The sequence below is a fragment of the Bombina bombina genome, chromosome 2, assembly GCF_027579735.1.
Source record: "Bombina bombina isolate aBomBom1 chromosome 2, aBomBom1.pri, whole genome shotgun sequence".
Taxonomy (NCBI): Eukaryota; Metazoa; Chordata; class Amphibia; order Anura; family Bombinatoridae; genus Bombina; species Bombina bombina.
Genome location: NC_069500.1, coordinates 546,538,995 through 546,611,083, shown reverse-complemented (window position 1 = coordinate 546,611,083; position 72,089 = coordinate 546,538,995).

Sequence of the window (72,089 nt, the reverse complement as noted above, 5' to 3'; positions counted from 1 at the left end):
ATAAGAAACATAGGCTATCGAATGACAACAAGACAGAACAGGAGGTAAACACTGAAAATGACCTAGTTGTAAATATTTCTGATAAGAGCTTTGATGAATCAGTTTTAAACATTTTACAAAAAGGTCTATCCTTTGTTCCATCAATAGAACCAATTTTTGTTTAGTCCAAATGTGATTTACAAAGATTTTTTTCGACAACTAAGACTGAAGAGCTTCTTTGCTAATAATCCCTCTCAGAGGGATTTAACTGGTGATTAATATTCACAATTTCAACACCATGTGATAGAAATAAGACCAAAAAGCAAATTTAATCCTCCACCCACAAATCAAAGTGTGGAAGCATATATAACTTTGGTCAAAAAAGATTTGGAAAAATTTCGGAGAACATTTAAATATAGACATAAACAAAATCTTACAGCATCTAAGAAGGCTCTTATCAGAAATATTCAACAGGATAAAACCATTACATTGAAACCAACTATTATCAGATAAAGAGAACTCTAAATTTGTAGATTTTGATCCAACGAAGAGAATACAAAAAAATATATCTCAATGTGTAGAACAGGCTCTTGAAATGGATATGGTTAATGTACAACAGTCTAAATTTTTAATCAATATGCATTAAATTTTTCCTGTGATATACATTTTACCAAAAATTCACAAAAATCTGTTAGACCCCCCCGAGCCATCCAATCGTAGCAGGTACAGATTCAATATTCCAACCGGTAGCAGTATTTGTAGATAAATTAATAAATAAAATTTGTAGATTAATTAATAAATATAAAACAAGCTTTAATGACGCGTTTCTCAACCCAAAAAGGGTCGTTTCATCAGATACAAAGCTCAATGATCTGCTTTGTATCTGTTGAAACGACCCTTTGTGGGTTGAGAAACGCGTCATTAAAGCTTGTTTTATATTTACCTTTGGAAGTTGTTCACCCCATTTTTAATCCAGTACTGTTAAATTATACAAGCTAACAGACTTTCTTTTTACAAACCAAATACTACACGGCTACAGCTGAAGGTGCTTACAGAGCCATCCAGAAAAGAAAAAGGGAGATCCTGAGAAGGCTTACCATCATACAGTGTACTAGCTGCTGATTAAAGTGCTAGCAGGCAAGATTGTACTGGTCACAGTAAAGTGCAACTACTTTTGGTAAGCGCATTTCCTGTTAACACCTAACTACTTTGAAAAAAACGTTATTACGCTATGTGGCGCCCTCTTTCTATTTGTATTTTATAACAGTGATATCCCTGCTCTCTGGGACCAGGAGGAGCTGCCTTGTCAAGGACCACCGGCTGTGACTTCAATATATGGACACTAGCTGTTGCGACCACACTGTGAAAGTCGGATACTGTATTTGTTTTTGATACAAATACTAGTCATATATTGTTTCACACAAACCAATATATTTTTTTTGGGACAGCGCGCCTTTATATCCCCTTCTGGGATATTATAGATGTTTCAGGACACCTTCTATATCCAGACAAAAGGAACCGCCATGGGTTCGAATGTTGCACTGACGTATGCAAATTTATTTGTTGGTCAATTTGAAGAATAAAATACCTATGGTAGCGAACCCTTTAAGAACTATGTTTTATCTTGGTATCGCTACGTAGATGACATCTTCTTTGGACTGATGGTATGGAGAAACTCAATTTATTCATATCAGGACTAAATGAGATGTCTACTCATTTAAAATTGACCATGGAATGTAATAGAAACAGCATTAGTTTCTTAGACACATTAGTAACCATTAGAGATGATAAATTAATATGTGACATTTTTTCAAAGAAAACAGATCGTAACAATTTGCTTACATTTGATAGTTTTCATCCCCCTGCAATGATAAAAAATTTGCCTTTCGGGGGCGGAGCTAACTGCCGTGCAGAGCGGACGTCTCAGGCTAGAGCTCCTCTCAACTTATCAGTATAAAACTATTTTTAAAGCCTAGTTTTCCCTAAAAATATTAGTTATTTGCTTGCTCTAGGTGTCCTGTCCTATAATCTTGACAGGCACCCTGCTTTGGAACTTCCACGGAACTTGTTGCCCCATTGCGAAGTGACTGACGCTGAACCATCTACCAGCTCTTAGCACATTCACCCACCTGTGCTTGCCGACTGTGCCAGAGGGTCGGGGCTCCGCTCCGGTACAGGCGACACCTGGGACCTGTCGCATGTGATCAGTGTGGGCAGTGCAGTCAGAGGTGAGCTGGACGGAGCGCTGGGACTGGCGCGCTCTGGCGAAGAAACTGCTGGCCACGTCTGGCCTTACAAGAGGAACCCGATCCGGCTGGCTTGGCCGGGAAATCTGCTGCGGGTGTTTGGTGGTCGTCGCTGACGGGGCGCTGCCTTGGATTCCAGCTCTGCCAATCGGCCACACAGAGGAAGAAAGCGGCGGGAACAGCCGCCATCTTGCCGCTATCTTGCCGCCCCGGCCTTGCTCCCTAACACTACGCGGCAAGGTCGGATGAATAGAGGAGCCTGAGCAGGGCTGTTACCCAGACCGCCCCTTCTACCTTTTGGAGGAGACACAGGGGAAGACTTTGCCTACATAGTAGGCCCAACCGGAGCAGACATCAGTCGAAACCTCAGCAGGGACAGGGTGAGACACAGCTTTGCCACGCAATATTTATGCTGCACAGGGGATCATCTTATTAGCTATCTCACATTGCCTAAACGAGTGGGGACACTTAGTTCTGGAGCTAAAGGCAGCCTTTACTCTGTTACCCTAGCTGTCGTGGTGGCAATGTGGGGGCTGGGAGAGGTGTACCCTGAGGAGGCCTCCATTGTGCAGCGCTAGGCCCACTTGACCCACAATTTAATTTGGATCCGATTTGAGGTTCCCGTGGCCTTCTGGGAGACACTAACCTCAGAGAAGGCGCAGCACAACACCCCATAGATATTTAGAGCCAAGTGACCTGCAATCTGGTAGTGTTGGGCACGTGGCACGGGCTCAGCCCTATCCCCCCAGTGTCATTACAAGGAGCATACATCTTCTAACCTGTTTGGGGTCTGTGCTGTGACACGGTTCTTCAACCAACCTCTGGGGCTTATGCAGACCCCCCTACCCATAATCCACCTGTACACCTTACAGAACTGTTACTGTTTTTTGAGGTTGACTCATTTGATTTATCCTTCCATTTACGTGAACTGACACTCTCTTGGCATGTCCCTTTTACTGAATCATTAATGCCACAAGCTGAATACTAGGTCTATACTGCTGTATACCTAACCCCCCTGTAGAGAAGGGCCCCTGCCTAGAAGTGTGGACACCAATATATGGTTCTTTATTCAGGTGCAGCACTGGACTTCTGGATCCATCACTTGTAAGTCGCTGCCACTGATACCCCGTTGCCCTGTTTATGTGCCACGCTGAGTACCTGTGACTCTTGTAAATCACAGGTAACAACCCAAAATTGCTAACTCTTATTGGACTGCACAAATCTGTTACTTCAGCAAATAACAGTTTAAAGGCATAGAGATATCTACACCCATATGTTACAGGCACCTCAACTCCCTCTCAGGACATTCATAAGCTTCTTAAGAGGTTTACCTTCCACACGGCAGCCCAGGCTATTGATTGCTGCTGACTTTATTAATAGAGGGTGCTGATTTGGAAATGTGATTCTATGTGCTGCTGCGTCAGTTTATGTTTCTCTGTGGCCCTAGCACAGAGTGGAGTGTCTTATTTTACTTAAGTGTTTTGCTATAACATAACCTGTACGTCTTCTTTTCAGGATAAAGGGACCCACACTGCTTAGACCCTAGTCTCTCCTGCCTATCTGCTGCACATAAGTTGTTTGCGGGTCAAAAGAGAGGTCAAACTCAGCCCCTCGCCCTGTGAGTAGGTTGACAGGAGATACTGACTCTGGTAGTGTACGCTGGTAAACCCATTTGAGTGTTAAACACTTTTGCTTTCACTAAATCCTCCCCTTCGGACCCCTCCTTTCCGGCCTGCCCACGCAGGCTGGTCACTTCCACTTCCCTTTTTCCCTTCCAATAGGTCGTACCCCCCTTCTCTGGGTCCGAGGGGGAACATCTCTCCCAGGTTTATTTGAGGTGTCTCACCATAAACTAAAGGTGATCCGCAGTAGGCTCCACTGGGCCCCTGTCTCCACGTGGGTCGGCGTCTTAGTCTAATCATACAGAGTTGTAGGGCAGTGTTCTGCTCATAAAAGCCGTCATGGGGAGATAGAGGTCATAAGTGGACGTCCGGCCCCACTCAGCCATGTAATACTAATGTGCATGTATATTTTCCTTTTCCCAATTTGTCAACCTGCTGGGCTCATAAATCTCTTTAGCAATCTCTAATCCAGGTTCAACTGTTTAGTACAGGATATTCTTCTCTCATTTGAAAATGCCTCATAACACTAAGAGACATTTGAAAACACCAGGTCCAGTAAAGAAAACAGTTCAGGACCACTTCACGCAACCAACTAAAGACCGGAATGAAGATTTACTTGAGGATCAGAGCGACTCTGAATCCCTCGGGGATGGCTCCCAACCCGACCTTACGCCTCATGTCAGATCACAACACCTAATTACGGAGGAAACCCTTAAAAAAATGCTGGCAAACCAAACTATCTCCATTACCAAGGAAATTCAGCGCAATCATGCTGAACTCCGGAAGGACATCTCTGAGATTGGGGACAAGGTGGATTCCCTGGAAAGAAAACAGGATGACCTTACTACAGACCATTCCAACTTGCTGGCATACTCGGAATCTCTGGCAGACCAGATTAGCCAACTGGAATTTAAACTTGCCGATGTGGAGGATAGGGCTCGCAGAAACAATGTAAGATTTAGGGGAATCTCGAGGACATCCAACCTACAGAGATTCAAACCTTCCTGAAAGACCTCTTTAAAGACCTGCTGGGCTCAACAGAAGGACTTAATGATACCATGGAAAGAGCTCATAGAGCCTTACGACCGAGAACTGTCTCTCAAGAGAAACCGAGAGACGTCATAGTCTGTTTCCATAGCTTCCCATTCAAGGACAGGCTCATGCAGGCGGCTTTTCGGAAACCGCAGATATCAGAGAAGTTCAAGGACATACAGCTGCTGCCCGATCTATCCGCACACACTCTACAACACCGTAGATACTTCCAGCCGGTCACACAGATCCTCCATAGGGAAAACATTAAATACAGATGGGGTTACCCTACTAAACTAATAATCACAAAGGACAACAAACCATTCACGGTGACCTCTCTATCTCAGGGAACCGCTCTCCTGGGCCAGTGGGGCCTTATGGAAGTAGACCCCAGGGGACCCCCTGTGTCCCAATCTAAGCTGAGAGTCTCGGCCCCCGAGTGGTAGGTGAAAGAACAAAGACCGAAGAGACTGAAAACATTGCAGCCTCTGGAACCTACCCAATCGGAGTCTTTGTCCTCATGATAAACGACATTTGCTTTTGCCACATCCCAGGAACCTGACAATTCACAAAATGCCCACTTCTGCCCACCTACGGTGCTATGCAGTTGGGCAGAGGAACTGAGATGATATGGCCTGACATATGCCCCTCCATGGTCCCTTGGGCCATACCCTATGGTTTCATACAATTTAGGTTTATGTGTTTAGAAATTTAATTATGTATATTGTTCTTTTGTGTCAGACCTTAATGCCCATCATACTTTACAGGCCTTATAGGATTAAATGTGCTCACCTCTGCCTTTATTGCCCTCTGTTGCTATTTTCTGGGGCTATGGAGTGGGTTAGGTATTGTACTGTAAATTGTAACTAATAAGAGTGTGGGACCGCACTCCACCATCTCATGGTAGGCCTAGGTGCTTCTTATTTTCTCTACAGCTTGATGCTATATACCTGGCCTCCATATTCAATCTGTTTAGTGTTCCATGGACATGACATGGTGGATTGCTCTTATCCTTACTCCGCTTACCCTTTGTGGTTGCACCAATGTAATAATGAGTGGGGCCTGCATTGACTGAAATATGTACTTATATAATCATTTGCGACTCCATTCTAGTCTTTATATTATGTTCATGTGTTTTGACTCTATTGTATTTACTGTTCCTTGTCAGGTTTCTCTGTTCACCTGGATTATTCTGTTTAGGTTATGCCCCTATCGGGCTCACATGTTGATATTTACTCACTTGCACTTTGGTTTACCTTTTCATAGCTTATCTATCTAGTTTTCGGAGTGGGGCTGGACTTTCCAGCTCCCCTCTCCATACATTCGCTCTTAGCTCCCCCCCCCACTGGTTAACCCACGCCAGGGTTCCAGTCAGTTCCAGGTCAGTACATTTCCTTTATACGTGCTAATCATTTCCCTTACTTCCCAGCCCTCACACACCTTTTCACTAGGAAGTAGGTCTAGGTCTCCCAGATATTTCTCCCGCCCATATACTTTCTGGGATCGGAGGTAGAGAATGTCCCACTTACGAATATGCACACACAACTCCAGAGGCCTAAATTCTCCCTACAAGAGGAGCTTACTCTCTCATATGCTGCGTCATCATAATCCTGACGTAGTGTTTCTACAAGAAACACATTGGTTGTTAGCTTCCCCCAACAGATTCCACTCTCGATCATACACGACCATCGAGTGTTCTTCATTCATAAAGAAAGCTCGAGGGACTGCTGTCATGATTCACAGGAGGATAGCTTATGAGGAAATTCAGGTACTTAGGGACCCCCAGGCCAGATACACGATAGTAATCTGTAAGCTTGACCATGTCACACATACCCTTGTCTCAGTTTACCTACCCAACTCCCAACAGCCTGCTTGTCTCAGGAAAATCCTGAGGCTGATTGATCAGCATAAACAAGGCAGAGTCATAATAGCAGGGGACTTTAACATGATTTGGGATGCTGAACTTGACCGCAAGACGTTAAACCCAATTAGGTCCTCCTCCCAACTGACCCTTCTCTCCACACAATTCAAATCAATCATGTCTGAATTTGGATATTATGACATTTGGCGCTCTCTACACACCACAGATAGGGACTTCACCCATTTCTCCCAGGTACACAAAACCTACTCTAGGTTAGACCATATTTTTTGCTCTGCCGGGACTCTGGATTCAGTGCTCCAATCCAGCATTCCTCTATGTTCATGGTCTGACCATGATCCAGGACTTGCAGACTTACAAATCAGTGACCCTTGTCCCCATAAAAATAGATGGTCTCTTCCGCGCAATATTCTAGCAGAAATCCCCTTCAGGGAGGAGTTGCGGAGAGATCTTATAGATCTCATTCAACTCAATGACAATGGTCAGACTGCATATGACACACTCTGGGGAGCCATCAAGGCGGTAACCAGAGGCTATAGCATCAAGCAAGCAAGCCCGCCTTAGGAAATTAGCTGGACTCTCCCTAGCCCAAGCCCACTGCAGACTTAGACTACTTGAATCTGCTAACAGAACCAACGTCACGGAAGCATTGTCATCCCAGATCTTAGCAGTGCGCTCGCATATTAATTATCTAGAATTGCGGCATACCGAAGAGAACCTCACAAGACTTAAACAGTTATTTTACTATAAAGGCAACAGGGCAGATACATTGTTAGCGAATAAACTGCGCCAGCGGAACAGCACGTCTCGTATACACTAAATCTTTTATAACAACAAGATTCACAAACTCCCGTCGCAGATAGGGGACTGCTTCTCAGATTACTACTCCAAGCTCTACGATCTTGAGGGTACTGAGATCAAGGCCCTCGTCTCCACCCAACAGATCAGAGAATTTCTCGATTCTCTAAATCTACCCTCCCTATCGACGGAACAACAGGAGTCTTTGACTAATCCGTTCACTCAGTTGGAAGTGACTTAAATCTCTTAAGGCCCCGGGTCCTGATGGATTTCCCGCACAGTTCTACAAAACTTACAGCCAGGAACTTGTGCCGCTACTCCTTAGGTTTTTTAACACTGCCAGACAAGGAGGAAGTTTTAAAAGGGAATTTTTGGAGGCTGAGATCATTATGATCCCCAAACCAAACAAGGACCCATCTCATTGCCCCAACTATAGACCTATTTCGCTTATAAACGTGGACATAAAAATCTACTCCAAGCTTATCGCGAATCGAATATGCAAACTTCTTCCTACCCTGGTTAATCCAGACCAAGTAGGGTTTATATATAATCGTGAGGGCCCAGATAACACCAGGCGCCTCATTAACATAGTTTGCGAATCGACGAGAATGAACAAGCCTTTCTCGGTTATCTCTCTAGATGCCGAGAAGGCCTTTGATAGGGTCAGATGGAGCTACCTTTGGGAGACTCTAGATGTTCTTAAATTTCCCCCTGACATACGTCTTGCGATCCAAGCCCTATATTCCAACCCCACGGCAACGGTTAGGGGGATGGGGTTCCATTCAACTTCATTCCCCATCCGAAATGGCACGAGGCAGGGCTGCCCTCTTGCCCCACTTCTGTTCGCCCTGGCAATTGAGCCACTTGCAGAAACAATACGCACCAACAAAGATTTGCTGACGATGTGACAGTGTTCTCAGCTGACCCCCTTCGTACAATCCCTAAACTCCTGGATGTGCTCGAGTCCTTTGGCTCTCTTTCCTTTTACAAACTTAACGCCCCTAAAACAGAAATCTACTGGTGGGGTTTCTCCCAACACTACATCTTGGCCCTCCAGAGGCAATTCGATTTCAAATGGTCTAGTAAATGTATCACGCACCTTGGAGTTAAAGTATCTAACGACCTGAAGCAGATGGTCAAAGATAACTTTTTACCCATGCTGGCAGATCTGCGAGCGTTAAAAAATACTTGGGATCACAAGAGCATTTCTTGGATGGGCCGCATAGCCTCTCTCAAGATGTCGTTTCTTCCGCGGCTCACCTATCTGTTTAGGTGCCTACCAATTAGAGTACCCACCCACCTATTGCTGCAATTCCAAAGCGAGTGCACCAAATTCATCTGGCAGAATAGAACCCCTAGGATAGCCCATAAAATACTCCAGTTCCTGGTCCATTTGGGGGGACTGGCCTCCCCATCCATAGTGAAGTATTACGAGGGAGCCATGCTCACGTATATCTCTCAGTGGGGAGTACTTCATTCTCAAGACAGGTGGAGGGATATCGAACAAGCTTCACTGCCTTTTGATATCTATTTAAAGGATCTAATTTGGACCCCGGTCCATAGTCGTAGAACCTTGAACATCCACAATTATGTGGTCACGGAGTGCTTGGCGGTTTGGGATAAAATCCGGCACCGCAAGCTGATCGCGCCGCATCCCTCCCCGATTACATCTATTCCGGGCCTTTTTACAGGCCTTCCTGAGACACACCCCAACACATGGGCTAGAATGGGGGTGAAACAAGTTTCAGACCTTTGGTCCGCGACTAGTGGGGATGGCTATTTCATGTTATCTAGGGAACCTATGTTTCCGCACTCTATCTACTCTCAGGATACAATTGCCTAAAAGCCCTGCCACAGCACTTCTACACTTAAACTTACAAGCCCTTCCCAAACATCAACAGATCTTTTGTGTCTATCTCCTAACATCAGTCAAAACTTGTATAGCTAGATGCTGGAAGAAAGCTTCTCCCCCTTGCTGGTCCGATATCCTTAGGAATATGGCCTACCTACATGTTATGGAAAGGGACATTTTCTATAGTTTGGACAGAAGTGACTTGTTTGAGATGATCTGGGCTGACTGGACGGAAATGCATGACACCACATGGCTCCCCCAGGTTAGGGTATAGGAATACATGTATCTTCTGCCTCAGACAAACTCCGATAGGTGCCCCCCCTCCCCCCCTCTCCCTCCCCACTCATATTGATGAACCCCCCCTTTCCTTCCCCCCCCTCCCACTCTTTTTTGATAATCTCTCAGAAATGTACTGACTTCTATCTCTGATACTTCAATGATTCAGTTGTATCCTATATATTCATTTTTTTCTTTTTCATTTGTTTATGTTCTAATCTAGTACTTTATGTTATGGTATGTACTTGAATGTGCAGGGGACCTGCGAGTCCCCAGTCAGTGTTATACTAGTTAAAACAAATAAAAATCTTTGATTTAAAAAAAAAAAAAAAAAAATTGCCTTTCAGCTCCTTAGAGCTAAGAGAATAGTATCTGATCCTATGAAGATTCAATTAAGATTGGATGAAATGATCAATAAATTTAGGGCTAGAGGATACCCTGAGGATATCTCAAAAACAGACATGGATAAGGTAAAATCAATTGATAGATATACATTGTTATCGGAAAAAAAAGTAAGGATAAGAAATTTTCAGTTCCATTTATTACACATTATGGTCTTCATGGTCAGAAATTAAGGAAGATACTTTTTAAACATTGGCACTTACTTAAAGATGATCCACAATTATCTAAGAGTTTCAAAGACCCTCCTTTGCTTTCCTGCAAAAGGAATCAGAACCTTAGGGATGGATTAGTGAGGGCGGATGTTGGTTCTGCACATCCGTCAAACCCCCTACAGAAAAAATGTTATTTTTCATGTTACAATTGTGCCCAATGTAATTCCCTCATTCAAGGAGAATATGTTAACCATCCTCACACAGGACAGAAAATAAACATTAGGGACACATATACATGTAATTCTACATATGTCATATATGTGATCAAATGTCTATGTGGGTGGGCATATGTAGGTGAGACCACTGAGTCTGTGAGGGACAGAGTATGTCAACATAAATCAGCTATAGGTAAATTGTATGAAGATGCTCCTGTCTCACACCATTTCACCTTAGCATCACACAATAAAAGTCAATTAAGATTCCAAATTGTAGATGGGGTTCCTCCACTTAGACGGGGAGGAGATTGGCAAAAAATGTTATTTAAAAAGGAAGCACAGTGGATTAGGATGTTGGACACTATGTCACCTAGGGGTTTAAATCGGGATATTCCTTGGGGAGTCTTGATCCAATGTGTAGTATCTTATATTTATCCAATTTATATGTATACATTGAAAACAGTCAATATGAATATTGATAAATATAATCCTTATGATTGAGAACAGTTCATGTTATGTCATTAGTATGTTTATTGGCATCTGAATTATTCTGTGTCTCCCATAAGTTTCCTTTGTAAATTTTAGACTTGTGAGCGGCGGAAACATTTGTTTTGGTTCATTTCGTACCGATTCGGATGTTTTTCGAATTTTGTTTTCGGATCGATTTGAATTTGGAGACATTTGAATGCATTCGTTTTGGATTCATTCAGATTTATTCAGATTTGAATACATAGTTCAACCTATACAAATCTAAAATACTTACAAAAAGTTCCAGTTAAGCTTAAATAACTCCACTAAAAGGTTACCCATTTAATACTAGTAATCATATCCATGAATTTTGTTTGTATACAGAAATGTATCCAGACTATTTTTAAATGTATCTAGGGTATTGGCATTCACTACCTCTTTTGGTAATGAGTTCCACAATTTTATTGCTCTTACAGTGAAAAAACGTTTCCGTTGCAGGAGATTAAATCTCCTTTCCTCCAAATTCAAATTGTGACTTCTTGTCAGAAACAATTTTCTTTGAATAAACAGAGCTTCTGCCATCTCTGTATATGGGCCTTGAATATATTTATATAAAGTAATCATGTCACCTCTCAAGCGCCCTTTTTTCTAAAGAAAACAAATCCAGTTTGGCTAGCCTCTCCTCATAGCTTAAATTCTCCAATCCCCTTATTAGCTTTGTGGCCCTTCTCTGAACTTTCTCTAGTTCTGAAATATCCTTTTTTGCGATTGGTCCCCAGAACTGCACTCCATACTCAAGGTGAGATCTTACTAGGGCTTTATATAGTGACATAATTATGCTCTCCTCTATTAAATCAATGCCTCTTTTAATAAATGCTATTATCTTATTAGCCTTTGAAGCCGCTGCCCTTCATTGTGCATCCATCTTTTGCTTGTTATCTATTACTACTCCCAAATCCCTTTCCTCCTGTTTGGCTAAATCTTGCCCCATTTAAAAAATATGTTGCCTGCTTATTTTTACTTCCAAAATGTAGAACCTTGCATTTTCCCGTATTAAATCTCATTTTTCATTTACCTGCCCATACTTCTAATTTTTGCAGATTCCTTTGTAATGAAAGTTCATCCTGCTCTGACCTAATGACCTTACTTAACTTAGTATCATCTGCAAAAATAGAGATGTCGCTATTTAATCCTTGCTCCAAGCCATTTATAGAAATATTAAAAAGAAAAGGGCCCAGCACTGATCCCTTGGGGACTCCACTGATTACCTTTTTCCAATCTGAGTATGATCCATTTACTACTAATCGTTTCTCCCTATCTTTTATCCAGTTATTTATCCATGAGCTAACATTTTCAGCTATTCCCAGTCCCTTAATTTTGTGCATTAATCTCTCATTTGGCACTTCATCAAATGTCAATGCAAGATCTAAGTATATCACATCAACTGATTCCCCTTTATCTATATTTTTACTTACTTCCTTGTAGAATCTAATTAGATTAGTTTGACATGATCTATTTCTTTTAAAACCATGCTGATTAGAACTCATAATCTTGTTTACATGAATATGCTCATCAATAAATTCCCTTATAATCCCATCAAATATCTTCTCCACTATTGATGTCGGACTAACTGGTCAATAGCTTCCTGGATCATCCCCTGCTTCCCTTTTTTCGAAGAGTGGCACCACATCAACTTTACGCCAATCCTGGGGTACCATGCCTGAGGATAATGAGTCTTGAAAAATTAAGAGTAGAGGTTTGTCTATAACAATGCTAAATTCCCTTAACACCCTTGGGTGTATTCCATCTGGGCCTGGAGTTTCATTTGCCTTAATATTATCCAGTTTTTTTCCTGATATCCTCTAAACATAACCCAGTTAATGGTATGAACTGACATGTTCTATTTTGTTCCAAATTATCATCCAATGGTTCCTCTCTTGTGTATACTGAAGAAAAAAACTGGTTTAGTACCTCAGCCTTCGGATGTATTCTGATGTATTCTTTGGATTTTATTAGTAAATTCGGATGTTCGGTATGTGTTAGGTGGGATGTGCTGTGTATTAGACTAGTATTATGTACTGTAATGTTAGGTGTAACCCACAGTAGAGTGATATAACCTAATATCCTGTACAATACTAGTGTAATTGTTTTTTTGTTTGTTTGTTTTTTCAATTTATTTTCTATTGAGAATTCAGCAACATGAACAAAAATTAGAGTCAGTACAAATCGCATCAGCAAGTGAATTTTACAAATGATTAGTTTCACAGTATTGGATTCTTATCTTAACATTTTCATGTAGAAGCAAATACATTAACAAAAATAAACTCTGTATTTAGTTTAATGCTGTAGAGTTGAGTGGTATGCCATAGGTTCCTTAATATCCGATAAAGGTTATATGTCTCTCCTTCCTCTATAGTATTTCTAACACTAGAAGTTTGAGTTCCTGTACCTTTGTATATGTGAAATGAGTAAGTGTGATTTAAGAGGAGTTGCTAGTGGTTTTGAATAGGTTTTTCATATATTGTTCCCAAACTACTTGTGATTCAATGAACGGGTCTCTGTTTTCCATTTTGTAGGAGCTATACTCTTCAAGTTCAAGTAGATTAGTAACTTTTAGTCTCCACATGTTCAGGGAAGGGGTTTGCTTTGCTTTCCAGTTTTTCACTATGAGAACTTTCACACTATTAACCATCATTTTGAAGAGGGGTTTATATAGTTTTGAGGGAAGCTTTGTGGGCTTGTTTAACAGTCAAATCTGTGGGTCTAGACAGAGGGTAATTTGAAGAATCCCTTCTATTTCTATAATTATATCACTTCAGAAGTTGTTAATTTGAGAACACCACCACCACATGTGGCCCATTCCGCTACCTACGTGTCCGCATCTCCAGCAACAATTGCTAGCTTTAGGGAAAAGTCTGTGTAGTCGATTTGGGGTTACGTACCAGCAGTGTAATATTTTGTAGTTTATCTCCAATATAGACAAAGAAGTGGAAGATGTCCGAGTGTTATTAAAAATGTCAGTGGCTGCTTGGGGGATAATGACTTTGCCCAATTCTCTTTCCCATTTTTAAAGGTAATGCAGTATATAGCCAGGAGGGGGGGGGGGGGGTTGGGTGAAAAGCTGGTGTATATGAGATACGTTATGTTTAAGGGGAGAAGGGGATGTATATAGTTTTTCTAGGTTAGTTAAAGGATGGGTCATGTTGAGAGTTTGTTTATGAGTGGAAATGTAGTGATGAACTCTCCTATATGAAAACCAATTAAAAGCCCAAGGGATATTTAATTCCTTAAAGTGGTCTTGTGAGTAAATCTGTTTGTTGTTAATTATTTGGTTCATGTCTATGTTCGTTGGGAGGGAGAGGGGGTTGCATCTATATACTTCGGTAGGTCATTGGTTGAAAATTCGTTGTTGTGAGTTAGGGAGGTCAGAGGTCCAGGTCTCGATTCTCTGGAGAGAGATGGATTGATGGTAGGATTCGACATTTGGAACTCCCAGATCCCCTGCTTGGGTGGAAAGTGACATAAAGCGTTTATTAATTCTGGGGGGCTTTCTGTTCCATATAAAATAGCTGAATATATGTTCTATTTGGGGTAGAAATTTAGAGGGGATAGGTATGGGTAGGGTTTGTAGAATATATAGGAGCCTAGGAAACATGTTAATTTTTTATAGTGTTTATTCAGCCGAGCCACATTAGCTTTTTAGAGGTCCACGAGGAAAGATCTTGTGTTAGTGCTTTTTTTATCGAAATGTACTTTAGATTACATATCGCTTCTCGGTTGCCAGCCAAGAAGATACCTAGGTATTTTAATGAACCCTTACACCATTTGAAAGGGCAGGAGAATTTAATTCTACTCTTTATTTGCAGTGAAAGAGAGATTCCTAATATTTCCAATTTGTTTTGGTTCATTAAGAAGTTAGATAGGTTATGAAAAAGATGTAATTCTTGTAGTAAATGGGGGATCACTTTTTCTGGATCTGTGAGGGTAAAGAGGATATCGTCCGCAAACATGGACAGTTTATATTCTTCCCCTTTGAGTGTAATGCCCAGAATATCTGGGTTGTTCCTAATTTTTGAGGCAAAAGTTTTTATAAGGCATGTAAATAACAATGGGGATAGGGGCACCCCGGCCTGGTCCCGTTAGTAATTTGAAATGAGTTGGAGAGTATGCCAAGGCTATTAGGAGTTCTTCCAGAGTAAAAGAAGCTTCTAAGTTGTTTTGTTGTTCCATAGAGAGCTTAGGTAAGTCTAGCTGGGATAGATATGTCTGGATATAGGTGGGGTTGGATATGTGTGGGGTTTGGGTTAGGTTATATAATTTGCTATAGTAGGCCCTAAATTACTTTGCTATGTCTTTGGAGGAAAACCACTGCTTTCCTGTGTTGTCCGTTATGTTCATTATGTAACGCTGGTGGGTGCTCTTTTTTAGTTGCCTGGTCAGCATTCTCCACTGTTTATTAGCCCCTTCATAGTAGTTTTTTTGTAGAAATAAAACCCTGCGTTTTGCTTCCATGCCCAAGTAAATATTTAATTGCTGCCATTTGTGTTCTAGGCTATCTTGGAGAGAGCGATTTTATGGGAATTGTTAATGAATATCTTAAAGTTTATTAAGATCTTCAAGTTAAGAGGTCAGGTAGATTTGTTCTTGTTTGGACTTATCTGCTTTTAAGGCAATGAGTTCCCCCCTTATTACACACTTATGGGCATTCCAAACCGCTTGAGCGTCTACATCTGGGGTGTTGTTGAGTCTAAAATATTCCTCAAGGGAGTTTGTGATCTGTGTATAAAGTATGTGGTCCTTCAACAAGGTTTTGTCAAGCTTCAATGTGTAATGTATCTTTGATCAGTCATGTATTTGTTACCCTTTACATCATAATAGTACAGATTGTATCGTAAGTAAACATAGAGGACCTATTAGTGTAACAGACACTCCCACTTACAGCACCAACCACTTGGGTAGCGAGGGTGTGTACAGAAACAATATTCTGATTGGCTGATGTCTGATATTGCCCCTATTGGTTCTGATACTTTATCTGTATTAATGCCGTGGGGTTTAATTATATCTGTTATAACGAAGTCTTTCTATGCATTATTAGCGGTATACCGGAAAAGAAACTGAAGGGAGTTAGGTCAATTGTTACTCTGTCATACGATTCCTATTTAGTTTTTGGTGTGATACGCTCTGTCACATTCCAATTAGCAGCTTTTATACCACCATCTGAATGTATATACAGGAATACCATGGCACAAATGATACAGCATAACAATCCTGAATTTGGGTTATTCATTTCGAAAATACTTGTTAATATCATGTTTGGACCCATGTAATAGACGTGTGTCGTGAACTTAATATTTACACCTATTATTAGTTGTGGATTAACGCTTTATGTATACAGAGATCATGTTTAGTCCATTAAACCATTTGTCTTTGTTAGTGTGAAAACACATATTGGTATTTTTAGCATTTGGTAGAGACTGTATCAACAATATCATACTAAAAGGTTCAGTGTCATCAACGCGGTACCTTCTCCCACTTATGGTGGTCATGTCCGATTGCACAAACATACTGGTCAACTATTGGAGAGGAAATAAAACTAGTGACAGGAATTTCTCTCCCATTTACCCCATGGATCTATATCTTTAATTTTATCCCGCAGGTATCTTGCTCATTACGGCTTAAACTCCTCACTGTAATGATTAATACGGCCAAAAGATATATCCCGTATTGCTGGAAGCAATCTACCCTACCGAACATTAGATTTTGGCATGATAGAGTATCCACTGCCATAGACCTTGAACAATACCATTATACAAAATTACATAAAACAGAGGATTTCTTGTCCATCCGTTTACTCTGGGAGGAATATCTTTACTCCCTGAAACACACCAACGCTTTGGACACTTCCCATTAGGATCTAATGCACATACACTTACAACACTTTTGACCTTCTTATTGCTATTCATAGCCATAAAGAAATATTCTGAACTTGTTTTTGGTTTAAATTGTTGAAAGTTATATGAAGATACATCAAGTTACTTTTACAATACAGATTGACTCTTTAAATGGAAGAGTTATGCTAAGATTACTGATGAGCGCTTTCCACCAGCTCAGTAGCATAAGAAAACTTCTTATTTCTTGAAGCACTCTCTCCATAATTGAATCATTGCTTATTCCTATGTACACTAATCAAACTGTATGGATAATATGGAATGTCTGTTTCAATTTGATGTTGTGTAATGTATGCTTCAACTTGATTCAATAGAAAAATTTTGAAACTCAAAAAAAAAAAAAAGGTTCAGTGTCATACACTCTGTCAAATTCCTATTAGCAGCTTTTATACCACCGTCTGAATGTATATACAGGAATACCACGGCACAAATGATACAGCATAACAATCCTGAATTTGGGTTATTCACTTCAAAAATACTTGTTAATATCATGTTTGAACCCATGTAATAGACGTTTATCATGAACTTAATATTTACACCTATTATTAGTTGTAGATTAACGCTTTATGTATACAGAAATCGTGTTTAGTCCATTAAACCATTTGTCCAAATTATATACTTTCTTACGGCTAGATTTAGAGTTTTGTCGGTAACGACCAGCGTAGCTAACGTCGGCTTTTTTCTGGCCGCACCATAAAAATAACTCTGGTATTGAGAGTCCACATAAAGGCTGCGTTAGGCTCCAAAAAAGGAGCGTAGAGCATATTTAACATAGCTTCAACTCTCGATACCAGAGTTGCTTACGCAAGCGGCCAGCCTCAAAAACGTGCTCGTGCACGATTCCCCCATAGAAAACAATGGGGCTGTTTGAGCTGAAAAAAAACCTAACACCTGCAAAAAAGTCGCGTTCAGCTCCTAACGCAGCCCCATTGTTTGCTATGCGGAAACACTTCCTACGTCTGCACCTAACACTCTAACATGTACCCCGAGTCTAAACACCCCTAACCTTACACTTATTAACCCCTAATCTGCTGCCCCCCGCTATCGCTGACCCCTGCATATTATTATTAACCCCTAATCTGCCGCTCCGTAAACCGCCGCTACTTACATTATCCCTATGTACCCCTAATCTGCTGCCCTAACATCGCCGACCCCTATATTATATTTATTAACCCCTAATCTGCCCCCCACAACGTCGCCTCCACCTGCCTACACTTATTAACCCCTAATCTGCCGACTGGACCTGAGCGCTACTATAATAAAGTTATTAACCCCTAATCCGCCTCACTAACCCTATAATAAATAGTATTAACCCCTAATCTGCCCTCCCTAACATCGCCGACACCTAACTTCAAACATTAACCCCTAATCTGCCGACTGGAGCTCACCGCTATTCTAATAAATGTATTAACCCCTAAAGCTAAGTATAACCCTAACACTAACACCCCCCTAACTTAAATATAATTTAAATCTAATGAAATAAATTAACTCTTATTAAATAAATTATTCCTATTTAAAGCTAAATACTTACCTGTAAAATAAATCTTAATATAGCTACAATATAAATTATAATTATATTATAGCTATTTTAGGATTAATATTTATTTTACAGGTAACTTTGTATTTATTTTAACCAGGTACAATAGCTATTAAATAGTTAAGAACTATTTAATAGCTAAAATAGTTAAAATAATTACAAAATTACCTGTAAAATAAATACTAACCTAAGTTACAATTAAACCTAACACTACACGATCAATAAATTAATTGAATAAAATACCTACAATTACCTACAATTAACCTAACACTACACTATCAATAAATTAATTAAATACAATTCCTACAAATAAATACAATTAAATAAACTAGCTAAAGTACAAAAAATAAAAAAGAACTAAGTTACAAAAAATAAAAAAATATTTAAAAACATAAGAAAAATATTACAACAATTTTAAAATAATTACACCTACTCTAAGCCCCCTAATAAAATAACAAAGCCCCCCAAAATAAAAAAATGCCCTACCCTATTCTAAATTACTAAAGTTCAAAGCTCTTTTACCTTACCAGCCCTGAACAGGGCCCTTTGCGGGACATGCCCCAAGAAGTTCAGCTCTTTTGCCTGTAAAAAAAAAAACATACAATACCCAAGCCCCCCAACATTACAACCCACCACCCACATACCCCTAATCTAACCCAAACCCCCCTTAAATAAACCTAACACTAAGCCCCTGAAGATCTTCCTACCTTGTCTTCACCTCACCGGGTTCACCGATCTGTCCAGAAGAGCTCCTCCGATGTCCTGATCCAAGCCCAAGCGGGGGGCTGAAGAGGTCCATGATCCGACTGAAGTCTTCATCCAAGCGGGTCAAGAAGAGGTCTTCCATCCGATTGAAGTCTTCATCCAAGCGGCATCCATCCGGAGCGGAGCGGCAGCATCCTGAAGACCTCCGACGCAGAACATCCATCCTGGCCGACGACTGAACGACGAATGACGGTTCCTTTAAATGACGTCATCCAAGATGGCGTCCCTCGAATTCCGATTGGCTGATAGGATTCTATCAGCCAATCGGAATTAAGGTAGAAATATTCTGATTGGCTGATGGAATCAGCCAATCAGAATAAAGTTCAATCCGATTGGCTGATCAGATCAGCCAATCAGATTGAGCTTGCATCCTATTGGCTGATTGGAACAGCCAATAGAATGCGAGCTCAATCTGATTGGCTGATTGGATCAGCCAATCGGATTGAACTTGATTCTGATTGGCTAATTCCATCAGCCAATCAGAATATTCCTACCTTAATTCCGATTGGCTGATAGAATCCTATCAGCCAATCGGAATTTGAGGGACGCCATCTTGGATGACGTCATTTAAAGGAACCGTCATTCGTCGTTCAGTCGTCGGCCAGGATGGATGTTCCGCGTCGGAGGTCTTCAGGATGCTGCCGCTCTGCTCCGGATGGATGCCGCTTGGATGAAGACTTCAATCGCATGGAAGACCTCTTCTTGCCCCGCTTGGATGAAGACTTCAGCCGGATCATGGACCTCTTCAGCCCCCCACTTGGGCTTGGATCAGGACATCGGAGGAGCTCTTCTGGACAGATCGGTGATCCCGGTGAGGTGAAGACAAGGTAGGAAGATCTTCAGGGGCTTAGTGTTAGGTTTATTTAAGGGGGGTTTGGGTTAGATTAGGGGTATGTGGGTGGTGGGTTGTAATGTTGGGGGGCTTGGGTATTGTATGTTTTTTTTTACAGGCAAAAGAGCTGAACTTCTTGGGGCATGCCCCGCAAAGGGCCCTGTTCAGGGCTGGTAAGGTAAAAGAGCTTTGAACTTTAGTCATTTAGAATAGGGTAGGGCATTTTTTTATTTTGGGGGGCTTTGTTATTTTATTAGGGGGCTTAGAGTAGGTGTAATTAGTTTAAAATTGTTGTAATATTTTTCTTATGTTTTTAAATATTTTTTTATTTTTTGTAACTTGGTTCTTTTTTATTTTTTGTACTTTAGCTAGTTTATTTAATTGTATTTATTTGTAGGTATTGTATTTAATTAATTTATTGATAGTGTAGTGTTAGGTTAATTGTAGGTAATTGTAGGTAGTTTATTTAATTAATTTATTGATCGTGTAGTGTTAGGTTTAATTGTAACTTAGGTTAGGATTTATTTTACAGGTAATTTTGTAATTATTTTAACTATTTTAGCTATTAAATAGATCTTAACTATTTAATAGCTATTGTACCTGGTTAAAATAAATACAAAGTTACCTGTAAAATAAATATAAATCCTAAAATAGCTATAATATAATAATAATTTATATTGTAGCTATATTAGGGTTTATTTTACAGGTAAGTATTTAGCTTTAAATAGGAATAATTTATTTAATAAGAGTTAATTTATTTCGTTAGATTTAAATTATATTTAACTTAGGGGGGTGTTAGTGTTAGGGTTAGACTTAGCTTTAGGGGTTAATATATTTATTAGAATAGCGGTGAGCTCCAGTCGGCAGATTAGGGGTTAATGTTTGAAGTTAGGTGTCGGCGATGTTAGGGAGGGCAGATTAGGGGTTAATACTATTTATTATAGGGTCAGTGAGGCGGATTAGGGGTTAATAACTTTATAATAATAGCGGTGCGGTCCGCTCAGCAGATTAGGGGTTAATAAGTGTAGGCAGGTGGCGGCGATGTTGTGGGGGGCAGATTAGGGGTTAATAAATATAATATAGGGGTCGGCGGTGTTAGGGGCAGCAGATTAGGGGTACATAGCTATAATGTAGGTGGCGGCGCTTTGCGGTCGGCATATTAGGGGTTAATAGGTGTAGGTAGCTGGCGGCGACGTTGTGGGGGCAGGTTAGGGGTTAATAAATATAATACAGGGGTCGGCGGTGTTAGGGGCAGCAGATTAGGGGTACATAAGGATAACGTAGGTGGCGGTCGGCAGATTAGGGGTTAAAAAAATTTAATTGAGTGGCGGCGATGTGGGGGGGCCTCGGTTTAGGGGTACATAGGTAGTTTATGGGTGTTAGTGTACTTTAGAGTACAGTACTTAAGAGCTTTATAAACCGGCGTTAGCCCAGAAAGCTCTTAACTACTGACTTTTTTCCTGCGGCTGGAGTTTTGTCGTTAGATGTCTAGCGCTCACTTCAGACACGACTCTAAATACCGGAGTTAGAAAAATCCCATTGAAAAGATAGGATACGCAATTTACGTAAGGGGATCTGCGGTATGGAAAAGTCGCGGCTGAAAAGTGAGCGTTAGACCCTATTTTGAGTGACTCCAAATACCGGAGGTAGCCTAAAACCAGCGTTAGGAGCCTCTAACGCTGGTTTTCACGGCTAACGCCAAACTCTAAATCTAGGCCTTAGTGTGAAAACACATATCTGTATTTTTAGCATTTGGTAGAGACTGTATAAACGATATCATACTAAAAGGTTGTATGGCGTTAATATTTACTATGCTGGTGTATTAGTGTACAGATACACATTGCCAAGGGTTAAAGTGATCTTCAGTTTAACTTTAATAAGTCATAATATTAACATTCACACTAATATACAATGTTATAATGAAATATGGATATAGATATGGATGGTGCTATGGGCGGCACTAAAACACCCAAAAATTACATTCGTAGTTGAGGCTTTCCACATCCTATACCTACACAGAAATATTTTCAAAGACCCCAAATATTATATAAAGTATCCTATTACTTAAATTAGTTTGAGTTGATACTTCCAAATATTACTTGTCAGGGGGATAATAGTCAGATTAGGTTAGGTACAATGTTGGTAAGCATGAATGTATTTGTTTACATATTTTTATGGAAAAAATATAATAAAATAAAGAACTATTGTGTATATGTATACCATATACTTAGGTGTTAAAGATTCATATTTATCCACTTCTCAGAAAGTGAAACAAGGAACACTGATATTTTTAATTATCATTCTTAAATAGCCACAAGGGAAGTGATTTTTAAAGAAATACCCAAATGTTATTCGCCTCATTCATCCCGTTAGGTATAACAGTATTGAGTCTGAAAATCCAACCTGTTTCTTTCTGCAACAAGATTTTCTCACTGTTGCCTCCTCTAATCCCAGGTTTTATCTGTTCCAGACCCCAGCACTTAAAATAGGTAGTTTTGCCAGAATGGTATTGAAGAAAGTGTCTAGCTACACTTGTTAACTGTTTGCCCTCTTCTGTATCTCTACGTGCGTTGCGGATGTTACTTAGATGTTGACAGTGGTATAAAAGCTGTTAATTGGAATGTGACAGAGCGTATCACACTGAAAACCAAATAGAAATCGTATGACAGAGTAACAATTGACCTAACTCCCTTCAGTTTCTTTGCCGGTATACCGCTAATAATGCATAGATAGACTTCGTTATAACAGATATAATTAAACCCCACGGCATTAATACAGATAAAGTATCGGAACCAATGGGGGCAATATCAGACATCAGCCAATCAGAATATTGTTTCTGTACACACCCTCGCTACCCAAGTGGTTGGTGCTGTAAGTGGGAGTGTCTGTTACACTAATATGTTTACTTACGATACAATCTGTACTATTCTGATGTAAAGGGTAACAAATACATAACTGATCAAAGATACATTACACATACTATGAATAATTGAATGAAGACATACACTGCATAGCCATAGGAACCCACTAGTAATCAATCGGAATAGGAAATCGTAACAAACATGTTTATTCACATGAATGGGTTGCAATATACTAGCCAATAATAATGCGATAATGAAAGACAACGTCTCAATGCAAAGTGATTGGTTCTTAAGTGGGAGTTTTTCTTATGCAGCCTACGATTGGTCTATGGATCTCACAGAGTGCTATTTAAAGGGGTGGCACCCGGGCCTCGGTTTGTCTGCCACATTGAGAAAGGCTGATAGTACAGCCGAAACTAGTTTGCTCGTTTTTTGTGCACCTAGGTTAATTTTGTTGGTTTTAAACACTAGTAGTTCGTTGTCCCTGTCACCTGAAGCCGAGGGAGCTGTTATCGGCCAGGAAAGAGGGGGATGATGTGACTTAGTTTAATTTTAGGTACTGTTTGCTTTGGAGGCTTGTATTTTAATTATAATGAATAAAAATCTTTATTTTACTTACAACTAGGAATGAGTGCTTGTTAACCGCCCCTTTTGAGGTTATCTTACCTTTTTCTCTTATCTGTATTATTATTGGTGGGTTAGCACCGGAAATTGTTATTTCTATTAATTCCAGTTTACACGTAACTAGTGCCAGTGCTCTCATTCTTTCTAATTTATTGGATGATGTATTTGCCAGGGACTGTGTACAGCTAGGTTGGCTAAACTTGATTTAATTCATTTTTAGTATCTTATTAGGGACAGAAGATGGTCCTGTAGAGCAGTCTACCTAGGGATTCATTGCTATGTTAAAATCTCTGCCCAATACTAAACTTCCCTTTGTTAATTCTAAGAGGATATTACATATTTGTTTGAAAAATTGGGAGGGGTTACCATTGGGGGCGTATATGTTAGCTATTGTTACCGGTTTGTTAAATAAGATCCCTGTAATGACCAGGTATCTCCCCTCTTTGTCCTTTGTGACAGAAGTGGTTTTAAATTACAGAGATTTGTTAAGAAGAATATATTTACCATTACATTTAGCTGTATTTGAGGCGAAGTATGCTTGTCCATATTTCTTAAAGGACTGGAGAGTTTCCCAACCTTTATTAAAGTGGGTTTCTTGTAATAAGATTATGTCACCCTTAAGTCTAGTGTAGTCTCTAAGCACTATAGACCTCTTTTGATGGATATTCAGCCCTTTAACATTATGTGAGACAACGTTAACGCTTAATGAATCAGGAGGCATAGTGAGTTAAGTGGAAGAACTTACAAATATGCTTGAAGCAGGAGGGTAGGTGATTATGTGAGTAGGCATTGAGTAACATTGGAGAAGACACAGAGTAAAGCATCACAAATACAGAATAAACAGCATAACAATAACTAATTAGATAACATTTTAAAACATTACAAACAATATGTGTATTTTTTTCATTGTACACCATGGATGGAGAGTGGTTTTTCCAAGGTGATTTTTTTTGTGTGTCTACACTAATAAACAAGAAAATAAAGAACACTATGGAGCACTATCAATATTGTAAATTAAATTAGAGGGGTCATTATAAAACAGTGCATTGCAGTAGATTAAATGTCCCATAGGCACAGGGATATTCTTACATTTAGTATTAACTAATAAGTCTCTTTGAACAGATATAAAGCAAAAAAATAGCTGAAATAGACTGAAGAGTGGAACTAGCATAGCCTGCATTGGTATAGGTAACTGATTTCAGGATTCATAGTGTTACAGTAGCAATATAATACCAACTCCTAGTCCCCAAAGAGTCCTATGAATACAGGCCAATGTCCAAAACTGAATTACAATAAGACTTCTGACTTATGAATAGTGGGTGCCCCCAAAGTTTCCATTATAAGTCCAGTGGGGGATCTTGGGACGGTGAGTCCCGAGTTTTTCTCCATTTCGATAGAACTTTGCTCCATTGAGGGTGTTGCTCTTTAGGTCTGGCATGTCCTTCAGAAGGCTGTAGAGGAGGTAATGAGATTGCACTTTCCGGCGGTGAAGCCAGCAGTATATTTAGAAGTTTGGTTAGATTGTTCAAGTCGCTGAAATTTTTATTTATGAACTGGGATCTGTTGTGGTTAATTATTAGGCTGAAGGGGAATCTCCACCTATATCTGATATTTTTTTTAAATGAAAGGAAAGTAATGAATCGGACTTCCTTTCAAATCTGGATAGTTTGTGGGCTGAGGTCTTGGAAGATTTGGATGTCATGCCCCTGGAACGAGATGGATTGTCTGGTTCTGGCTGCTTGCCATATTTCTTCTTTGATGGTGAATTTTAGGAAACGTATGATAACGTCTCTAGGTGGGGCAGGCAGTTTTGGAGGCATCCTTAGCGCTCTATGAACCCTCTCAATGTCGCCCTTATTAACCCCTTAATGACCGAGGACGTGCAGGGTACGTCCTCAAAAAAAAGGCAGTTAACGCCTGAGAACGTACCCTGCACGTCCTCGGTGTGGAAAGCAGCTGGAAGCGATCCTGCTCGCTTCCAGCTGCTTTCCGGTTATTGCAGTGCTGCCTCAATATGGAGGCATCCTGCAATAACCTCACATGGCCATCCGATGCAGAGAGAGGCACTCTGTGGCCCTCTCTGCACCGGACATCGATGGCCGGTATCGTTGGTGGGTGGGAGCCGAATTGGGAGGCGGGTGGGCGGCCATCGGTGTGCCCAAGATGGCGTCCATTAAGTTAGAGTGGGAGGGGATAGAGCTGTTTGGGGGGAGATCAGTGAGGTTGGGGACTAAGGGGGGATCGTACACAGAAGCATATGTAAATATGCTTAAAAAATCATTAAAAAAAATACATATAGCTTTTATTTTAGTACTGGCAGACTTTCTGCCAGTACTTAAGATGGCGGGGACAATTGTGGGGTGGGGGAGGGAAGAGAGCTGTTTGGGAGGGATCAGGGGGTCTGATGTTTCAGGTTGGAGGCTGAGCTCTACACTAAATCTAATATTAACCCTGCAAGCTCCCTACAAGATCCCAAATTAACCCCTTCACTGCTAGACATAATACATGTGTGATGTCCAGCGGCATTTAGCGGCCTTCTAATTACCAAAAAGCATCGCCAAAGCCATATATGTCTGCTATTTCTGAACAAAGGGGATCCCAGAGAAGCATTCACAACCATTTGTGCCATAACTGCACAAGCTGTTTGTAAATGATTTCAGTGAGAAACCTAAAATTGTGAAAAATTTTACGTTTTTTTTTAATTTGATCGCATTTGGCGGTGAAATGGTGGCATGAAATATACCAAAATGGGCCTAGATCAATACTTGGGGTTGTCTACTACACTACACTAAAGCTAAAATTAACCCTACAAGCTCCCTACATGCTCCCTAATTAACCCCTTCACTGCTGGGCATAATACACGTGTGGTGCGCAGTGGCATTTAGTGGCATTCTAATTACCAAAAAGCAACACCAAAGCCATATAAGTCTGCTATTTCTGAACAAAGGGGATCCCAGAGAAGAATTTACAACCATTTGTGCCATAATTGCACAAACTGTTTGTAAATAATTTCAGTGAGAAACCTAAAGTTTGTGAAAAAATTTGTGAAAAAGTGAACGATTTTTTTTAATTGATCGCATTTGGCAGTGAAATGGTGGCATGAAATATACCAAAATGGGCCTAGATCAATACTTTGGGTTGTCTACTAAAAAAATATATATGCATGTCAATGAATATTCAGAGATTCCTAAAAGATATCAGTGTTCTAATGTAACGCTAATTTTGAAAAAAAAAATGGTTTGGAAATAGCAAAGTGCTACTTGTATTTATGGCCCTATAACTTACAAAAAAAGCAAAGAAGATGTAAACATTGGGTATTTCTAAACTCAGGACAAAATTTATAAACTATTTAGCATGGGTGTTTTTTGGTGGTTGTAGATGTGTAACAGATTTTGGGGGTCAAAGTTAGAAAAAGTGTTTTTTTTTTCAATTTTTCCTCATATTTTATAATTTTTTTATAGTAAATTAAAAGATATGATGAAAATAATGGTATCTTTAGAAAGTCCATTTAATGGCAAGAAAAACGGTATATAATATGTGTGGGTACAGTAAATGAGTAAGAAGAAAATTACAGCTAAACACAAACACCGCAAAAATGTAAAAATAGCCTTGGTCCCAAACGGACAGAAAATGGAAAAGTGCTGCGGTCATTAAGGGGTTAATGGGAGAGGTGCGAGGAGAGATATGTTGAAATAGATCTTTAAGCTGATCTTGTCTTGAATAGAAATCTGTTGCATATTTTAGCTCACAAGGTTGTTTAAATTATCCTGACCGTCTTCCAAGAAGTCTATTCTGGACCCCATTTTGTTCAAATTTTTCTTAAGATCTCTCAGTTCCTCCATAATAAAGGATTTTAAGGATTCCAGGTCTGATTTAGAAGGTAGACCTGCTAATTGGGATGTATGGTGCGCAGAGAGTCCCGGTGAGCATCAGATTCGCTATGTCATGAATCAACCTCTGCTACAGCTAGGGTTTGGTATGTGTCTGTAGAGGCGGTATCAGATGTTATAAAAAAGGTTGATACAGAGAGAACCATATTGTGTGATTTGTTCTGTTTGTCTAGCTTAGGACCCTTTCTTGTGGCCATTCTTGACTAGAGGTGGGACAAGGGTTTGACTGTTTTAAGCAGGTTTTGAGCAGGTTTTAATTTTCTGTTCTAATATGGTTTAGGCCCTTAGGGGTTAACGTAAAAGAGTATGAGCAATGGCAATAATACCAACGAAGTAGTTATACAGCAGAAAGGCCTCTTGTGTTTGTGAAGAGGAGTACTCTCCTTTTGTATAAGAGAAGAGTTGTTCTCAGAGCTATTGAGGTATGTGATAGCTTTTTAGTTTAGTGTGTTTAGAGGAGATGCTTGAAATAAAACCTCCCTTTTAACAAGGTTATAATACTATCTATGAAGCTTTATGGCAGCCCCTCTTGTATTCAAATGTTACCCTCCTTTGTGAAGTTTAATATAGCGCTGTTATAGCCTTTGGTATTACCGTGGTGTGAGTCCTGCAGTGACCAGTGTTCTAGGCACAACCGGCAGCTTACCAGATGTCAGCAGAGTCCCTGACAGGTTGGGCAGTGTCGCGGCACAATTGCTGCTTGTCACATGGAGGTAGGCCTTCTCGTCTCAGACCTGGAATGGCTGCGGCCTCAGTACGGTTGGCGGTGTGATGCCTGTAAGATCCTAATGACTCCTCTGGATTGGTCCTGGAAGCTGACTCAGTCTGCAGAGTGCCATGAGCAACTCCTCTCACTTCTAGCCCAGTGTAGATAGGATTTTTTTCCCGGCCATATCCGACTCAGGTAAAGATGGCAGCACTGTGCTTTTCTGGACTTGAGCTGTAGTGACAGGGTTCTATGTTGCTCCAGGATCTCTCACCACTGAGTCAAAGGGTGGAGGGTGTCATATGGGACAATAGTTTCTCCCCATATAGTGTCTCTTAGGGCTCCTAGTGGCTACTAATTGGGCTGAGAACCTTGGCAATATTGGAGCTGTGTTAGAGTGCTGCCATGATCCAGCACGGCGTGGCTCCGCTCCCAATACTAGTTTAATTGGGATTAGTCCATGGCCATTTGAATGTAACGAATAAATTTGAACTAATTCGGATTTATCCGTTAGTTTCATTGCTACGGTAATTCGGAAATTCAAATTGATCCAAAGCTCCAAATTTGACAAATTTGTCCGAATTTCGATTCAAAACAAAACGAAATTCACATGTATATTAAATATTAATTTATTTAGATATAAGTAGTAACATAGTTTCTATCAATATTCCGTTCTGCAGATTCATTGTGTGCATGGTGACAGATGTCTGATTGGCCCTTCTTTTTCACTACTTATAGAGGGCTATCTCTATACGTCTTTGTACTCCTTGACAAAGGGCGGAGTCCCGAAACGTGCATCGAAACAATGTCATTGATGCGTCAGGTAGTCACGTGGTCACGAGGTCCAGAAGTCACTGAGTTTAGTCATCGGACTGTTTGCTGCACGATACCATCACCATCCCCTATGGGGTCTGTATACGCTGAAAACCATACGGAAACTTGCCTGTGATACTGTTGGTCAAGGTACTTTGGGGAAAATGGTACCGAGGTGATCGTGAGTAACTCATTCATGTTGGTGGTTACAAAGTTTTGCTGCACCTGTTGAGTAACACATTCATGTTGGTGGTTACAAAGTCTCGCTGCACCTGTTGTTTATCGACCCTGTACATGGAGACATATACACAAGGCTATACATATCTACATGTGAGTCTAACAGTGTTGAAACACAACAACTTTTGTTAAACTGTATACAGATGAAAACACTATTAGCGATACGGATGAACGTATAAGGGTGATACAGACCATTTTTTATAGGGTGTATGGGTGATAAAGTATCATTTTACTAGACTGTGCAGAAAAATAATATATGACCAACTTTAACAAGGACCTCCTATACATCTATCTAGTTACCAGTTGTTGATTAAGGACATTACCTATATGGCATTTGAGTTTTACATTTACTTTTAAAGGGATATATATGTCAGTATATTTATGAAAATCTTAGTAGTGTTCTCCAAATAATATATCAGCTTATGGCAGGGTTATAACACAATACAAATAATAATTATCCTTAAAAATAGAAACCCTTAACCAACATGCATCTACTAGAAACCATACAATTAATATAAATATCTGAATTCTTTTATTTAGTTAATATCCATGAACATTTTTTAAATATATCTGCAATATCAGAATATGACACAATATTATATACGTTAAAACCAACTATTAAGATATGCTATCCTTCTTATAAAACCCAGAAAAATGTATCTTTAAAACCAACCTTTCATTCAGAGCTGCATTTAAAATATTTCAATAAGACTAAAATCTTTTGCTTTTCACATCCAAGCGATACGATTCTAAACAGTGCTTATAAACAATAGGATAATATATATTATGCTATTTAACTGCAATTTATCCTAATACAATATTGATTTAAAACACCAGAACTTTCATAGATAAATCACTTAGCCTACAAAAAACAAACTTAACACCATATAGGACTATGAGACATTAATTAAAATACAAACTGCTCTCTTAATCTATCAACTATAATTTAAACTGCAGTGACTTTAAAATATCATATGTAATTAGCAGCCCTTTTCTTATACTTTACCAAAATGATCGAAATCGATAATTCAGTTACCAGAAATTTCTTGTTTCATCTCAGAAGACAGATAAGTAACTTTTGCAATCAATGAGAAAGAGGTAGTCAGCTTGTTCAGAATGGTTTCAAAATGCCCAGCAGCAGATATCATCCAAAGTTAAACAGCTCCTTTTTTCTCTATCTCTCTCTTGCTTACTTATATATGTTTTCACTCATTTCTGAAATCATGTGGGTGGCACTACGGGAGCTGACCTTCCCATTGGTCACCTGGGAAGTCTAATCGGATTGGCTCTTGGAAATTTCATTTTTAACAGCCAAAAAGCCTTCTGGCTGTAGTTCTCGCAACATAATACTGGGGGCAGCGTGATGGACAGACACAGCAATACATACAGCATTTTTAGACAGTGAAATTATTATTTCTTTAAAATATGTAATAACTGCCATAATTTCTTGTATTAATCTCTCACAATATTCATTTTACATGGGGCAGGATCACGTCACCTCTCTGATCATTTTGCTATCAAACATCAATATGCCTTTAGCATATACTATATTAAGGCAATTTAATACTGTTAATTATTAGCTTAAAATGCATTACAATTTTATCAGTATCTTGGCATTTATATATAAATAACAGCCTATTTTGAATTCAGTATTGTTTTGTATTCCAACAAGAATATGCCATATTTCATGTTTCTAATGGATCTTGGAAGCATGAATCCTTTCTATGCAGATACATTTTCACTTCCATGCAGTATCTTGTATTTGTCATCATCTTAGTTGCATCTGGAAAATAGGAAAGCATGTTCTATATACATGTAATTCAAATATGGTATTATTAAAATTTTTATTTAATCTATAATAATTCTGAATTTATTTCCTACATAAATGTCCCATGCAGCAATTATCTATTAATACAATGTGTTTATATTTATTATCATATAAAAGACCATCACATATCCATTAAAAATATATATATTTTCTTATAATGCTGAAATGTATTTTGCTTGCCTATAACATAGTTGTTTTAAAATTTCATTGTGAGCCATTTGCTTTCTCTGTGTTATCCTAAGGTCTTCACTGCCCTTTCCTCTAACTCAGTTCCCAGACTCTTCGTCTCTTACTCACCACATGGGGTCCGTTTGTATATCTCAGTGTTAGCAGCCACACAGTATGAGCCATTCAACAAATGTGTGCTAATTATCAGCTCCTTTGTTGGCAGGAAGTCCATATATGAGTAGGTATCCTGATCTATGCTTCGAAATGCTGTCTTTGGTTCAGCCTGGAGATGTGTATTCAGAATTTTACTTGTGTTAATTTTCAGTTCCTTGTGGTTACACAATTGCATAATTTAGCATGTTGAGTGTGGGAGATCTCTTGGAAACAATCCTTGTTCTACAAACAATCCATTTGATAATATTATTTAATAATATTTCAAATACCTTGACATAAATCCCCCTTCCAATTTTAAATAGATGTAGGACACATGTATTTAAATTGGCTTAAAGTCAATGGTATTTGGTGAGGATGTTGACCGTACACACCATAGACAGTCTTCTATGTAGATAGTCTGTCAATTTTGAGCCTTCATGTTTATCAGCTAGGCATCTTTAAACTACAGTATGTCTTTAGTGCATTTGGGGATATGACACTTCATTCTCCCTCTATGACTTGTAGTTGGGACCTAGGATGACATGCCCGTAATTGATTGATATGGACCCATTTATCTATGAAACTTTTATTTTTGGGGATCCGTATTTTATAGGCCACTGGAGATATTTTGTCAGTAATGACAAAAGGACCTTTCCATGAGGGAAGAAATTTCTTCTCCCTAACCTGATCTCTTCCAAAGTTATAAAGATAAACTTTATCATTTATTTCATATTCCTTTTTGGACGTTTTGAGATCATAATAGGTTTTAGTGGCAGTTGCGGCTCTCTCTAAATTCCTTTGAGCAAATTCAAATGCATATTGCAGGTGCTTTCTTAGGTTCTCCACATATTGATGTGTATTGGCAGTGTTTATCAAGTTTTGGTCTGATGTACGGTACAGCAGATGCTGAGGTAGAACCATTCTTCTGCCAGTCATCAGTTCAAAAGGTGACATCTTGGTAGCACTACTTGGAGTTGCTCTTAATGCCATTAAGACTAGAGGTAGTTTTACATCCCAGTCTTTACCCGTTTCACTCACAAACTTTTTGAGGATTTTAACAATGGACTGGTTGTAACGCTCTACACCACCATTTGAGGCAGCTCTATAAGCAATATGGAGCTTTCTTTTAACCCCTAGTATTTTCCACATTTTGGTCATCACTTCGCTAGTGAAGTGGGTCCCCCGATCTGACTCGATTCTTTGGGGTAAACCAAATCTGGAAAATACGTGGTTGATGAGCAACGCTGCACATGTTTTAGCACTATTGTTAGGTGCACTAATGCACTCTACCCATTTAGTGAACAGGCATGTCACTGTTAACATGTACTTGTTATCTCTTGATGACCTTGTTACCGGACCAATAAAATCAATTTGTATATCTGACCATGGCTTTACCATTCCCCTTTTCTGTAATGGCGCTGGGTTGGAACGGTGGGCAGATTAAACACCCTTGACAGTAGGTTTGAACATCTTTCAACATGTGTGGCCAAAAAGCGTAATCACGTAATATTTCATACGTGAGTTTGGCACCACGATGACCAGATGTGGGAGCATCATGTGCATGTTGAAGCAATAGACCTCTGAACTTGCTGGATGCCAGTTTTGAAGGTTCTAATTAACAAACCATCCTGTAACTTGAATTGTGATCTAGATTTTATTAAGATTCTAAGATCTTCTTTGCCAATACAATCATCTTTTGAGATGGGGTTGCTTTCAGGATCTTCTATGTGTTTATAGAAGATGCCTACAATGGGGTCTTCTTTTTGACTAGTGATCAGGTCCTCACTAGGAGAATCCTGACTCCATTGTACCAGGTTGGGCTCACTCTGTTGTTTGGCCTGGTTTCTGGTAATGGCTTCTACCTGAATTGCACCCATTAAGTGGTCAATATTAAGGAGTTCTCCAGTTATGGCTCCTTATTTGGCTAATGAATCTGCAAGGTCATTGCCTTCCTTATCCGGACCTAGAACTCTGGACTGACCCTTGGTCTTTTTCCAGTGTATGGTTAAATCATTGGATACCACCAGATTATCAATCTCGCAGAACAACTTGCCATGCTTGACTGGTTTGTTATTGCTTTTCTGCATGCCATTTCTTTTCCAAGTTGGCAGGTATTCAATAAAACTGTCACGCACATAATTTGAGTCAGTTATGATCACAAATTCATGAATATCATGTACAATAGCCATTTCAATGGTTTTTAGAACAGCAGTTAGTTCTGAAACTTGACTGGATCTTGGTTCAATGTTGAAACCTATAGATATATTTGAGACTCCATTTGTCCAAGTTATACCAATGCCAGCGTCTAATCTGCGCTCATAATCAATAGTGGCATGGTAAGAACAACCATCAACATATACATAATGTTTGACAATGGTCCTCATTGTACATTTTATATAGGGAAAGCAATTGTTCCTCCAGAAAATCATCTTCTGATAATTCTTCCCCAAGATCTCTAGCAGTACAATCATGGAGCTCAGCAAGCCCCCGTGCAACTGGATTCTATTTATTCTGCTTGTAGCAAATTTCTAAGGGCCAGCCTTGTAAGGAAAGAGTCCACGCTGTTATGCGGCTATTTGACAAATTCCCATCTCTTATTCTCTCACGTTGCAAATATAGCAAAGGCTGGTGGGCTATTTCTACAATAATTTGCTTGCCCTGTATATAGCTGCGGAAATTTTGTAGAGCCCATACAGTAGATTAGAGGGCTTTTTCACAATCGTTAAACTTTATTTCTACTGGGGATAGATTTTTGCTCGCATAAGCAATGGATTTGTTCAAATTATCATGCTTTTGGTATAAAACAGCACTCATGCTTATATCTGTGTAACCTGTCTCTAAGAAGAAAGGTTTACCACCTTCAGGGTACGCTAAGCAAGGTGCTTGAGTGAGTTTTCTCTTTAGCTCTCTGATGGCTGTCTCTTGAGACTCACTCCAGTGCCATTTCACATCCTTCTTTAGAAGAAGTAGTAGTGGTTTAGCTAATTCCGCATAATTATCAATGAATTTGCAAGAATAATTTGTCATACCCAGGAATGATCTCAATTCCTTTAAGTTAGTTGGGTTTTTAGAATTCACTATAGCTTCCACCTTTTTCTTCTGGGAATTTAATCCTTCAGAGGTAACTTCATGTCCCAAGAAGTTTACACGAGTGCGGCACCATTGAGATTTTGGTAGGGATAATTTGACACCTGCCCTTTTAAGTTGGCTGAGGACATGTTTAAGCTCTGTGATGTGTTTTTCAAAGTCTGTGCTTTTGATTAAGATGTCATCAACATAAGATAAGGTCCCCCTTTCCAGTGCATCAGGCATAGCCTTATGCATGAATACAGCAAATTCATGTCCAGAATTTATGTATCCAAATGGAAGTCTCTGGAATGCATATTGGACCTTTTGGAAAGAGAATGCTAGCTTATATTGGTCCTCTTCATGTACCTTTATGGTCCAATATCCCTGTGCACAATCAATGGCAGTGAATATTTTGGATCCCTGCATTTGTGCAAGGCACTGGTCAATGTATGGTACAGGCCAGCCAGACATGTATACTCGTTTGTTTAGCTGTCTTAAGTCAGCACACAAACGCCATTGTCCATTGGGCTTAAGGACACCTAGAATAGGATTATTATAAGAGCTGTGCACCTGTCTGATAATACCTCTTTCTTCCAAATTCCTTATGATCTCTGCAAGAGAATCATATGAGGCTAAGGGAAGTCTGTATTGTTTGACAAATACAGGTGGGGCATCGGGATCTGTTTGTATCCTTGCAATGTGCAAGTCTGTAGTACCACAGTCATAAGAATCCTTAGCAAAAATATCCTTGTACTCCATCAGGAGTTCTTGCAGCTTTTGGCGTTCATCATCGCTGGAACAGCCATTAGCTAAGGATATTTGCTCTTCGACTATTTGCTGAAATCCTGGAAAGATTTCAGGCTGTCCTATTTCATAGGCTTTTTCCAACCTAGAGGTGAGATCCCCTTTGTTATAGTTTATATTGCTTCCATGACTCTGGGTATTGGGGTAATCTTGCTGTTTGATTGGCTGATCAAACACTAGAGAGGATTCTTCAATTTTACAGATGCCTTCCACTGAGCTGAAGGGATAAATAGACTGAACATTAAATAGACCCTCTGGCATAGATGCAAAGGATTGTTCTATTAATTGTTCTTCAGTTAGGTATCCTTCAGGTATTAGCCCAATTACATTATTCTGGAATCCAAAAGTGTAATAACTTGATTCCAGTGCATATTCTATGGTAGTTCCCTTGAATAAGGTTATATCCTGTGGGGTCATGTTATGCACAATAATATGTATTGGAACAGTTCCAATATTCACCATAGGAGTGTAGGTTACTGTGACACCCAGATTTTGTATTCTATGGGAGAGGCAAATCAGTGTTTCATAAGTTTTTAATTTCTGACCTCTCTTTACCTGTAAAGGTATAAGAAATTTATCAGCCCCAGCAGGAATTATAACATCGCTAGATACCTGCATATTCAGAGCATATGGCAATTGCTGGTTTGATTTCAGGGCTGCATTTTCATCCTGAAATACTTCAGGGTCCCCCTTTAACCTGCTCCAGAGGCAAGAGTTAATCAAATCTATTTGTATGGCATATCTATGTAAGATATCATTGCCAATGTATATTTGATTATGGGGAGTATTTACAACTAAAAACAGGTGCTTCACTGACTTATTACCAATAGAGATAGATAATAAGTACTTAGCTGTGATGTTATAGCTTTCAGACCTGTTATCCAGGTTGTGGACACAGTGGTCTTGGGGAGAAAGATATTTAATCACTTTAGGTTCAGCTATTTGCGCTAATAAACCTTCGCTTATGTAGCTAGCTTCCTGTTTTAAGTTTATTTTAGCATACTTGGTTTTACCAAGGTCATGCACTTGTATAGGGATAAATAGATCCTCTTTAACTCTCTCAATCCCTGTGAGGTATTGAGCGTGGCCTCCCCCCTTAGGGATTTTATGATCCCCCTTGTGGAGTTATATGGTTAATATCTCGCCATCTAGGGAAATATTCGCTATCTTTCCAGGTGATATTTTAAAAGTATTACCATCAGAGCCACTAACAGGAGGCTGATCATCTATTTGTAGAATAGTGATTTCAGGTACAGAGTTATTCCTGAAATGAATCTCCACAGCATCTGGTTTCTCTTCCACCATGTGACAGCTATGTCGGGTGTGAGATATACCAGATTTTTCATAATTGATAGGCCGTTTAACTTGTGACCAAATTACATTATTTATGCAATCAATTATGGTGCTTAATCGCTTCAGGAGATCACTACCAATAATTAAATGATCAGTTGGCAGATCCACCATAATGACAGGGTGTCTCATGACCCTGTTCCCCAATTTAAATTTTAACCAGGCAGTACCGTAAACTTTTAGGGAGTCACCCCCAACTTCTATTAGAGAACCGTCAAATTCTCTTATTTTAGGTTTGTTGGGTGTTAGCTCATTTAGCTGTGTGTAGTACCTGTGGGATAAGATAGTTGCCTGAGAGCCAGTGTCAATCCCATGATAGGGTTGGAGACTGAATCTTGCAGTTCAACTAATACATAATACCTTCCTGCATTTTCTACCATTTCACACATAAAGTTGGCATTATCATAAATCTGTGGGCTTCGCCACGTGTTACCTGAGTTCACCATGCTTTCTGATGCAGAAGAAGCTTCATACCTACCGGTCTCCTCTATGACAGGTTCGGCTGGATTCTTGTGTACTGCATCTGTGGAAATAAGGTTCAGAGAGTGCTGCAAAGGAAGGGATTTGTTAATTTTTCTCAGATGAGGTTGCTTGTCATCACGGCTAAATCGTCCGTTTTCGGTCTGTGGGGAGAGAACATGATTAGTATCATTGATATTTATTATTACATTTTGTATATCTCTCCCCTCCCCCTCAGGTGATGCTGCAGTATTTATGACTGTGCCTGTGGTCCACTGCTGACCACTGGCTGTACCCCTAAAAAAGTATTGTTCGGTTGCTGAGCAGTAGAAAGTTGACTCATATTAGCGAATTGTTCGCTCAACCGATTTAACTGGGTAAACAGCATATCTACCTGATTGTACAAGTTACCTCTACCCCTGGGCCAATCTCTTGGTGCCCCATAATAATGATTCCTGGACCATGGGGTTCCCTCAGAATCAGGGCTGCTATTTCTATTCTGGCATGGTTGCCCCTGGGGTTCAGCTTGTTCAGTATTAGTACTTTGGGGAGCATTATATACCTGGGGTGTCTGGTTACCCTGAGAATATCTTCGCCATCTATTGTATCTACCCTTGCGCGGATACCAATTATTTGGTGAGTATTCTCTTTGTGAGTAATTATTCACCTGATCATGTCCCCCACTTTGGTTATAGTCTCCCTGCGCCTCAACCTGTGTAGGGGAGGGGGCAGAGTTAAACCTCTGTGAAGATGGCCTGTTTTGACTGGCCACTTCCACGTAGGTTTTCTGTTTAGACTCCAAATTGAGGGGTTTAGGTGAAATCCTAGTTTCTGCCACAATTTTGGGTTTTGATTCCTTTTTAACCCCCTGCTCACTGGACTGCTGAATAGAGTATAATTTTGTACTCTCTTTGATCAGCCATTCCAATGAGCAGTCCTCATCAAAATCTCTAGCTAAGTTAATTTTGATGGGTGTAGGCAATGCTTCAAAAAATAAATTTACAAATTCTGAGCCATCAAATCTGGGATTATCTTCAGCCATACTGTATGCATTTTTCAATTCAGAAAGGAATTTGATTGGACTCTGATTCGCACAACACTTTAAACCATATACCGCTATTTTCGCGGCAGTTTTAGTGCGATATTGCCTGAATTTATTTCTGCATTGTTGTTTTATTCCACTCCAGGAATGAATATTCATATCCTTTAGTGAAGCAAAGAATTTGTGATGTTTACTATCAAATACCCAAGGCAGAAATTCAATTTTCAATTTCTCACTTGTAACATTCATTATAGCAAACACATTTTCAAAAGCCTCTAAATGATCAATTACAGATGTTGTTCCCTTATTGGAGAATATAGGTACTGCACGTCGTACGAAGGTGATTATTTTATGGGAATCATATACTTTATAAGACTTCCTTTGGGATTCTATGTTAGAGTTTCCCTCCCCCGCACCAGCTGCACTACAGCAGTCCTCTGGATTTATATCATGAGGTGATTGCCTATTTGGGAAATCTATTTCTGACCCATTAGGGGTCATTTGTCTATACTGTTCCATATATTTCTGTACCTCGTCCCTGACGCGTTCGCTAAAGGAGTTAGCATTATCTGCATCATTCTCACTGTTAATATAAGGGTTTTCATTATGGCGATATGACCTTTTTAAATCGCTTAATTCTCTCTGGCTTTGCGCAAGCTGTTTATTTAAATCTTGTATCTGTGTAAGTAAGTCTATGTTATGCTTATCTAAGGCGGTTAGGTTTTGGGCAAATTCATCCATTTTATTTTTAGCTATTTTTAAATCCTCTTCGCGTCTGCGTGAGGAATGAATACTATTTTCTAGCTCCTGTATTTGCAATCGTTTGTCTATGACACAAAACGACATTTCGTCAATAATGCATATTAAAAGGGGCCAAGATTTTAGTATTAGTTTGTCTCGCTTTTTGAGAGTCTTGCATTGATTAATCATTAATAATTCCTGGAAGAATTCATTCTCTTCATTCCACATATTATTATTAACGATAATATTTTTAGCTCTAGTTTCAAGCATATCCACAAAATCATTTAATTCACCCGCAATATTTAACTTCCCTTTAATGTAACTTAAGAGATCTTTCTTAAGGACCTGACCTTTAGTAATGGGTATTGTAATGGGACCATTTTCATTGCTACGTATAGAATTAAATGAGTCACTTCTGGCTACAGACATTATTATATTGGTTTAGTATTCAGTTAAATTAAAACGCTAATACAATTTTTGCCAATAAAAAGAGAGAAAAAAAAATTATATTTAAAAAAAAAATAGTATTAATTTTGAAATATGAAAAATTTATATTTCGAAATATGAAAAATTTATATTTTTGATTAACTTTGAAAATATGAAAAATTTATATTTTTGATTAATTTTGAATTATGAAAAATTTATATTTTTATTAATCTTTCAAAAATTAATCTTTAATAGTATTTCAAGATATTAATATCAATCTTGAAATATGAAAATCAATATTTCAACTTTTCAAAAATTATATCTTCAAAATATTAATATCGAAATATGATTTTTTTTTCTCTTTTATAATAATTTCTATTTACTACAAATATATTATATCAAATATGATGGGTTTTAATAAACCTCAAACAGTGCCTCCAATATATTATATCAGTATATTTATGAAAATCTTAGTAGTGCTCTCCAAATAATATATCAGCTTATGGCAGGGTGTGATGATCTGCTGTAGCAGATATTGTTGCAGTGAAAATATTAAGTTTGTATCTCTTTTCCTGAATATAGTCAGGCAATATGGTCTTGATAACCTGACTAGTCAGTAGTGAGAGTTACTGTTATAGATATAAGCACAAAGTCTTAATCTGAATTGTCTTTCCAGATTAGACAACAGAAGAACATCAGTATATAATATAATACGTCAAGTTATGATTAAGTACAGATCAGATGAGATATAAACACGCAGGTGGTTTAGGAAATAACTTCAGCCAAGAAAATAACTTCAGTTAAATATGTATCCTCTTCACGCACTCACACACACAACCATAAAATATATACAAGTCCATTCACATATCCATTCGTTAGGTAATTAGGCAAACGTAGAGATGTTGATTACTTTGATTCCTGAGGTTAGTAACATTAGAATCAGGATAAAGATATATGCAGCGTTTTGTAACAGAGAGAACTTGTACCTGTTGACCGGTCTGGTCGGAGTCTTCAGTGTGAGTGCGGCTTCCAGATTGCGGTAAGTAGTTCCGGCGGCTTTGTGATCCACAAAGAGCAAGTGAAGTCCGTAAGTACAGATAGGATAAGAAAGCTGTAAAGTTGGTTAGAACTAATGATATGAGATAACGAAATCCAGGGAGAAAGTAACAGTCCAATAATGAAATAATAAATCAAGAGTAAAGAGTCAAGTAGCAATATTAACTAGAGAAACAGAATCACTCTAGTAAAAGCAATTTCCAGACAAGGAATGCCTGACCCAAAGGTGCTATAAATAGGGAGTTACCTGTTAAAGGCGGGATATACCTTAAAGGTATATCACACAGGGTTATAACACAATACAAATAATAATTATCCTTAAAAATAGAAACCCTTAACCATCATGCATCTACTAGAAACAATACAATTAATATAAATATCTGAATTCTTTTATTTAGTTAATATCCATGAACATTTTTTAAATATATCTGCAATATCAAAATATGACACAATATTATATACATTAAAACCAACTATTAAGATATGCTATCCTTCTTATAAAACCCAGAAAAATGTATCTTTAAAACCAACCTTTTATTCAGAGCTGCATTTAAAATATTTAAATGAGACTAAAATCTTTCGCTTTTAACATCCAAGCGATACGATTCTAAACAGTGCTTATAAACAATAGGATAATATATATTATGCTATTTAACTGCAATTTATCCTAATACAATATTGATTTAAAACACCAGAACTTTCATAGATAAATCACTTAGCCTACAAAAACAAACTTAACACCATATAGGACTATGAGACATTAATTAAAATACAAACTGCTCTCTTAATCTATCAACTGTAATTTAAACTGCAGTGACTTTAAAATATCATATGTAATTAGCAGCCCTTTTCTTATACTTTACCAAAATGATCGAAATCGATAATTCAGTTACCAGAAATTTCTTGTTTCATCTCAGAAGACAGATAAGTAACTTTTGCAATCAATGAGAAAGAGGTAGTCAGCTTGTTCAGAATGGTTTCAAAATGCCCAGCAGCAGATATCATCCAAAGTTAAACTCTATCTCTCTCTTGCTTACTTATATATATTTTCACTCATTTATGAAATCATGTGGGTGGCACTACGGGAGCTGACCTTCCCATTGGTCACCTGGGAAGTCTAATCGGATTGGCTCTTGGAAATTTCTGGCTGTGGTTCTCGCAACATAACACCGGGGGCAGCGTGATGGACAGACACAGCAATACATACAGCATTTTTAGACAGTGAAATTATTATTTCTTTAAAATATGTATCAACCGCCATAATTTCTTGTATTAATCTCTCACAATATTCATTTTACATGGGGCAGGATCACGTCACCTCTCTGATCATTTTGATATCAAACATCAATATGCCTTTAGCATATACTATATTAAGGCAATTTAATACTGTTAATTATTAGCTTAAAATGCATTACAATTTTATCAGTATCTTGGCATTTATATATAAATAACAGCCTATTTTGAATTCAGTATTGTATTGTATTCCAACAAGAATATGCCATATTTCATGTTTCTAATGGATCTTGGAAGCATGAATCCTTTCTATGCAGATACATTTTCACTTCCATGCAGTATCTTGTATTTGTCATCATCTTAGTTCCATCTGGAAAATAGGAAAGCATGTTCTATATACATGTAATTCAAATATGGTATTATTAAAAATTTTATTTAATCTATAATAATTCTGAATTTATTTCCTATATAAATGTCCCATGCAGCAATTATCTATTAATACAATGTGTTTATATTTATTATCATATAAAAGACCATCACATATCCATTAAAAATATATATATTTTCTTATAATGCTGAAATGTATTTTACTTGCCTATAACATAGTTGTTTTAAAATTTCATTGTGAGCCATTTGCTTTCTCTGTGTTATCCTAAGGTCTTCACTGCCCTTTCCTCTAACTCAGTTCCCAGACTCTTCGTCTCTTACTCACCACATGGGGTCCGTTTGTATATCTCAGTGTTAGCAGCCACACAGTATGAGCCATTCAACAAATTTGTGCTAATTATCAGCTCCTTTGTTGGCTTGAAGTCCATATATGAGTAGGTATCCTGATCTATACATCAAAATGCTGTCTTTGGTTCAGCCTGGAGATGTGTATTCAGAATTTTACCTGTGTTAATTTTCAGTTCCTTGTGGTTACACAATTGCATAATTTAGCATATTGAGTGTGGGAGATCTCTTGGAAACAATCCTTGTTCTACAAACAATCCATTTGATAATATTATTTAATAATATTTCAAATACCTTGACATAAACATAAGGAGTGCGAATACCTAAATACATGGGACCAAGACATACTTAAATATATTCTTTCTTTTGGAACACTCCTGTGTTATCTTTATGGACACTATTTTGTTATCTATTTTTGTGGATTTTTTCATGACACTGACAGCATCAATTTTTTCCCTAGGGGCGCCTAGGGTTTTTTTCCTTTCCTTTTCTCTTTCTTTTATGGTGAGCATGGTCTGTGTGAATGGGGAGTATGTAGGGTCTATATCATCATTTTACTTTTGAATTATATGACAAATAAACACTAGTTTCTTCATTATATGAGTGCTGAGAAATTATTTTTTTATTAATTGTGGAAATTTGGCAATACCTCTTGTGCACCTGCAGTATAGATATTGAAACACAGAGAAAACCCTGCACTCACTAGCAAATTCACAGCTAAGATTTAAAAGCAAAATCAGAAAGGTTAGTTACCGCATCTGGCCAAATGGGACAAGCCCAGGTACCACATCAAGGTCCTTTCCAATACCTGGGACCCTAAAACAGCCACACAATGCAAGCTCTTAAAAAAAAAAAAACTGGGAACAAGGGATAGGGTGCACAGGCTTATGTAATCACCCCGGTCTAGGAGTGCAGTCCCCTTCAGTGATATATATATATATATATATATATATATATATATATATATATATATATATATATATATATATATATATATATATATATATATATATATATATATATATATATGTGTGTTTTTATACATTTTTACTTTTATTTGAAGACAAGTATTACTGGACAGATATTTATTTATTTTATTTTTCATTTTACTAGTGCCATCTGGTTATATTAATACATTTATGAGACCTATTACCTATTCTCTATTGAGCAGCGCTCTCCTTCTCTTGTTACATATACATATATATATATACGTATTTGTAGAGATTGGTGCACGCTCACAAACAGGTATACTAATGCCAGGGTGCTGAATGTAGGTTAGGATATAATAGATAGAAGACAGCACTCACTGGTCTTGAAAATAGCAACAACTGCTTTTATTTAAGTACTTAAATAAAAGCAGTTGTTGCTATTTTCAAGACCAGTGTATATATATATATATATACAAATAAATAGAACATATTTTTGTATGTGAAGAAAGAACATTGGAATGTGAAATATTCATATTTTCATGTCGGGTTAGAGCATATGATAATATGCAATCGAGTTTGCTCGAGAGTGGGTGTGGTGACATGCTCACAGATTGTATCCATGACATATTCACATAGCTGATATTAAAATCCATTCACCTCAGATACACCTTTCTCTGCCTGAGCTAGGTGTCTAATTAAAAACACTCCCATTAGCCCTAACTGGCATGTGATAGGCCAAACCCCTTTGAATTGTGAATAAAATTGGGATACACTTTCTTTCTCTATTGTTATCCTCTCTTGCTGAAGATGGCTAATAATGGACAGATTGGAGTATATGCCTTGGATAAAATGCTGTAATTATTTTAGCAGTGTTGCACAAATTGGGGTTGTGGTAGCTAGTTGCCCTGTAATAATGATTTGGACTGTTTTGCTGTAAAATATATTTTACCTAGATTTATATATTTAGTGGTTTAAATTTAAAAAATCTAGATATACATTTTTAATAACAACAGTTGGGTGTTAGTTTTTGGATTTTTTCACTTTTTTTCTCTATTGACTTGCAGTGAGGAAGACATGAACGTGCATGCAATATTCTAACTTTGGCTTTTTGCGCTCGTCGAGTTAGCGCCCGAACAAAACACTTTCCGTTCAATTTGTAATACGAGCTCAACCCGACAAGTGCAAAAAGCTTACTTCTAGCGAAATGAATGCTCAAACTGGAGTGTTAATTAGCTCTCCATTTGTAATCATAGTCTTGGATGAAGGCTTTCCCTTGAGTCCAATAAACAGAAGGTTATTGCACAGCAGACAACTGTTAGTAGACCAAGCATCATTATCAACTTCATATACGATGAGCTTTGAAGGGATTGATTGCAGAAAAGTTTTGGCTATAAAGCCTCAACTGCTACATTAGAAAACAATTGCAAATTTAATCTGGTAGAATGATAAAAAGTAAGTGCAGCAGACGACAGGATTAAATACATTTTTTGTTAGAATGCAAGTTCATTTAATTCACTATAAAATATTGTCAACTGCAAACTATTATATTTAAAGGAACATACAACTAAACCTTTTTCTTTCAATATTCAAATAGAGCATCTGATTTTAAAAAAACTTTCCCTTTTACTTCTATTATCTAAATTGCTTTCTTTCCTTAGTAGCCTTTGTTGAAGAGCATAAAAAAGGCACGTTCAGGAGCAGCAATGCACTACTGGGAGCTAGCTGTTTACAGGTGACTGCACATATGTGCCTCTTGTAATTGGCTCGCCCAATGTGCTCATCTAGCTCCCAGTAGTGCATTGTTGCTCCTTAAAAATGTATTTGTAGGATCTCTGATCCTCATTACAGTGTGATATTGTGAAATACAAAGATTCTAGTATATAGAAAGTATCCTTCCACCTGCCAAATCATGTGTTGATTTTCAGATTATATAGCACAGGATTTTCTCATGTTTGTGTATCCCAGGAGCACATATCCATACTAATAAGCCAGAAATAGACTGAATTGTTTCTAGGTTCAGTTTTGCAGATTCTCTATGTGTAATTATGTCAAAGTCATCCTGTTATTAGGAACTTTGTCTCCTTCTCATTCTTCTTCTCTCCCTTTTGTCTTTTAATCTCCTGCTTGGCTGTCAGATAAAAAATAATTTTTAGCAGGTACAGTTTTTCACATTCTCACATACACACACCCACAAACATTATATATAGAGTTCTATCTATCTATCTATCTATCTATCTATCTATCTATCTATCTATCTATCTATCTATCATCTATCTATCTATCTATCTATCTATCTATCTATCTATCTATCTATAATCATGACAAGATTCCTCTTGTATCTTATCTTGGGACATTAAACTGCCACACAGTCTTTTAGGAAATAGGGTTTCACAAACACAATAATGGAGTTCAAGTGGCAGTCTGCCTGTTTATTTTGTACATCATAGGCAATTCAAATCACAACAGCAGCAAAATATAAAACAAAATGCTGCCCATCTTTGCACTAGGGACAGCGAGATAGTCTGTAACTGAAAAAACTAACATGAAACAGAGTTAAAGGCAAAAGATTTTTACCTTCATGTATAGGGCCTTTAAATAGCAGACAGATTCTCCTCTTTCTTACAGTGAGGTAGTAAAGGCCTTGAACTAACTCAGACTTTAGGCTTTAATGCTGCATGATTACACACCTGTGTACAACTGCAGTGTCTGACAAATGGGATCAGTCACGTATCCCTCCCCCAGAGCTACAGGGCATAACATCTGTGGACATGATAGAGTACATTATAGACAACACATCAATTCTGCCATGGTTTAACCCAGCTCTGTGATCAACGGTAAAGATAAATGGTTTTAAATTCACGAACCCCCTAGTGACCCTTTAAATTTTATCTTTATTTTAACACATCTATTTTAAAGGAGTGTGATCAGTAGCCAGATGGAAGTTTCTGACATGCAAGCAGTATTGAAGAGCTTCTAAGGCCCACTTAATTGTAAGGCACTACTTTTCCACAATAGAATAAGTCTGCTCTCGTGGAAGATATTTTCCAATTGAGATGTATGACATTATTCTCTACCCCTTGATGTTCCTGGGAAAGGACTTCCCTTAAGCCTAAATCTGAAGAATCTGTCTTAACTATAAACTCTTTAGAGAAATCTGGTGCTACCAGAATAGGAGTCGAGCTAAGGGATTCTTTTGGCTTCTAGAAGGCTTGTTCAGCCTCTGTAGTCCACTTAACTTTAACTGGACTTCTTGCCTTAGTTAGTTCTGTTAGTGGGGTTGCTATTGAAAATCCAGGAACAGACATGTAATAACCTAAGAACCCCAAAAAGATTCTTACTCTTGATGGAATCTAGAACAGCTTTGACCTTTGGGAGATGGGACTCCCCAATCCTCACTATGGATAACCACATCATCTAAATAGGCGAATGCATTGTGAGTATGGGGTTTTAAGACTTTATCCATTAGTCTTTGAAATATAGCTGGGGCCCCATGCAATCCAAAAGACAATTTTTCAGTCCTCTCGTTTGCACATTCTGTGAGGGGTACCTGTCAATCAGCCCAAGCAAGCATCTTTTTCACCTCTGAGCTATTATATTCCTGATGAGCTTCAGGAATCCTTTAAGGCTTAAGATTCACAATATTCCCTGGTTCTGTAAATACATTCGGCTAGATTACTAGTTGTGCGTTAATGTTAAAAAGCAGCGTTGAAAGGTCCCAACGCTGCTTTTTAACGCCCGCTGGTATTACGAGTCTTGCAGGTACAGGTGTACCGCTCACTTTTTTGGCCAGACTCGGAAATACCGCAAATCCACTTACATCAATTGCGTATCATATATTTTCCATGGGACTTGCATAGCACCGGTATTACGAGTCTGCCAAAAAGTGAGCTGTAGACCCTCTCCTGTCAAGACTGGTACCGCATTTTAAAGTCAGTAGTTAAGAGTTTTACACTACAACGCCGTAGCATAAAACTCTTAACTAAAGTGCTAAAAAGTACACTAACACCCATAAACTACCTATTAACCCCTAAACCGAGGCCCCCATATCACAAACACTAAAATAAAAATTTTAACCCCCTAATCTGCCACTCCGGACATCGCCACCACTTTAAAAACATATTAACCCCTAAACCGCTGCACTCCCGCATCGCAAACACTATTTAAATATTATTAACCCCTAATCTGCCTGCCCTAATATCGCTGATACCTACCTACATTTATTAACCCCTAATCTGCCGCCCCAGCGTCACCACCACTATATTAAATGTATTAACCCCTAAATCTAAGTCTAAACCTAACCCCCCCTAACTTAAATATAATTACAATAAATCTAAATAAAATTACTACAATTCACTAAATTATTCCTATTTAAAACTAAATACTTACCTATAAAATAAACCCTAAGATAGCTACAATATAACTAATAGTTACATTGTAGCTAGCTTAGGGTTTATTTTTATTTTACAGGCAACTTTGTATTTATTTTAACTAGGTAGAATAGTTATTAAATAGTTAACTATTTAATAACTATCTAGCTAAAATAAATAAAAATATACCTGTAAAATAAAACCTAACCTAAGTTACAATTGCACCTAACACAACACTATAATTAAATTAATTACCTAAACTAAATACAATTAATTACAATTTAAAAAAATTATCTAAAGTACGAAAACAAACAAACACTAAATTACAGAAAATAATACAATAATTACAAGATTTTTAAACTAACTACACCTAATCTAATCCCCCTAACAAAATAAAAAAGCCCCCCAAAATAAAAAAGCCCTACCCTATACTAAATAACAAATAGCCCTTAAAAGGGCCTTTTGCGGGGCATTGCCCAAAGTAATCAGCTCTTTTACCTGTAAAAAAAAGTACAAATAACCCCCCCAACATTAAAACCTACCACCCACACAACCAACCCTACTCTAAAACCCACCCAATACCCCATTAAAAAAACCTAACACTAACCCCTTGAAGATCACCCTACCGTGAGACATCTTCACCCAACTGGGCAGAAGTGGTCCTCCAGATGGGCAGAAGTCTTCATTCAAGCTGGGCAGAAGAGGTCCTCCAGACGGGCAGAAGTCTTCATCCAGACGGCATCTTCTATCTTCATCCATCCGACGTGGAGCGGGTCTATCTTCAAGACATCCAACGTGGGGCATCCTCTTCATCCGACGGCCGACGACTGAATGAAGGTTCCTTTAAGTGACGTCATCCAAGATGGCGTCCCTTCAATTCCGATTGGCTGATAGAATTCCATCAGCCAATCGGAATTAAGGTAGAAAAAAATCCTATTGGCTGATGCAATCAGCCAATAGGATTGAGCATGCATTCTATTGACTGTTCCAATCAGCCAATAGAATGCGAGCTCAATCCTATTGGCTGATTGCATCAGCCAATAGGATGTTTTCTACCTTAATTCCGATTGCCATCTTGGAGGAAGTCACTTAAAGGAACCTTCATTCAGTCATCGGCCGTCAGATGAAGTGGTTGACTTCTGCCCATCTGGAGGACCTCTTCTGCCCGGCTTGGATGAAGAATTCTGCCCATCTGGAGGACCACTGTTGGGGGGGTATTTTTTACAGGTAAAAGAGCTGAGAACTTTGGGGCAATGCCCCACAAAAGGCCATTTTAAGGGCTATTTGTAAGTTAGTGTAGGGTAGGGTTTTTTTTTATTTTGGGGGGGGGCTTTTTTATTTTGATAGGCGGATTAGATTAGGTGTAACTATTTTATTTTTGTAAAATAAAAATAAACCCTAAGCTAGATACAATGTAACTATTAGATAGCTTAGGGTTTATTTTATAGGTAAGTATTTAGTTTTAAAAAGGAATTATTTAGGTAATTGTAGTAATTTTATTTAGATTTATTTAAATTATATTTAAGTTAGGGGGTGTAAGGGTTAGGGTTAGACTTAGGTTTAGGGGTTAATATGTTTATTATAGTGGCGGCGACATTGGGGGTGGCAGATTAGGGGTTAATAAAATAAAATGTAGGGTTCGACAATGTTGGGGGCATCAGATTAGGGGTTCATAAGTATATAGTAGGTGGTGGTGGTGTCCGGAGCGCCAGATTAGGGTTAATAATATAATATAGGTGTCGGCAATGTCGGGGGCGGCAGATTAGGGGTTAATAAGTATAAGATTAGGGGTGTTTAAACTCGGGTTTCATGTTAGGGTGTTAGGTGTAGACATAAAAAGTATTTCCCATAGGAATCAATGGGGCTGCGTTAGGAGCTTTACACTGCTTTTTTGCAGGTGTTAGGTTTTTTTTCAGCCGGCTCTCCCCCATTGATTCCTATGGGGAAAACGTGCACAAGCACGTTTAGCCAGCTCACCGCTAACGTAAGCAGTGCTGGTATTGAGGTGAGATGTGGAGCTAAATTTTGCTCTTCGCTCACTTTTTTGAGGTTAACGCCGGGTTTCTAAAAACCTGTAATACCAGCGTTGTCTGCAAGTGAGCGGTGAGCTTAAACTGCTAATTAGCACCGCACCCCTGTTAACGCAAAACTCGTAATTTAACGGCTAGATTTGGAGTTTTGTCGGTAACGACCCGAAAATCTAACGCCGGCTTTTTTCTGGCCGCACCATAAAAATAACTCTGGTATTGAGAGTCCACATAAAGGCTGCGTTAGGCTCCAAAAAAGGAGCGTAGAGCATTTTTAACGCAGCTTCAACTCTCGATACCAGAGTTGCTTACGCAAGCGGCCAGCCTCAAAAACGTGCTCGTGCACGATTCCCCCATAGAAAACAATGGGGCTGTTTGAGCTGAAAAAAAAACCTAACACCTGCAAAAAAGCAGCGTTCAGCTCTTAACGCAGCCCCATTGTTTGCTATGCGGAAACACTTCCTACGTCTGTACCTAACACTCTAACATGTACCCCGAGTCTAAACACCCCTAACCTTACACTTATTAACCCCTAATCTGCCACCCCCGCTATCGCTGACACCTGCATTTTATTTTTAACCCCTAATCTGCCGCTCCGTAAACCGCCGCTACTTACATTATCCCTATGTACCCCTAATCTGCTGCCCTAACATCGCCGACCCCTATATTATATTTATTAACCCCTAATCTGCCCCCCACAACGTCGCTTAGTGTTAGGTTTATTTAATTGTATTTATTTGTAGGAATTGTATTTAATTAATTTATTGATAGTGTAGTGTTAGGTTAATTGTAGGTAATTGTAGGTAGTTTATTTAATTAATTTATTGATAGTGTAGTGTTAGGTTTAATTGTAACTTAGGTTAGGATTTATTTTACAGGTAATTTTTTAATTATTTTAACTATTTTAGCTATTAAATAGTTCTTAACTATTTAATAGCTATTGTACCTGGTTAAAATAAATACAAAGTTACCTGTAAAATAAATATAAATCCTAAAATAGCTATAATATAATTATAATTTATATTGTAGCTATATTAGGATTTATTTTACAGGTAAGTATTTAGCTTTAAATAGGAATAATTTATTTAATAAGAGTTAATTTATTTCGTTAGATTTAAATTATATTTAACTTAGGGGGGTGTTAGTGTTAGGGTTAGACTTAGCTTTAGGGGTTAATACATTTATTAGAATAGCGGTGAGCTCCAGTCGGCAGATTAGGGGTTAATGTTTGAAGTTAGGTGTCGGCGATGTTAGGGAGGGCAGATTAGGGGTTAATACTATTTATTATAGGGTTAGTGAGGCGGATTAGGGGTTAATAACTTTATAATAATAGCGGTGCGGTCCGCTCGGCAGATTTTGGGTTAATAAGTGTAGGCAGGTGGAGGCGACGTTGAGGGGGGCAGATTAGGGGTTGATAAATATAATATAGGGGTCGGCGGTGTTAGGGGCAGCAGATTAGGGGTACATAAGTATAACGTAGGTGGCGGCGCTTTGCGGTCGGCAGATTAGGGGTTAATTATTGTAGGTAGCTGGCTGCGACGTTGTGGGGGGCAGGTTAAGGGTTAATAAATATAATATAGTGGTCGGCGGTGTTAGGGGCAGCAGATTTGGGGTACATAAGTATAACGTAGGTGGCGGTCGGCAGATTAGGGGTAAAAAAATGTAATCGAGTGTCGGCGATGTGGGGGGACCTCGGTTTAGGGGTACATAGGTAGTTTATGGGTGTTAGTGTACTTTAGAGTACAGTAGTTAAGAGCTTTATAAACCGGCGTTAGCCCAGAAAGCTCTTAACTACTGACTTTTTTCCTGCGGCTGGAGTTTTGTCGTTAGATGTCTAACGCTCACTTCAGACACGACTCTAAATACCGGAGTTAGAAAGATCCCATTGAAAAGATAGTATACGCAATTGACGTAAGGGGATCTGCGGTATGGAAAAGTCGCGGCTGAAAAGTGAGCGTTAGACCCTATTTTGAGTGACTCCAAATACCGGAGGTAGCCTAAAACCAGCGTTAGGAGCCTCTAACGCTGGTTTTCACGGCTAACGCCAAACTCCAAATCTAGGCCTAAGTGATTATATTTTATTAGATCTGTTTTTCTGAGCACGCTGGAAAACATATCTTTATTTTTTATTTTCTGTGCTGCCTCCATATAGTGGGACTTGTTGGATGAATGGACATTTACATACCTATACCTACTGTATAGTTCACTGTTCTGGTGTTCTATCCTGTGCAACTGTTTGTATTTAGTGCTTAATATTTTAGTACATTGTTATCTGTCTAGGTTCTATTTTTATTTTTATTTTTATTTTTATCTCTGGTAATAGGGAGGCGCACCCTAAAGGGTGTGGTGTGCAGTTGTGTATACCACTCCCTACATTATATTATTTTCTGTACCTGTTGTCTCTGATAGTGGGATAAGCTGTCCAACAAATTTACTTCTGAGGACAGGTCAATAGAAAGTGTTGTTGCTCTTGATGCTAGCAAGGCTTCCATATACATCCAGGGTTTAAGTAGAATGACATGGCACACCTGTTCAAGTTTTCTTCTACCTGGATGGCTTGCCTTGTAATTCACCTACCACAACCTCTCAATGTCTTTATATGGATGAACTTATTTTTCACAGTTGGGATAAGGACAAGTATAAGTATTTTGCTGGTGTTTCAATACTATAGGCCTAATGGCAGCTATGCAATCTTTCATTTGAGTAATGTGTTCTATGATACTATGGTAGGGGGTGGTGTCTTGTTCCCAGGTTTCTTTAACTATAATGAGTAAGCCCTAGGCTGTCATCCATAAAGTAACTCAAAGGGGAGAAACCTGTAGAGGACCGAGGAACTTCCCTAATGCCAAACAATAAATATGGGAGCAAGTGTTCCAAATTCTTTCCATCTGTGTCAATTGCACGGCATAGCATTGTCTTTAGGGTGCTATTGAACCTTTCTACCAAGCCATCAGTTTGATGGTGAATGACATATGTTTTTAGCTTTTTTATTTTAAGGAGTGTCCATGGCTCTTTCATAACTTGGAATATAAATGGGTTCCTTGATCAATTAGGATTTCTTTTGGGATTCCCACCTGACTAAATATATATGTACTAGTTATTTTGCTATGGATTTAGAGGAGGACTTACAAAGAGGTATTGCCTCTGTATAACGTGTATCATAATCTAGAACACCAATATATATTTGTGTCCTCTAGCTGACTTTGGTAACTGCCCCACTAAATCCATAGCAATCCATTCAAAGACAACATCAATTATGGGTAGTGGAATTAACGAACTATGGAACGCATTAAAAGGGGTTGTGTGATGACATTCAGTCCATTATGAGCAATTATGTGTTATATCTGCCATTATTCCTGGACAGTAAAACCTCCTAAGGATTTTTTTTCCACACTGATGTGTCCTTCTACTAAATGGCTATGAAAGGGATTTAAGATAGTATTTTGAAAGACCCTTGGTACAAGTAACTGCCTAAATATATCTTCTCCCTTTTTTTAAAAAAAGTGTGGAAAAGTAAATAACTTTTCTGGTTCCCGTACTGCTCCATTTGTGATTTGAACATTCTTTCTATCCTTGGCTAGAGCTGGCTTTTCCCACCGTGACCTTATAAAATCCTCATGACTAGTCTGTAGGTGGACCAACGCATTCTCAGGCCTATTATCTGGGTTGTATGCATCAGCACTTAAACCCTCTACTACTAGAGGAGTTATGGGGAACACAACTATAGCCTTTATTTTTATTCTTCTACTTCTCTTACTATGTAAAACTGAGAATGGAAAGTCTTTCTGTTTACCCTTTTCTAACAGAGGTCACAAATCAAGGAACTTTGGAAAATCTCTTTGCATAATAAATTTGTTAGTTTGGTATAATGCTTTCTATGATTAAGTTACCACACTACCTGAACCAAGTAAGGCTTGAACCCCTCTTTTTTTATCGTGACCATACAACCGGGATGACTAATCAGAAATTGCCTGGAATTTTGGTGCTGGACTGAACGTAATAGGCGGGATCAGACTGATCTACCACAGGAAAGTTTTACTCCGTGAAAAGCATTACTTAAGCTGCACCCAGTTGGTAAATCGCCATAGAACAGGCTAACAATGGTATTGAGCCGGTTGTTAGTTTCTGTGAGTGTGCTTCTCTCTGTGTGTATTTAGTCTCCATATGGGATAAAGGGAAATCCAGACGTGGACTCCTTGCTCAGTGTTCTTAGAGGAATATGGCTACATCTCACTGACGAAGGCCGAAACGATCATTTGGGGTTGTTGTGTTCCTTGTTCAGAAAGGAATTGCCTGGTATTTTGGCACTGGACTGACCGTAATAGGTGGGATCAGACTGATATACTACAGGAAAGTTCTACTCTGTGAAAAGCATTACTGGGCTAAAGAAGCTGCACCCAGGTGGTAAATTGCCATAGAACAGGCTAACAATGGTATTGAGCCGGTTGTTCATTCCTGTGAGTGTGCTTCTCTCTGTGTGTATTTAATCAGAAATCCATCAGTATTAGGGCATTCCCCAAGGGTTGACCACAATGAGTGAGATTTTGCCTCTTTACTCATAGTGCACTGCTTTGGTTCAATCTGTAAAGGACAGTCATATGAGGAATTCCCTGTTTGATGACATTTAAAACACTTTATCAAAGAGTCCAAGCTATTTTAACCCCTTTAACAAAGTTTGCAAACTAGTAACGACTTATGGCACCCTGAAATTCAGTGTGTTCTTCCTCCATTCCTTTTGGCTTTACATTCTAGCCAACTTTAATGGATTCATGAGTCCTCTGGTTGGCGTGCTGTTCAGTATGAGTTAGCGTTAACATTTTTCCAACTGCAATATACCACTCTACCATGGCAGCCAATTCCTCAGATCTATAGGGATCTCACTTACCCAATCAACTGTGAAGAGGAATTTATTAGACTTCTCAGGAATCTGTCCATTTCAACAAATACAGCTGGGTGTGTTGCTTTCAGATTTCAACCATTTTTGAGTTAGGTGAATGTATCAGAACAGAATGTCCAAGTATGGCACGTACTGTCGGTGTCACTCCAAGCCATTCTAGAATCTCCACTGTTAGCTTAGTGTAATTATTAGCCTTTGCTGGCTCCATGCCATAATATGCTGTTTGGGGTTCCCCAGTCAGGAATGGGGCTACGAGGCTTGCTCATTGCATAGTAGGCCACTCCTCTCTCTCTGCAATATGTTTAAAAGTCAATAAGTATGACTCTCTTATTATCAGGTGCTGTCTTTTGTAGATTATTACTTGCTTGCATGTGTTTCGCTCCTGGGGTTATTGTCCCAGCAATTCCTTCAAGTTTTTTTTACAAAGTCTGGAGCTCCTGTTGTTTAGTCAGACTGGCCTTCCTCTGTTCAGCCAGAGCTAGCTGACTTGCTTCTGCTTGTGCAGTTACCACCTGCTGCACAAGCTCATCTTTGTTATCCTTCTAACTATTTGTTAGTGCAGCAACCCCTTTTGCCTAGACCAGGAACAACTGTTGTAAGCCAGCAATAGCCTCAGTAGTTTTCACATTTACCTCTTGTTGGATGGCTGTGAAATGCAGTATTGCTTTAAGAAAGACCTCTATTTTATTAACAAAGGAAACATTATGTCCTCAGACCTTCAGTGCAGCTTACCTGTATTCCCCACCATATGTGACAAGATTCCTCTTTGATCTTGTCTTGGAACTTTAGACTATCACACAGTCTTTTATAGAATAATAGTCTATACACACAGTCATAGAGTTCAAGCGGCAGTCTGCCTGTTTATTTTGTACATCACAGGCAATTCAAATTACAAGCTAAATATAAAACAAAATACTGCCTGTCTAGGCACTAACTAAAAATAAGACAATAGTTTCTAACTACTGTCAGTCAGCTAGTCTGGAACTGTCAAAACTAATGTGAAACAGAGTTAAATGCAAAGATTTTTACAGTAATGTATAGGGTCTTTAAACAGCTCTATGTCACCTCTTCCCCTCTGTGCTTTTTAATTGGAATACAATAAAGCTTGGATGTTTTATCATATATTGGATCTAGCATTTCACTTCTGAATCATACTACTGCCTTCAAACAGATTGTATGCTGTGAGGTAATGAAGGCCCTGAACAAACTCAGACTTCAGTCTTTATAGCTGCTTGATTACACAACTGTGTACTGCTGCAGTGTCTGAGAAACTGGTTAGTTGCAAATCCTGGACTGGGACCTTAAGTTTGCAATATATTTATACAAAACCCTTTTCCTCACATACTTGCCTTCTATGAAAACAACATTGGATCTGTCACATTATATATATATATATATAGTATTTGGAATCCACCAGTCTTTATTTCAAAAGTAATAGAACTAAAACTTCACCTTTGATTTATGATTTCACATATTACATTAAGCAGTAAAACTAATAAGAATGACATGGACAAAAATATTGATAATACAAAAAAAGTGAAAAATATTGAAGGCGCCTGAGAGCAATGAGATCCAATTGTGAATCACACAAAATAAATAAATAATATATAAAGTGCAAACAATTAAGTTATAAATAAATACTGACTATTATATCACATTCTTTATCAGTGAACATGTGACAAACAAATCTAAACAATTGTACATGTGTCAGATGACCTTATTGCTAAATATATAAGCCAAACAAACATATGACAATAATATATATATGTGTATACCGATATGTATATATTCGTAACACTGCATGTACACACAGACAATTCCAAGTGTATCAAATATAAAAAGTGACACAATAAATACAAAAAGTGTCTATAGTGAAATCGGTATCTGTGACTTATAGGAACAAAACCTATTAAATATGAGCAAAAAGGTCATATAATCAAGTTCAAATCGAACCCAAAGATCTCCAGGGTCCCATATGATAGTGAGTCCACAGGTGATATGGTATGCGGCTGCTGGACTTCTCCCGGAACTGATAGGCCACCAGAATGATGAGTGATAACTAGAAGAAAATAAGAGAAGGTGCCACAATAGTGTGAAATCCGTGGTATATCGTTCCCACGCAAACAGTGAAAATCACTTACTAGATATAAAGCACTTGAGAAGTGCCACAGGTACAGGCTGGACTATTAATAGCTGCCCAGCGAGCTAACTCCACGGTCTGTAGATCAACAAGCAGATTTCAATGTCCCAGTCTCATCTGCATCCGTCACGACCTTAGTGCCTAAGTCAGCAGCTACTCTGATCCAGCAGACTTGCAACAGAGATAATCGTGCAGAGAATACTTCGTGATGACAATAGGTTTTATAAAACACAATAAATCCCTGCAAAGAGCCGGCTTGATACTGATAGGTTAATAAAATAAGGGTGTGTTCCCCTCCCTCCAACAGCTGATCTTACAAGCCGCCGCAAAAATAATAATAATAACAGCTGATCACTAAAATAATGGAACGGCCTATATCAGTAACTAATACTAACGGCTACATTTTAGACTAGTATTTCGTGCAAGGCCCATTTTATGGCGTTCATTTGTCATTTTTGTAGCCGTTAGTATTAGTTACTGATATAAGCCGGTCCATTATTTTAGCGATCAGCTGTTATTATTATTATTTTTACGGCGGCTAGTAAGATCAGCTGTTGGAGGGAGGGGAGCACACCCTTATTTTATTAACCTATCAGTATCAAGCCGGCTCTTTGCAGGGATTCTATTGGTTCATACTCCTAGTGCGCATGCGCACTAATCGGCTGGGGACGCTGAATTTGTTTTATAAGTCATGATGGCATTTGATTACTATACACCTGATGAAACGGTTGTTGAACCGGGAAACGCGTTGTGTATATGGTTTTTAATAAACTTTTATTGTGTTTTAGAAAACCTATTGTCATCACAAAGTATTCTCTGCACGATTATCTCTGTTGCAAGTATGCTGGATCAGAGTAGCTGCTGACTTAGGCACTAAGGTCGTGACAGATGCAGATGAGACTGGGACATTGAAATCTGCTTGTTGATCTACATACCGTGGAGTTAGCTCGCTGGGCAGCTATTAATAGTCCAGCCTGTACCTGTGGCACTTCTCAAGTGCTTTATATCTAGTAAGTGATTTTCACTATTTGCGTGGGGATGATATACCACGGATTTCACACTATTGTGGCGCCTTCTCTTATTTTCTTCTAGTTAACAAAAATATTGATACTCTTAACCTTAAAGTGCCAGTAAACCTAAAAAATAATGTTATATAATTCTGCACATAGTGCAGAATTATATAACATTATATTAGTGCAAGTTTTTTATTATATAATATATCCGGTGATTTTTATAAAAATAAGAGGGTTTTCCAGACCCGCCCTCTGTGCTCTACTTAGTTGGTCTGGTTTTTCCTCAGAGTGCATCGGGCCAGCTATTTAGTCACAGCCCGGCCCAACCGTGCCATTACATTCAATGCAGCTTGCTCCTGCTCTGTCTGACAGCAGGAGCGAGCTGCATTGAATGTAATAGCATGGTCGGGCTGGGCTGTGACTATACAGCTGGCCCGATGCGCTCTGAGGGAAAACCAGACCCGCTCAGTAGAGCACAGAGGGCGGGTCTGGAAAACCCTCTTATTTTTATAAAAATCACCGGAGATATTATATAATAAAAAACTTGCACTAATATAATGTTATATAATTCTGCACTATGTGCAGAATTATATAACATTATTTTTTAGATTTACTGGCACTTTAACCTTATATTCCGTAGCACAGCCTTTGGAGACAATAACTGCAATCAAGTACTTTATGTACCTCTGAATAAGATTTCTAAACTTTTGACTGGGATTTTAGACCACTCTTCTTGAATCAACTGCTCCAGTTCTTTCAGGTTTGATGGGTGCCTTTTCCCAATTGTTAATTTTGACTCTTTCCACAGATATTCTATTGTTTTCTTCTCATCCATTCTTTTGTGCTTTCTGAGGTATGTTTTGGGTCATTATCCGGCTGGAGATGATCTGACACTGGGCAGTACGTTTCACTCCAGAAGTCCTTGATAGCCTTATGATTTAATTGTGTCCTGCACAGATCCTAGATACCCAGTGCCAGAGGAAGCAAAGCAACCTCAAAATATCACTGTGCCTTTTCTATGTTTCATGGTAGGGATGGTGTTCTTTTCCTTGAAAGCTTTGCTTGAAAGTAAAAGATAAAAGAGAAAAGCAAACGGCGATACTTGCCTAGATTTGCTCATTTCCTGTAAAATAATTCTGTAACTCTTACTGTTATGTAATGAAAGATTTTAATCTCATGGTTTTATATCCCCATAATTAAAAATTGGCAAATTAAACCTTCTGCTGGTGAGAGTCAAAAAACTTGAAATGGCTGTTTCTCTTGCTACATACACCTCATAAAGGGACTTGTTGTGTTTGAAAGCAAAAACCATAAGATATTTATATTTAGCTTGCATACCTTACCCACAGTTCCCTGGTGCATTGATAACAATGCATACAGAGTACTTCTGGGGAAAAGCAAGCAGGGATACATGTCTAGATTTGTTAATTTTCTGTACAATAATTCTATATCTCATAGACAGACAGAAAGAAAGAAAGATAGATAGATAGATAGATAGATAGATAGATAGATAGATAGATAGATAGATAGATAGATAGATAGATAGACATACAACACTATCAGACCTTAAAACTACAAACGCCCATATCCATAACCCATTATAATTCTGTATCCAACTATGTGTATATAGGTTAGGCTGACTGCAGCATATTGAGCGTTATAATGTTCCTTATATGTATAACGTCAGCCTTTCTTTGAGCTTATGGGTTTTGTTGCATGGAAGAGATACAATGTTACTTGTTCACAACTGCTGTATGTCTGTATCATAACAACATTCTGTAACATATAGTATTGGAGTAAATACAAAGTGGAAAAGTCTTTGAATAGAAGCTACAGTGTTTTCAGTGCAATTGTTTAACAACTATGTTAAAGTGTTCTCACTAGTGATGTTGCGAACTGTTCGCCGGAGAACAGTTCCCGGCGATCTTAGCTTGTTCGCGTTCGCTGCGGCGGGCGAACATATGCGATGTTCGATCCGCCCCCTATTCATCATCATCATTGAGGAAACTTTGACCCTGTATCTCACAGTCTGCAGACACATTTCAGCCAATCAGCAGCAGACACTCCCTCCCAGACCCTCCCAGCTCCTGGGCAGCAGCCATTTTAGATTCATTACGATCCTGCATTCTTAGTGAGAGGAGGTTTAGTGCTGCTGCTGGTGATTTTATAGGGAAATAGATAGCTAGGCTAGTGTATTCAGTGTCTACTACAGTCCTGAAGGACTCATCTAATCTCTGCTGTAAGGACAGCACCCCAAAAAAGCCCTTTTTAGGGCTAGAACTTCAGCCCAAAAAGCCCTTTTTAGGGCTAGAACTTCAGTCTTTTTTTTTTTGTAATTTTATTTGCATTTGCCTGCCTGTCAGCCTGTGTGTGAGGCTCACAGCATATACTGTGGTTAATTCTTCTGTGCCACCACTGATATCTAGTTAACAAAAACATTAGTGTAAATTTAAAAAAAAAAAACCTTTTACATCATTTTGCTAGTGTAATCTAATTTCATTTTCCATCAGGCCTGTGTGTCAGGCCCACATCATATACTGTGATTAATAGCTCTGTTTTCCACCACTTATATGTGGTGTAACATTAGTGTAATTTAAAAAAAAAAAAAAAAAACTTTTACATCAGTCTGCTATTGTTATTTAATTTTAGTTGCCCGGCCAGCGTGCCACTATTGCCAGCCTGTTTAAGGGCCTAAGGGAACATTAGTGTAAATTTAAACAAAAAACATTTACATCAGTCTGCTATTGTTATTTAATTTTAGTTGCCAGGCCAGCGTGCCACTAGTGCCAGCCTGTGTAAGGGCCTAAGGGAACATTAGTGTAAATTTAAAAAAAAAAAACTTTTACATCAGTCTGCTATTGTTATTTAATTTTAGTTGCCAGGCCAGCGTGCCACTAGTGCCAGCCTGTGTAAGGGCCTAAGGGAACATTAGTGTAAATTTAAAAAAAAAAAACTTTTACATCAGTCTGCTATTGTTATTTAATTTTAGTTGCCAGGCCAGCGTGCCACTAGTGCCAGCCTGTGTAAGGGCCTAAGGGAACATTAGTGTACATTTTCTAAAAAAAAACTTTTACATCAGTCTGCTATTGTTATTTAATTTTAGTTGCCCGGCCAGCGTGCCACTAGAGCCAGCCTGTGTAAGGGCCTAAGGGAACATTAGTGTAAATTAAAAAAAACAAAAAACTTTTACATCAGTCTGCTATTGTCATTTAATTTTAGTTGCCCGGCCAGCGTGCCATTAGTGCCAGCCTGTGTAAGGGCCTAAGGGAACATTAGTGTAATTTTTAAAAAAAAAAACTTTTACATCAGTCTGCTATTGTTATTTAATTTTAGTTGCCAGGCCAGCGTGCCATTAGTGCCAGCCTGTGTAAGGGCCTAAGGGAACATTAGTGTAATTTAAAAAAAAAACTTTTACATCAGTCTGCTATTGTTATTTAATTTTAGTTACCTGATGTTTTAAAGCAAGTTATTCCAAACAATTTAGGAATGTTAGATGATTTAGGCCCTTTATGGCTTAAAACCAGACTCCGCATCAACTATTTAATTTTCCATGGGAGTTTTGCATGGATCCCCCTCCGGCATGCCACAGTCCATGTGTTAGTCCCCTTGAAACAACTTTTCCATCACTATTGTAGCCAGAAAGAGTCCCTGTGGGTTTTAAAATTCGCCTGCCCATTGAAGTCAATGGCGGTTCTCCCGGTTCGCGGACATTTGCGGAAGTTCACGTTCGCCGTTTGCGAACGCAAAATTTTAGGTTCGCAACATCACTAGTTCTCACTTATATCACCTCAGTCAGCTGTATCAAGCCGTATATTATACTGTATCATCTTAGTATTTTTTTATTTTTTTATTTTTTTTAATAAATAGTTTTTTTATTGAGGTTGAAATAATACATTGGCAACAGCCTCATCTACAGAATACATTGTACAACTTATATGGTACTGGCATGACATTAAACGAAGGGCACCTCATTTTTTAAATCTTATAGGTTTTGCGAGTTCCTCAGACAAGCAGGTCCAGTCATGGGACCAAAAGTAAAACAAAACACTTGAGGACATGGCAACATAGATAATGCTAAAGATTGCAAATTCAACTTATGTGGGATAAACACAGATTGTAAAGTGTATACACAACATCAGAAATAGTAAAGCATAATAAAGGCATCAGGATGACTCTGTACAGGACAACATTTGTGAAAACATGGAATGTAACCAATGTTGGTTGTTATTTTAGTCCAATGATGATTAGTACTGAGCCTCCATTAGAACATAGGCAATCTTAAAACCACTATCTAAGTAAACTTCAGGAAACAGGAAATCACTGTAAAATCAATGATCCAGTGTTAAACCCCCGTGAGCCATTCTACAATGGTGCAGGGGAATAAAAACTTAGTCCTGGCTCAACAGGTAGGGCAGAGACTACTAAACTCTGCCAAAAGGTGTGCAGAGAGAAAGGGAGTCATCCCTAACCGCACAGAAATGAGGAGGGAGAGGAGAGGGGGGGAGGGGGAGGGAAGGGGAGGGGGATAGGGGAAGGGAATGGGGGGGAAGGAAGGGAAGGGGAAGGGGGGGGGGGGGGAAGGGGGAAGGGAAGGGAGGGGGGGAAGGGAGGTAGAGTGGGAGGAAGGAAGGGTGGAAGGAGGGAGAGTGGGAGGAGGGGAAGGGGGGGGAGGGGAGGGAGGGAAGGGGAGGGAGGGGGGAAGGGGGGGAGGGAGGGGGGAAGGGGGGGAAGGAGGGGGGAAGGGGAGGGAGGGGGGAAGGGAGGGGAGGGAGGAGGGGAGGGCGGAGGAGAGGCCAAAAATAAAAAATCTTACTATTATTAACTCACACTTCTACCATAGTGCCCAAAGATATTGAGAGAACAACGAAACATCATGACTAGCTGAAAAGGGACAACTAAGCAAATGGACAGTCCAGAATAAAATATACATTTCAGACAAGAGCTCTAGGTTAATCATACATGACAGTAGAATGCTAGGGTATGTAGGTTATCACCCTGACTATCCATAGAACATTGTTACTAAACATTTATACCTGTGTGGGCCCCAGTTAACATGTTCCAGAGTTTCTCATAAGGAAGACGCTAGGGGCATGTAATCTAGTTTATGCCTATTTATATGGTGTAGTTTCCTAGGGTGTTAGCTGAATGTGACACAGTCTAAATAAGGGGCTTGTCACCCAAAGGTCTAAGTGTATATCATTAGGTAACACTCTGACATATCATTCATGATAGCCACTTAAGTACAAGGCAGGGCACATAAATATATCAATTCTATAGACCTAAGTTGAACATAAGTTTGCATACAAGTAGTTTGAGGCTAGGAGTACTGCTTGTGGTAAACATACAGTGGTCCATACATTATCTCAGCTAAATACAAGTGTTAATAACCTCCTACATGGGATGGTAGCCTGAAACAGAGAAATAAGCAGTGTACAGGAGTGTGAGCTTTACAGACAGTCAGAGGATATATAGGAGTTCAAGGCAGTCCTCAATTAGGGATATATACTTGGGCTTTAATCCATGGTAAAGAGGGAGCCTCTGAGAAGAAGAAGCGCAAGTGCATCGTCTCTCACAGTGTCTGTATAACTGCTCTGACGCTCGTAGCTGCTGTTTATGGGGACTGCTTACCCGACCTGCATGCGGGCAAACCCATCAGCCTCAATACGGGACCAAACAGCCCGGACAGCCCAAGGGGAGTGATGGCACATAGCCCGGTGCGTCCAGTAATTGGCAATCAGCTCCGTCGGACCAGGCCGCCCCAAAGGTAAGTTGTAAAAGTTCCTACCCCTGTTTAAGTCAGCCGGGCACATAAGGACTTCTTTAGTGCGGCTCTCAGGCACAGTACCCGTCTGTCCCATCTTAGTCGCTGCAGAGCTCTCCCTGCGATCACGGAAGCCGCCATCAGCCGCCCCCAGCAAGCTGACCTCATCTCTCCATTCTGGGACCAATACAGGCCTCCATAGTCTCTTAAGGGCAACTCGAAAGCCGCCCCCCTGAGCTGCTGGTTCTGTCGCCTATGTCATTGCTGGTATAGGAGGATCAGCCCGCAGATGTACGCTCTCCATTAATGATAGGAGGTGGTCAAATCTGCTACATATCCGTAGCTCAAAATCTAGCATGAGTTTTTGCATGATCTTGTAGTCCGCCTCCATCTTGGGTAGTGTAAATGATGCGACTGAGGGCCTGATTCCTCAGGCCCAATTACCCTGTATGTGGTTGCTGAAATTCTCTATAGTCACCAAATGTTGTTCAGTATGCTCCTTTGAGTTAGCACAGGCAGTTAAGTACATACCATTGCAGTATATAGGAAAAAAAAACTTGATTTATATGGGAGAAATCCCCGGAGCTCAAAACTCTTGCGACTGTCTAGCTCTGTGGTTAGCTCCGCCCCATCTTAGTATTTTTATAAGCTGTGTTGACTGAGTTCAAGTGAAATGCACTAATAATACCACTGCATATAAAAATAGAATTCCTTATTTACTCACAGCACCGGCCCCACGCCGCGGTAAACCGGTTAACTTTTGTGAACTCCACCTCACTGGTCAGTATGACATCAGCAGTGTAACAGCGACCGATTACCTCCACGGTTCTCCCCTTCACGGATCCTTAAGATAAATCCTCCAAAATGACGAGGTAAATAATGGTCCAGTAGGTTTGCACAGTTAAAACTTTCAAAAGCTTTATTTTCCAATACAATCATAAGGAGCTTACACCACTCCACACACCTCAACCATCATCCGGCATGTTTCCTGTCACTACAGGGCACTTCGTCAGGGATAACAAAAGCTGATTTACACCTTCCTTTAATAGGCACAGCACATTCATTTATCTTAAAGGGACACTGTACCCAAAAATGTAATTTCGTGATTCAGATTGAGCATGAAATTTTATGCAAATTTCGAATTTACTCCTATTATCAAATTTTCTTCATTCTCTTGGTATCTTTATTTGAAATGCAAAAATGTAAGTTTAGATGCCTGCCCATTTTTGGTGAACAACCTGGGTTGTCCTTGCTGATTGGTGGATACATTCATCCACCAATAAAAAAGTGCTGTCCAGAGTACTGAAACCAAAAAAAAGCTTAGATGCCTTCTTTTTCAAATAATGATAGCAAGAGAACGAAGAAAAATTGAAAATAGGAGTGAATTAGAAAGTTGCTTAAAATTGCATGCTCTTTCTGAATTACAAATGAATACATTTTGGTTCAGTGTCCCTTTAAAGAAACAGTACATTTACATGGTGCTTAAAGAAAAAATATGTATAAAGTTAATACTAAATGTTATACTAGTAGTCTGAGTGTGATACCATCTAACAAATATATCCACATATTAAGTATTTATACAGATGTAAATATGGATATAAATGTATACATAAGACGTGGGGGAATGTTACACTTAAGAATGATATACTTAATAATTTGTAAACTATATAATAAGATAAGATATTTCGAGGGACTTCAAAATTTCAACAGAATTCTAGCTATTCTTAAGCAGAATTTACTAGTAAAAATCAATGGCGATATCAGTCAACATCTGTTATAAAACATCTTATATATATATCATAATATGAAAAGTGGATGATTAGTAACAAGTTATAAATAAATATAAATAAATCCCTACCTTATTCATAAATATATCCATATATATACACATTTAGGGTGGTAGTGCAATTTCTCAGATATGAATATCAACAGCAATGGGGGCAAAATTTGCCCCCTCATATGCAAATGTATATCTTGGTTACTTTGAACTGAATAAGATTTTCTCTAAAAATAATCCCTATGAAGAGAATATCCCGTTTTATATTAGGTTCATTGATGACCTTCTGATTATCTGGAAGGGTAGTAATAAAGAAATAGAAGATTTTGCCCAATATCTTGATAATGAGAAGAACTTAAGATTTACATATTTGAATTCACAGATAGAGGTAGATTATCTAGATCTAAAGATCAGAGGAGACTCAGAGAAAGGTGACATTGAAACAGAGGTCTATAGGAAGAAAATATCTGAAAATACCATACTCAGAGCAGACTCTAGTCATCCAAATTGTGTGAAAAGGGTATTCCTAATGGTCAATTTATTGGCCTAAGGAGAAATTGTACAAGGGAGAGTAAATATCATACACAAGCGAATGATCTTAAGAAAAGATTTATCAAGAGAGATTATAATGAAAGAGATTTGATTAAAACTATGGAGGAAGTCCAATATATGGATAGAAAATTATTACTAGAAGACAAACAAAAGAAGAATAGAATAGGTGAACAAAATATTCTTACATTCTCCACAAGATATAGTAAACAATATATGGAAATTTGTGACATAATTTAGAAGTATATACAGTTGTGCTCATAAGTTTAAATGCCCTGGCAGAATTTATGATTTCTTGGCTATTTTTTTAGAGAATATGAATGATAACACAAAAACTTTTCTTTCACTCATGGTTAGTGTTCGGCTGAAGCCATTTATTATCAATCAACTGTGTTTACTCTTTTTAAACCAGAATGACAACAGAAACTACCCAAATGACCCTGATCAAAAGTTTACATACCCTGGTGATTTTGGCCTGATAACATGCACACAAGTTGACACAAAGGGGTTTGAATGGCTATTAAAGGTAACCATCCTCATCTGTGAAATGTTTGCTTGTAATTAGTGTGTGTGTATAAAAGGTCAATGAGTTTCTGGACTCCTGACAGACCCTTGCATCTTTCATCCAGTGCTACACTGACATTTCTGTATTCTGAGTCATGGGGAAAGAAAAATAATTGTCAAAGGATCTGTGGGAAAAAAAGGTAGTTGAACTGTATAAAACAGGAAAGGGATATAAAAATATATCCAAGGAATTGAGAATGCAAATCAGCAGTGTTCAAACTCTAATCAATAAGTGGAAAATGAGGCGTTCTGTTTGACAACATACTGGATTCATCTTGCCATCAATTCTGACCAAATTTCCTGTGCCTTTGTAGCTCACACATCCCCAAAACATCAGCAATACACCTCTGTGTTTCACAGTAGGAATGGTGTACCTTTCATCATAGGTCTTGTTGACTCCTCTCAAAATGTAGCATTTATGGTTGTGGCCAAAAAGCTATATTTTGGTTTCATCACTCCAAATGACTTTGTGCTAGAAGGTTTGAGGCTTGTCTCTGTGCTGTTTGGCGTATTGTAAGCAGGATACTTTGTGGCATTTGCGTAGTAATGGCTTTCTTCTGGCGACTCGACCATGCAGCCCATCTTTCTTCAAGTGCCTCCTTATTATGCATCTTGAAATCTTTGTGGGTTTGTCTTTGCATCCCGAACAATTTTCCTGGCAGTTGTGGTTGAAATTCTAGTTGGTCTACCTGACCGTGTTTTGGTTTCAACAGAACCCCTCATTTTCCACTTCTTTATTAGAGTTTGAACACTGCTGATTTGCATTCTCAATTCATTGGATATCTTTTTATATCCCTTTCCTGTTCAACTACCTTTTCCCGCAGATCCTTTGACAATTATTTTGCTTTCCCCATGACTCAGAATCCAGAATTGTCAGTGCAGCACTGGATGAAAGATGCAAGGGTCTGTCAGGAGTCCAGAAACCCATTGACCTTTTATACACACAGACTAATTACAAGAAAACAGATCACAGGTGAGGATGGTTATCTTTAATAGCCATTCAAACCCCTTTGTGTCAACTTGTGTACATGTTATCAGGCCAAAATCACCAGGGTATGTAAACTTTTGATCAGGGCCAATTGTGTAGTTTTTGTTGTCATTATGATTTAAAAAGAGTAACCACAGTTGATTAATAATAAATGTCTTTAGCCAAACACTAACCATGAGTGAAAGAAAGTTTTTTTTTGTATTATCATTCATATTCTCTGAAAAATGGCCAAGAAATCATAAATTCTGCCAGGGTATGTAAACTTATGAGCCCAACTGTACCTATATTGAAAAACGATTAGAAACTAACAGAAGTGATAGATTAAGGGGTTAGATGTGTATCAAAAAATGTAGACACCATTGAGAACAATGTAAAAAGGGATTTTTCAAACAAACCTGTACCAGAGGGGATGAGGTGGTTTAAGAAAAAGAATGGCAATTATAGATGCGATGGTACACCCTGCAAATCATGTGGCTATATCAAGAAGGGAGACAAGTTTGTCTCCACAGTTACTCAGAAAGATTTTGCGATAAACCAACATCTTAATTGCAACTCTAGGTTTGTGATATACTTAGTTACTTGTAAATATTGCCATGGTCAATATACAGGTAGAACCACATGGATGTTGAAGGACAAAATTAGGGAACACCTCTTGTCCCTAGAAAGTGAAATACCAAGAACTCCAGTGGCTAGACACTTTTCAGTACATAGAAGAGGCATGTTGTTTAATAAAGAAGAATTGGATTATATTAATTCCTTATTTTCTTTTCAAGCAATGGATCAGGTACCTTAATCAATTATAGGTGGGGATAGAGAACTAGCCCTAGACAGAAAAGAGGTTTATTGGATCTATACCCTAAAAAACAGGTAGCCCACTTGGAATTAATGAGATATCAGATGTGAAATTATTCACTTTTAATTAGAATAAGCATTAAAATAAAAATAAAAATATAAATAAAAATGGAAACAAAGTATCATAAAGTAATCACACTGTTCTAAAACTATATATTCCACTATTCTTATGTATATATACTAGAAAAAAAGAAAATTTGCTTCTGACAAAAAAGGTTTATAAAGACATTACTTATTGAATGTTAGGAGCATAAAGATAGATGTAATATAGACTAAGAGTCTAACAAATGTAATATAATGTTAGAACTTGGTCTATACATCTGTGTAAAAATGAAGGTGTTGATATTCCTTTCATCGATGATAGAGAATAATATTCATATCTGAGAAATCTCACTACCGCCCTAAATGTATATACTGTATATATTTATGAAAAAGGTAACACTTTATTTGGATTTATTTATAACTTGTTACTAATCATACACTTTTCATATTATCATATATATTATTATTATTATCATTATCAGGTATTTGTAGAGTGCCAACAGATTCCGCAGAGCTGTAAACATAGTCGGTATACAGGATAACTTTTGTAGGGATCAGGTGGCTAGAGGGCCCTGCCGAGAGTTTCACTGTTGTAGTCGGCTCTTATGAAGGCCATCTGCAAACAGCTGGGCTCTTAGGCTTACATTCTAAGGGACTAAGGGGAAAGCAATGGAGTAGGAAAGGTTAGTGTAGGTTGTATGCATCCCTGAATAGTAGAGTGTTTAGGGAGTGCTTGAAGGTGTTAAAGCTAGGGGGCCAGTCTGGAGAAGTCCTGTAAATGGGAATGTGAGGAAGTAACAAGAGAGGAGGAGAGGAGGAGATCATGAGCAGATCGAAGGGGACAGGAGGGAGAGTATCTAGAGACAAGTTCTGAAATGTAGGGGGAAGCAGTGCAGTTGAGGGCTTTGTATGTCAGAATGAGGATTTTGTGTTTAATCCTAGAGGCAAGAGGAAGCCAGTGAAGGGATTGGCAGAGAGGTGCAGCAGATGAAGAGCGAAGTGTAAGCAAGATGAGCCTGGCAGAGGCATTCATAATGGATTGTAAAGGAGCTATGCAGCAGCTAGGTAGACCAGAGAGGACAGAGTTGCAGTAGTCAAGGCAGGAAAGGATGAGAGAGTGGATTAAAATCTTAGTTGTGTCTTGTGTAAAGAAATGTCTAATTTTAGAGATGTTTTTAATGTGGAAGTGGCAGGCTTTAGCCAAGGACTGAATGTGAGGAGTGAATAAGAGGTCTGAGTCAAGTTTGACCCCGAGACATAGGGCATGTGGGGTAGGGGTAATGATGGAATTATCAACAGTTATAGAAAATTGGAGATATTAGAAGAAGGGGGGGAAATAAGGAGTTCAGTTTTGGAGAGATTTAGCTTAAGGTAGTGAGAGGACTGATATCACTATTGATTTTTACTAGTAAATTCTGCTTAAACCTAGTTAGAATTCTGTTGAAAGTCCCTCGATGTATCTTATCTTATTATATAGTTTACAAATTATTAAGTATATCATTCTTAAGTGTAATATTCCCCCACGTCTTATGTATACATTTATATCCATATTTACATCTGTATAAATACTTAATATGTGGATATATATGTTAGATGGTATCGCACTCAGACTGCTAGTATAACATTTAGTTTTAACTTTATACGTTTTTCCTTTAAGCACCATGTGAATGTACTGTTTCTTTAAGATGAATGAATGTGCTGTGTCTATTAAACGAAGGTGTAAATCAGCTGTTGTTATCCCTGATGAAATGCCGTGTAGCGTCAGGAAACGCATCAGATGATGGTTGAGGAGTGTGGACTCTGGACTGGTGTAAGCCCCATATGATTGTATTGGAAAATAAAGTTTTTGAAAGTTTTAACTGCAAGTCTACTGGACCGTTATTTACCTCGTCATTTTTGTTCATAGATAGACAGAAAGATAGATAGATAACTAGGAACACAGTGTGCAAAGCCTTTAGTTAGCATGGGCTAGGCTCTGACATGAAACAAAGCTGGTTAGTGTGCCTTCCGGTATGTGTAGGCAAGTATTTTAAGTACAGGAGATTTTTTTTCCAGCTGTACTGTAATGTAAATAATTAAAGAATATTCAGTATTTGTTTCATTTTAAACTAAACAAATAATGAAAAGTACAGCCAATGAATATCCGGGGAAACAAATTTCCCTGAATATTTGGTACAAAAATATTGACCCAATCGAACTGCAAATGTTGGGGTTAGGGTTATTAGGGTTAGGGTTTAGGGTTTTTTCTTGTTTTCCTCCTCTAAAAACTAGGTGCATCTTATGGTCAGGTGTGTCTTATGGTGCGAATAATACGGTATATATATATATATATATATATATATATATATATATATATATATAATATAATATAATATATATATATATATATATATATATATATATATATATATATATATATATATATATATATATATATATATATATATATATATACTCTATTTCTGTTTAAATGGAGTGATAGAAAAAAAAAAGCTAAATATTCCCCAGTATGTTAGGCATGTTTTTCCTCTAAAATTCCCAGTCCTGAAGGGGTTAAACATTTAAATAGAAAGTGTGGTATTATGATTGTCTTTTTTCCTTGATAGTTCCTATTGATGTTTAAGATTAACGCCAGCTTAACACCCAAAACTGAAGTATTTGAAATTGATGCCTCTTATGCATAAAATGATGACTATAAAGTGTCACATAAACACCTCTATGTAAAATTGAAGGTATTTGACCTCAAAATTTCATCACTAGCATTGTAAAGGGACTTTAAGAAGCCAGTCAGGATGCTAGTCCCAGGACTTGCAAAGGAGTGTGCATCAGGCATGTGCAGCATGTTCAGGCACAGTCATGTTATTTCCCTCCTTAGTTTAATTAAGTTTACTATGGAATCTCACAGTGGAATTTCAGGAGATCACAGTAAAGCAAATTGTGACATCAGCACCAATGAAGCTGATTGTTTATTTTTCAGCATGCAGCTGATAGTAGCTAATGCATAACTGTTTACAGAGCATTTACTATTGTAAGTTGAAGAAATTTTGCTGTAAAATAGCTTCCTTTTTTACATGTATATGTTGAGGTGATAATTTCTTGTCAGCTTTTTACCGTTATGGTGCATCAATTTCAAGTGATTTTGCATATGGGTATTATGTCCCTTTAATGTTAGTATTTATTTATTTTATTGTCTTTGACCAAATTGTCAGTAATTACCACCAACAAGAGTAAAGTTACTGGCTAGTTATTGTGGACATTTTTTAAATGTACTCTGTACTTTCCCATGTTATTTGTTATATTTTTCCCTTCCACAAAATGTTAGTTTATTTTGTCCCAATCCAATTTTAAGAGAGTATGTTTTTGAAATGTTCATCTTATGTTGAAAATAATCAACCATTATCAGGCAGTTATGCCCGGATGAAGCCAATTTTTGGTGAAACGTACGTTTGCTTTTCTCACTTTTGAGGACACGGACATAAAATAAGAGTCTCCATATGGACTAATCCTACTACCTCCATAGTGTTGAAGGGAAGCATGTGTCTATTTTTCACTGGCTGAGATTACGTACCACAATTTGTGTTTAGTACTTGAAGGAGCAGGCATCAGGCAAGACTTCACAATTTCTCCGTGGCTAGGATTGACCGAGGTGACTCGGCTACCGACTGCGTATGAGATTTGCACACTCCTCTCTATTCAATTTACACAAGTGGGTATTAGTTCAGTGATTATGTTAGACTCCGGCTCTTGGTAGCAGAACTCACATGCTTATCTTTTCGGCGTCGGAAGGACTTTCTTCAATCAAGTTGGATGGATTATTTCTAAAGGTTTAACTTTAAGGACTGTGGCCACTAAGTGTATTATCCCTGAGCTCACGGGACACGGGACTTTCTTGGATGATACGGACATTGTGGATAAGTATTATTGTCCTTAGTGGGCCCTATCCTTTTTATTTGCACTATAGTGTTTTTCATTAGAATGTCTGCCTAACTTG